The 72,089-nt window shown below is 39.1% G+C and overlaps 1 protein-coding gene and 1 non-coding gene across 2 annotated transcripts; one reads left to right on the forward strand and one right to left on the reverse strand.

The window, feature by feature from the left end:
• Positions 1-1,871: 1,871 nt before the first annotated feature.
• Positions 1,872-4,767, reverse strand: LOC122041092 (protein COFACTOR ASSEMBLY OF COMPLEX C SUBUNIT B CCB1, chloroplastic-like). The gene is made up of 4 exons (XM_042600663.1): positions 4,422-4,767; positions 4,170-4,294; positions 2,290-2,442; positions 1,872-2,196 (listed from the first exon to the last, which is right to left on the reverse strand). Exons 1-4 carry the CDS (start codon positions 4,707-4,709, stop codon positions 1,995-1,997), a joined length of 768 nt encoding a protein of 255 aa, XP_042456597.1. The 5' UTR covers positions 4,710-4,767; the 3' UTR covers positions 1,872-1,994.
• A 20,068-nt stretch (positions 4,768-24,835) lies between these two features.
• TRNAS-AGA lies at positions 24,836-24,917 on the forward strand. The gene has a single exon. It is a non-coding gene; the product is annotated as a tRNA-Ser (tRNA).
• Positions 24,918-72,089: the final 47,172 nt, after the last annotated feature.

Genomic DNA, 72,089 nt, shown 5'->3' on the forward strand with positions numbered 1-72,089 from the left:
TTCTCATTTTTATTCTATTTATCCTTGTATATTCGCACATCCATCTTAATATCCTCATCTCTATGACTCTCATTTTATACTCATGTGCTTGCTTTATAGCTCAACATTCAGTTCCATATAATATAGTAAATCTAATCGTCATTTAATAAAATTTTCATTTAAACTTTAAAGATCTTTTACAATTACAAAGAATACCTAACATCAACACCCTCAATAATCGATTGATATACTATTTGAATTTGAAAAAGAAGACTATTTGAAGCAGATTTTATCTAGAGAGGTTGAATGGCAAGATTTGAGTCGACTGTAATGGTTCCCAGTTAGTTGGATGGTTGATGAGCTAATTAGAGATAACAATTGGCTAATAACAATCCCATGATCAATGTTTCAATCGGCTGAGAAAGTAATTGAGTCAAATGACATTAACAAAATAGTTACGTGAAGTTAATGCAAACATGGATTGAAGGATATAAATAGAGGGGCGAAGGGGCTCAAAAAATAACAATACAGCTAGGAGACTCAAGTTATTCAATAGTTGTGTATAGTATACTTTCAAGTCCTTAATTTTTTTAGTTGCAGTTATTTTTTTTTTATTTGTAAGATGTTTTCCACCTTTGGTAAGAAAAAAAAAAATACTGAACTTTTTGAAAGCTGACTCGTACCGGACAACATAAATTTTACTGTGTTAAGCAAGAAGGACAAAACGAGAAGTCCTACGCCCTTCAATCTCTCAAAATCTTCATCATCTCAACGGATAACAACAAAGAAACTTATATTGTAAATGTTATCTTCTACACGTAGGAGCTACTTGTACTTTCGAATTTATCCAATGGACAAATTAGATTACTCATCTCTAAAATTAATTAGGTCGGTAAAGATTTAGATATCTAAATTATTAAAATAATAATAATAATAATAATAATAATAATAAAGTCTTTCAAAATTTAAATCTTAACCATGATAAAGGAATTTGAGGAGAAAGAAGTAGAAAACAATTAGTTGCTTCAATTGTCAAGACAAATGACACCTGAGAAATCAATGTCCAAAATTGATAAAATTGTAAAGAAAAAGAAGAAGAAGAAGAAAGTATTGAAGGCAACATGAGAGAACATCTTATCCGTTATCCGAGGCGAATGACTCATTAAGGTGTAATATTTACATTGACTTCAAATCAATGGTACTAAAGTTGCCAACAATATTTTTAAAAAATCAATATGAAACTAAAGAAACAAGTATTTAGCATCGACTTCAAATCACTCTACAAGCTACTAAGTTGCCAAGTATGTTAGAGGCCAAAGTATGGTAGAAGTAAATGACACTTTAAAAAATTTACAAAAAAAAAACACTTGGTCAATATTGCAAACCCTACTTATAGGCTCTTGGAAAATATACTTCTATAAGTAGGTTGAAACATATTGGCTTACATTTCTAATGGACAATCCATTTTCAACTATTAAACAATTAATTTTCTATTATCATGACCATTTATAATAAAATGGAAGGTCAATTAAGTACTCAAACACTTAAGTTAACACCTCATTTAGTCTTGAAACACATTGCCAACTTGCAAGATTCATGTCGAGCTTGATGAGCCTAAATTTGATAGTGATCAGCATGATTTTCCTTCACACATTCCACTTTTGCCTTCATCCATCTTCTCTTTAGTGTGTGAGAAGAAGCAAGAGATTGGAGAGGACCTCATTTCTTTGTTTATGGACTGACAATACTTAAATTTTTGAAGATGAACTAAGTAAACTCAACCCAGATCTTTATAAGCGACAAATGAATTACATCCTTTCAGGCCAAACATTTCCGAGTCAAGAGAGTTGATGAAAATTATTTGATTGGATATGGAACCTGATCAGACCAAGAGTACAAAGCACTGTCAATTTATTGACTTGTATTGGTCCTGAAGATGGCACCATTGTCGCAATGATCATCTTACAAAACTGTGTAAAAAAAAGTATTTCTACCTTCATCACCTGCTTACATACTCAAAGATGATGTGAGGACCTCTCAAAAATGCCTTTAACATAAATCATTCCTTTCTCGCTTAGGCGAAGCTCTTTCCTCATTTGCTCTACTTGTTGGTCATCACCGCGAACAATGATTTCTGAGATATTTCCATCATCACCAACCATCATCTTGACTTTGATCTCTTCCTTGCGTGATGCCCGTTTCCAGTAATATAGTCCCCTAAATAACCATTAACACCATATTGTATTTGCTACAGGTGCTGTAACTGATAAATATACAGAATTAACTTGTGCAGTTCATTCACAAACTTACGCGAGTGGGCTTAAGACGGTCACCCAAAACCAATTATTGCCTCCTTCGGGGATTGCAATTGATAGAACAAGTCCAACACTAGCCAGACTGATGCAGGTGCAGCAGGTCAATAGTGCTGCTTGCCCTCTGCTTGGCACCATCATGCCTTCAAACCTTTGGACAAACAAGTTCAGAAAATTGACCCTTCTCTATCATAAAAAAATGAAGGGTCTGTTGAAAAACAAGAAATCTAGGAACACTATGTGAGTAGACTTTTCCTAAGGGTTGACAGTAATGAATGTGAGAAGAAAAAAGTCCAAAGAAATAGGAGTCAGAAAATCAAACGACACAAGTTCTAGGTAATTCTATAAACCTCACCGGAAGACAATGAGGTCTTCATTTTAGATTGATAGAGAAAATGGGAAAAGAATAATAATAATATCAACATCTATGGCTTGGTCAGGATTATCCCATAGGCTATCCTACCAATGAAAACATAATGTGTGAAGCAGAAAAACCAAGGAGAAAGGCTGGAATATTTACTGCCAATGTTCAGGTTTGATGGTTGTTTTTTTCTGTGTTTGTTGCAAAATAAATAATTATTGGGATTCAATTAAAATCCCACATTAGAAAGATTTGATAAAGATCATAAGATTAAAAGGATATAGGATATCTCCATGCCTTTAGGGGAGAGCCCAAGGACAAAGTCATGAGGGCCTAGACCCAAAATGGACAATATCATACCATTGTGGAGATATATGGACATCCTTTTGAGCACAACAAATGGTATCAGAGTCATGATCCAGATTAGATATCATGTGGGGCGGCCTTGAACGAAGTTGAGGGTGGACTTGGAATAGGTCAGGGTGACCGGATGCTCACAGGGAGGCTCGAAGTAGGTCAAGGTGACCGGATGTTCATGGGGAGTCCGGAGTAGGATAAGGTGATCAGATGCTTGGACAATATTATGTTATTGTGAAGATATGTGGACATCCTTTTGTACAACAATAATAAAATTGAAACTTCGACTGTGGTTCTATTTGTATGCAAACAGCAAGCAACAGAAACTAACAAGATACTCATAGACAGCAGCGGATTAGAGTTAGCATTACTCCGTGATGAGAAAAAAAAATCTTTTAATGGTATATTCATAAGATTTTCAATTGTCAATCTCACAAGCAAATCTCCCTGTTTTTTTTGTTTACAGGGAACCACAGGCATATCTTATACAAAATAGCCTAAAAGTTAAGAGTTCATTTGTGTGCCCATTCTGGTTATTTAATCGAATCAAACACACATTATATTGCCTCTGTACCTAACTCTTCCTAAATGGCAGCATAGTTGAAAACCAATGAACAAACTACTCTAACGTGTCTTCTCAGTTTGTATTCACAATTTCTTAGCAACAAATTTACGTTCTTCTCAGCATTCTAATCAATGACAATTAGCTTCCTGACACTTGATAGTTCTACGATATCCATGAACATCAAATTGCCATTATTTTTAAGCTATTCAACTAACCAAACTATGGCTTACTAATTAAACATTGTTGTGCTAAGCTTCTTTTAATCATTTACGCTCCGGATCAGATTAACCCACACATACTCATGCACAAGATGAACATCTTAACTTGGAACTTGCAGAGTACATGTGTTGAGTTAATTTATCCTGAAAAAAGTGTAACCAATTCGATTGTATGTTATCGCTATCACCTTTCTCTATGATAAAATCAACATTTAATCAAGAAATGCACTTGAAATTAACAGAGTAAAACAGATCGAATTGTTTATCCAAGAACCAGTTGCCAACACTAACATAACGTTCAATGTTAAACCTTATCTAGCTTACTGGAGTTTCGAGAGACAAAAATGCTCAAACAATGAAAGAAAGGGATCGATTACGTGATGGTCTCGCCGCGATCGGAGACGGCAAAGTTGTTGCGAGTGAAAAATGATAGGATTTCTCCCGCCACCTGATTCGGCGTCACCGCCGCTCCGTCTTCCCTAACAAGCGTCTTTTGAACTATCTGTTCTTCCAATTCGATGCCAGAAAACAAACATACCAAAGAAGTAATAGAAAATGCATCACGAGTGAGAAATCGCAATAACCGTAGCACAAAATTGAAGATGAGGGGCGAAGAAGAAAAGAGGGACCTTGGATTTGACGGAGCGTTTGATGAGGGACCAGAGGCCAGGCACGGAGATGACGAAAAGACCCAGAGAGGTGTAGTAGCTGGCCTGGGAATAGCCGACGTTGCCGGCCGCTGAGGAAACGTCGAGGAGAAACGGCGGGTCGGGGAGGAGGGCGAAGCGAGCGATGAGCGTGGGCGAGGCTCTGCGACGCCGCTGCGGTCCAACCGCAGTTGGGGAGGTGATCCATCGGCACAGGGGAGCAGGGTGAGGGAGAAGAGGCGATGGGAGGAGAGGGCAGGCCACTGCCATTGTCTGCCGTGCGACGGGCTGCCCGCTGCTCTGCTGTATCGCCAATGGTTGGACGGAGGAAATCAAAGATTAAAAATAATAATAATAATAAAAGTATCAAAATACCGTGGACTGTGGACCGTGCTCAGTGGACAGGAATCAGGATCAACTTAGCCACTAAAAGTTTAATAAAATAGTGTAACCGATATATTGGATGGTTTTGTTAAGGATAGACATTCAGTTGAAATCATCAAATTAAATTTTAATTTATCAAAATAGTTTAACCAAAGAGTAAATGTGAGAAAAATTCTCAATCATAGTTGATCCTGTCCGAATGCTGAGTCGACGGTTGCTGGGAACGTGGTGCTCTTGTTGACTTTGCGTAGCCCTGTGAGTGACGTAGACCTCCGATGAGAACTTGCAAGCACAAACGACGATTGCTGGGAACGTGGTGCTCTCGTTGACTTTGCGTAGCCCTGTGAGTAACGTAGACCTCCGATGAGAACTTGCAAGCACAAAATCGAGCCGGGAAGGGGTTCCCGGCGACGGCCCTCCGACGCTCAAGTCAGCCTTCGGCAGCAAGAAATCGAAGTAGAATGACGAGACTGTAGCTACAGTGATGAATCGCGCATACCTCCGTTGGAGTCTGGGGGTCCTTATATAGGGCTCCCTGAAGGCGCGTGCACGCTTACCGAGACATGCACGCTTCTCAAAGCATACCTGTAATGAGTGTGTCAGAAAAGTATGTCTGGCGCCATACCTCAATAACGCGAGCATATCCCTGACGTGACAGTGAAAATTTCGGTCGTATGATTCTCTATCTGATTCGGGTGCTTATCATGCTGCCTGTCGGCAACAGTTGTCTCAAGGAGGATAGAGTCACCTGACCCTTTTGTCTCATACCAAGCCAGACGGAAGAACCGCTCAGCTAACGTTGCGATTGGTCGAGCGGGACAACTACTCAGCTAATCATACGAAGGCCCTGGCGCTGCTCGTGTGAACAGGAGAACCTTAGCGACCATGGTTCCCGTTCGGTTGGGATGAAGATCGCTCAGACTTCATCGGGCGTCAAGAGCTCGGGCCAGAGTCGAGCCAATCTGTCGAGATGCCGGGTCAACTTTCCGTCGATTGGGGAGGTGATTCGCCCGATCGGGGAGGTGATTCGCCCGGACGGGCGCCTACAGGGTGTTGACCACCTTGACCTCCTGCTGGACGGCCCTGGTTGACCCGATCGGGGAGGTGATTCGCCCGATCGGGGAGGTGATTCACCTGGACGAGCGCCTACAGGGTGTTGACCACCTTGACCTCCTGTTGGACGGCCCTGGTTGACCACTTGACCTCCTTCCGGTCGGCCCTCCCTTTATCACCGAATCACATGCCTTCCCTTCAAGTCTAGTTGAAGGAGGTTGAAAGTCCGACTGATTGGACAAGTAGCCTGGTGAGGAATTGGCTGGTCAGCCGGGCGCTGAGCTGGATCCCGACGGTTCCCGTAGGACCAGCCTTTTTCTCTCGGTCGTTGCTTCGTGCATTTGTACTTGTGATATGTGCAGATCACTTCCATTAAGGCCGAGCATGCGCCCATTAAATGCTGACCCATGGGGGGTGCCACGTGTCGGTGATGCAGTTGCCGCATGTCCGAGGTGACAGCTGCTGATGTGACGTTTGACGGTTTGAATTCAACGGTCAGATGTGCACTTCGATCCTTGCACCCTAGATTGGACGACTCAGCTCAGCCGTGCACATCTTTATAAAGCTTTGGCGTCGCCGCTTCCCCGGCGCTCTATTTCCCCTTCTCCCCCGTTTGATCCGGCGACTTCGTTTGCTTCCAGTGCTTCGTTCCAGCGTTCCCGCGATCCTCAGCTTCCTTCTCTAGCACTCTATTTTCTTGTAAGCTTTAATCTTCTATTTCCTTGTCTTTTCCCCTGGTCTTTACCGCTTTACGGAGCTTCGTCGCCTCTTGTCGATCCTCTTTTGCTTTCCCGTCGAATTTCCTAGCGAATCCCTTTTTTTTTTGTTTTCTGACTATGGCCAGTTCCTCCCAGCCAGTCGACCCGGCCCCTGGTCCTTGGTACACCACCATGGAGACCAAGTTTGACGCGAACGACTCGACGCGTCTCATAAATGCTTTTGACCTTCCGCCCGACCACGAAATTGTCTTGGCCGGACCAGTCCAATCGGCCACAAAACCCGCCGATTGACATTATCTGTTTCTTTCGAGACCAGTTTGCGGCCGACCTTCGATTTTCCATCCACCCGTTCATTACCGAAGTTTGCAATTTCTTTCGCATCCCGCTCGCCCAGCTTGTTCCCCATTCCTTCCACTTGTTATGTGGTGTAATTGTGCTATTCAAAGTGCACAGCATCTCGTTGACCCCTCAGATCTTCCACTATTTCTACTACCCTAAACAATCCGAGTTGGGCACCTACCTATTCCAATCTCACATTGGCCTAGTCTTCTTCGACAGGATGCACACCTCCAACAAGCACTGGAAGGAGTATTTCTTCTACATCAGACTCCCCGAGCGTCCGAGCTTCCGGACCAAGTGGCAGGTCGGTCTTCCCACTCAGCCAGATTTGAAGAGGTACAAGACACGACTGGATTATCTTCATGCTGCTAATATGTTGGCCGGCCTGAAGTTTGATATTCACAAATTGCTCCCCCGAGAGCATACTATATATCTTCGGGCTGAGTCCGAGCCGAGTGCAGCTTCCGAGCAGCCTAGGTACCAGATTTCCTTGTCCTCCTTCCTTTGATTCTAACTGATTCTGTTCTTCTTTTGCAGCTGGCATCATGATGCGCGCCCGAGTTGCCGGGATAATGAAGGCCAAGCAGGCTGAGATCGAAGCAACTGCCGCCAAGGAGATGGAGCGGCTCGGTTTGACCCCGGTTGGCTCGTAGGAGGTCACGGCTGGAGAAACTGCCACTGCGGGCGATGGGACCGCCGAACAAACGCCAAGCGTGGGCAGGACTACTGACCTAGGGGTGGCCCAAGAGGTGCCCCCCGTCATTCAAGCTGAGGGATCAGGGTTCTCGGGCAACGATGTGTCGCTCACCTACAAGAGATGCCGAGTCGAGTTGCCCTTCCAGTCTGCCACGTCGGTCGTGCAAACTTCTGCGGGAGGCGTCCCATCTACAACCCCCACAACAATGGAGCTACATCCTCCGATCGGACCCCGTCTGTAGCCGAGCTGCCGGAGCCACTTATCGTGCACCCACTCGCCTCCCTTCCTCCGGCTGGGAGGAGGATAACTCGCTTGGCTATTCACCCCGTTCGCCCCGCCCAGTCCTCTGGTCCGTTTGTCTCTGCCCAATCAGCGTCGGGTGAAAGACGATTTGTCACCACCACCCTTCGTCTACCGACTGAGTATCTCTGCTCGCCGGGCGACCAGACCGAATCTCCCCAACATCAAGTCTACATCCGCGGTCGACTCGGTGGCGTATGGGAGGAGGTGAGGGCTCGAGCGGCAATGAAACCTCCGGGCGCGCTAGCTGACAGCCACTTAGAGATGTCCACCGGGGTTAGTATTTTTGGTCATCACTTTATAAGTTATCTCCGATCGGCACTAATATTCGCTTTGCAATACTGGGTGGAAAGTATCGCCATGTGCCAGCGGCTGGCATAGGTGGAGGATGAGCTGAAGAAGCTCAAACTTTCGGGGGAAGGTTCTTCCTCCCGGGGGCCGTCACCCGCTCGGTTGAAGGCAGAGCTGGAGAAGGCCCAACAACTTCTGACGGAGGAGCAGCAGAAGTTAGCCGAACAGGCCAGTAAGCTGAGCCAGATCGAGGCTCAATTAAAGACCTACGATATGAAGTTGGAGTTGGCCTCCACAACGAAGCAACGGGTCATCGCCGACTTAGAAGAAAAGAACCAGAAAGTCAGGCGATTGACCGAGAAGCTCAAGGCAGCGGAGGATTCTATGGTTGCTGAGCGGGCAAGCCGTTCGACCCAGGAGACTGAACTGCAAGGCCACGTGAAGCGCCTTGAAGATGAGTTGCTGGCGTCGCAGGCTGCTCTGAAGACCTACCAGGAGGCTGAGCCGGTTCGCTTTGCCACCATGAAGCATCAATACCTCCGGTCGGAGCCCTTTTTGGAGAAGGCGACAGACCGCATCGTCCATTCGTTCGAGCTGGCCATCACCACCATGATCACCCAACTGAAGACGAACGACCACCTCTCTGAAAGTTTTTTCGACCGGGATGTCAACCGAGTCCAGCTCCTGGAGGGTATCCCTAACGAGGCTTTTGACTATATCGAGTGAGCGCGGAGCCGCTATTTGTAAAAGTCTTGTTTTTTGCAAGCCTTAATGGCCTTTCTGCCGTTCGGCGATGTCAATGAAATCTTGTCTCTTTCATATGTTGTTGATTTGCTGTGTGCGTGTTCGTATATTCCCGATCGGCAACGACGCCCAGGCTATTACTGGAAAATCCTCTTAGGATCATATCTCTGGGGTTTAGAATCGCTGCCCGACTTCAGCTTTAGTGTCTGTGTTATGCGATTTTTCAAGGCCAGGGTTTAACGTCGCCGCTTGATGGTCTTCTAGGAGGGGTATTTATAGTCGTCGCGCCGACTCTGGAGTTTAACGTCGCCGCTCAATGATTTTCAGGCCGGGTATTTATAGCCGCCGATTCGGCTCTGGCGTTTAACGTCGCCGCTCGACGGTCTTCAGGACGGGTATTTATAGCCGCAGGTTCGGCTCTAGCGTTTAACATCGTCGTTCGACGGTCTTCAGGCCGGGTATTTATAGCTGTTGGTTCGGCTCTGGCGTTTAACGTCGCCGCTCAACGGTCTTCAAGCTGGGTATTTATGGTCGTCATTCCGACCCTAGCGTTTAACGTCGCCGCTCGACGGTCCTCAGGCTAGGTATTTATAGCCGCCGGTTCGGCTTGGCGTTTAACGTCGCAGCTCGACGGTCTTCAGGTGGGGTATTTATAGTCGCCGCTCCGACCCTAGCATTTAACGTCGTCGCTCGACGGTCTTCAGGCCGGGTATTTATAGTCGCCGGTTCAACTCTGGCATTTAACGTCGCCGCTCGACGGTTTTCAGGAGGGGTATTTATAGCCGTCGGTTCGGCTCTAGCGTTTGACGTCACCGCTCGACGGTTGTTAAATGGGGTATTTATAGTCGCCGGTTCGGCTCTGGCGTTTAACGTCGCTGCTCGGCGGTCTTCCAAATTGCCCAGCCGTTCAGCGATGATCTTGCAATCCTTTGCTTTTCGATTTTAACCCTGCAGTCAAAAGGCGTAGGGCAAAGAAGAGATACACGGCACTAAATACATCGGCGCACCTTTCACCCAGTTCAGTATGACTGGAGATGGTTCGTACTCCATGGACATTCTAGTCGTTGTCCGTCTTCATCTTCTAAATAGTAAGCTCCCGAGCGGAGCTTCTCCACGATCTTGAACGGTCTATCCCACGGAGCCTCCAGCTTGCCGATGTCGCCGATCGACTTCACCTTTCTCCATACTAGGTCACCGACCTGAAAGGATCGGGGGATCACCCGCCGGTTGTATCTTTGCCTCATTCTTTACCGATAGGCCGTTAGATGAGCAGTCGCATTAGCGCGCGTCTCATCCACCAAATCAAGCTCCAGTTGTCTTCGCTCGATGTTGTTCGCGTCGTACTACTGCACTCGGTCAGATTCTAGTCCAACTTCAACGGGAACGATTGCCTCGCCCCCATACACCAAGTGGAAAGGCGTGACATCCGTCCCCTCCTTTGGCGTTGTTCGGATTGCCCATAATATGCCTGGAAGCGCGTCCACCCAACTGCCCCCGACGTGGTCGAGTCAAACTCGGAGAATCCGCAGGATCTCCCGATTGGCTACTTCGGCTTGCCCATTGCTCTAGGGGTAAGCCACTGAAGTGAAGGCATGTTGGATGCCGTATCCTTCGCACAACTCTCTGAGTTGCCGACCGACAAACTGCCTTCCGTTGTCTGAGATGAGCCAGCGCGGGATGCCGAACCAACAAATAAGGTGCTGCTAGATGAATTTCTTGACCATCTGCTCGATGATCCTAGCCAGCAGCTCAGTCTCTACCTACTTGGAGAAGTAATCCACGGTAACGAGTAAAAACTTCCGTTGACCAGTTGCCATGGGAAAGGGCCCCACTATGTCTAGGCCTCACTGGTCGAACGGGCAGGATACCGTGGACGTCTTCATTTCTTCCGTCAAATGATGTGAGAGATTGTGGTACTTTTGGCAGGATAGGCAAGTGGATATGGTCCGAGCGGCGTCCTCCTGAAGGGTCAGCCAAAAGTAGTCAGCCAACAAAATCTTTCTTGCTAGCGAACGACCACCCGGATGTCCACCACAGGAGCCTTGGTGTACCTCCTGCAGTATGTAGTCGATGTCTTCTGGCCCGACGCATTTGAGAAGCATTCGGGAGAAAACTTTCTTGTACAGCTGGTCTCCGATTAATGTGAATCTGCCCGCTCGCCTTCTCAGCAGGTGAGCTTCTTCCCGATCAGAAGGCACAACTCCTGCTCACAAAAACTCTATCAGCGTCATTCTCCAGTCGCTGGGAAATGTGAGTCCCTCCATTCGGTCGATATGGGCCAAGAGGGACATTTGCTCGATCGGCTTCTGCATGACGATCGACGATATGGAGCTGGCTAGTTTCGTGAATTCGTCCTTCGCTTGATTCTCCGCTCGGGGTACCTTCCTTATGACTACCTCTTGGAAATTAGCTTACATTTTTCGAAGGCCTCGGCATAGAGCCTAAGCCGAGCGTTGTTGATCTCGAATGTTCTGGAGAGCTGCTGGGCGGCTAACTGCGAGTCCAAATGAATCAGAACTCTGATGGCGCCCACGTGCCGAGCGGCTTGCAGCCCGGCTATGAGAGCCTCGTACTCAGCCTCATTGTTGGTTGCTCGGTAGTCCAGCCGAACAGATAGCTGCATCCGCTCTTCTTTGCGGGAGATCAGTAATACTCCCACCCCACTCCCTTGCCGGGTGGAAGACTCATCCACGTACACCTTCCAGGTGACTTCGAGCTCGGGGTCTTGCACCTCGATGACGAAGTCTGCCAGAGATTGCGCCTTTATAGCTATCCAGGGTTGATACTGAATCTCAAACTTACTGAGCTCCATGATCCACTTGATCAACCGCCCTGATGCCTCTAGATTAAGGAGGACCCTGCTCAGCGGGTTGTTGGTCATTACTATGATGGTATGCATAAGAAAGTACGGACGGAGCCTCCGAGCGGCGAGGACCAGTGCAAAAGCGAGTTTCTTGAGACCGGTGTAGCGAGATTCAAGGTCTTTTAATACATGGCTCAAGAAGTATACAGGTTGTTCCTCGCAGTTCGGCCTTACAAGAGCTGAGCCGACCGCGTGATTGGTCGAGGCTAGGTAAATCTTGAGGGGTTCACCAACTATCGGCTTGGCTAGCACTGGTAGGGAGTTGAGATAGGCTTTGAGCTCCTCGAACGCCCTATCACACTCCTCGTCCCATTGGAACTTCGTGGCTCAGCGAAGGATCTTAAAAAACGGTAGGCTCCGGTCAGCAGACTTTGAAATGAACCTTGATAAAGCTGTTATCCGGCCGGTAAGACACTGCGCCTCCCTTAGGTTTCTCGGTGATAGCATATCCTGTAGCGCTTTAACCTTGCTGGGATTAGCCTCAATGCCCCGCTCGGTCACAATGTATCACAGGAAACGTCCGCTCTTGGCGCCGAACAGACATTTCTGGGGGTTAAGCTTGATCCTGTATGTCCGCAACGTATGACAGATCTCCTTTATATCTGCACAGAGATCGGCAGCCTGGAGCGATTTAATCAATATATCGTCCACATATACCTCCATATTGCGCCCGATCTGCCACCAGAATACTTTGTTCATAAGACGCTGGTAAGTAGCCCCAGCGTTCTTTAAGCCGAACGACATCACATTGTAGCAGTAGGTGACGTCTGCCGTGATGAAGCTAACCTTCTCTTGGTCCTCGCGGGCGAGCGGCACCTGGTGGTATCCTTGGTATGCATCCAGCATACATATTAGCTCGTACTCGGCGGTTGAATCTACCATTTGATCGATTCTGGGCAGAGGATAAAAGTCCTTCGGGCATGCTTTGTTCAGATCCCGAAAGTTGATGCAGATTCTCCATTTGTTGTTTGGCTTAGAGACGAGCACTACGTTTGCGAGCTAGCTCGGGAATTGCACCTCTCGTATGTGGCCGACCTCCAGGAGCTTCTCAACCTTCGCTCAAATTATTTGATTCTGTTCGGCACTGAAGTCTCTTTTCCGTTGCTTTACTGGCCGGGCGCCCGGTCAGACGTGGAGCTCGTGTTGAGCTATGTTTGGGAAAATGTCGGGTAGTTCATGTTGGTGCGGGTAGCACTAACGGTCTAACCCAGGTTTTGATGAATGACAAATAGGTTAAGTTAGTTGTGTTGTTGTCTGACACTTTGATCAAGTGTGCAGGAAAAGTCCAGCTAGGTCGACGGGCTGACCGGACGCTTGGCGAGAAGTCCAGACGGGTCGACGGGCTGACGGGTCGACGGGTCGACGGGTCGACGGGCTGACCGGACGTTTGGCAGGTAAGTGAGGTAAGTCACTGGAGGGGAGTGACTGCGAGGACGCGTTCCCGGGAAGGGAACATTAGGCGTCGATCCGGCTTAGATCCATTTCGGATATCTAAGTCGAGATCGTGACTAGATTCCGGTCTCGGAAAGACGGAATCTAAGTCATACTCTTGATGCTAATTTTTATTACTTAGCGTATCTGTAAAAATGTGCTAACAAACTGTGCTGCAGGGTTTATTTGCCTCGGACTAACACTGTTTTGCAGGTAGGAAACAGTGGGGGTCCGGGCGCCCGGAAGTCCGGGCGCCTGGAAGGGATCCAGGCGCCCGGAGGCAAATTTTATCCCCAGGACGACGTTGACACTTGGAGCATGCTGGTTGGGAGTGTTACGTCACACTCCAGGCGCCCGGAAGGGATCCAGGCGCCCGGAGCAGCATATAAAAGAAGCCCCAGGCAGGAGCTTCAAGATATCAGTCTTCTGAGAACTCTAAGTCCAATCACTCTGCTGCTCTGCGCTCCAACAACGTTCACAAAGCTCCGACGACTCACTCCGGCTCTCTTTTTAATTCATTGTTTGTCGGTTAGCTTTGTTTTCTTTCTTTTCATTAGCAATATTTGTACGTAAATTATAATTATCCGAATTGCTAGTGAATTGCCCAACGAAAGTACTCAAGGAGTACGGGCCTTCGAGTAGGAGTCGTCACAGGCTCCGAACGAAGTAAAAATCAACAGTGTTCATCTCTTTACTTCTTTACTTTTCCGCTGCGTCTTAACTCGAGATTTTCGAATCGATATTCACCCCCCCCCTCTATCGAATCTAACGGTCTTACAAGTGGTATCAGAGCCGGTACCGCTCTGATTTGGTGCAACCACCAATCAGACAGGGGGTGAAATCATTTTTTTTAACAATTCAAAACTGATATTATTATCTTTTTGAAAGATTTTTTCTCGTTGCATTTAAAATCTAAATTGGTACAACACCAACTTAGAGTTTCTATTTCTCCCGCACTGCTAATCCAAGACGAAGTCTTGGGATTTTTTTCCAGTTAATTTAGTGTGTGCAGGATAAGATGTCTCAACAAGAAGGCTTCAGCACAGTACGTCCTCCCCTAGTCAACGGGGATGACTTTTCATACTGGAAGAGGAGAATGGAGGTCTACATGAAGACAGACTACGACCAATGGATGAGCGTCACAAGGGCTTACAAAATTCCAGTAGACAACTCCGGGAACATAGTAGACCCTGAAGACTGGACAAATGATATAAAGAAAAAGGCATCAATTGAAAACAAAGCCATCGATACTCTACACTGCGGACTAACACGAGAAGAACTGAACCGGGTCGGACCGCATCAAAACGCTAAGGAGCTTTGGGATAAACTAATCGAGCTGCACGAAGGAACAAGCGACGCGAAGGTAACAAAAAGAGATTTACTGTTAAATAAAATTTTTAATATAAAAATACAGGAAGGAGAAACGGCAAGTCAGCTCCACGCGAGGGTCAAAGATATCCTCAACGGTCTCCACGCGATAGGCCACCAAATGGAGAACCGAGACTTAATCAGGTACGCGTTAAATGCCTTTCCGCGAAACAATTTGTGGGCATCAATCGTAGATGCCTACAAAATTTCAAAAATTTATCTAAATTAAAATTGGATGAACTCTTTTGTGAATTAGAACTTCATGAGCAAACTAACGCCGGTCGAGAAAGGTGTAGCTTTATTTGCAGGTTCCTCTAAAGAAAAGAAGAACAAGCCCGAATCAAGAAGATTCCGATCAAGACTCTGAAGACGAAGAACACCTGGTGAACCTGGTAAGGAAAATGTTCACCAGGAAAAAGAGAAGCTTCAGCAAACAGGATCTTCAGAAGATCAGTTCGCCAGCCGACTCAAGAAATGTCACATGTTTCGGATGTAACAAAAAGGGGCACTACAAGAACGAATGCCCAAGATTGAAACTTGACAAACCAAAGTCAACAAAGAAGAAAGCCCTCAAAGTAACATGGGACGATTCCTCCTCAGACGAATCGGAGGGAGAAAGGCAAAAGCACCAAAGTCACCTCGCGCTGATGGCTCGCGAAGCTGAAACGGAAGACGAATCGGAAGATGGGTCCGAACCCGAATCGAGCGAGTCCGCACTCGTTTCCGAAGGTTCCGAAGAGGTATACCTAAACTTAAATCGTAAATTCTTTAGAATTATCTCGTGTTTAAATAAAAAATTAGTTAAATTGGAAAATAAAAATAAATCGCTTCTTGAGGAAAATCAAAACCTCAAGGAACAATTAAAAAATTCGAATCCAACTCAAGATCGAACACTTGAGGAGGAGAATTTATCATTAAAAAATGAAATTAATAAGTTAAAAGAATTGTTGGAAAAATTCACAACAAGATCTAAAAATTTAGATTTAATTCTAAATAACCAAAAGGCATGCTATAATAAAACCGGACTTGGATATAAGTCAAACTCAAACAAAACCTTTAAATCATTATTAACCCAACACAAAGCAACTAAACAAGCTTGGGTCCCGAAAGCGTGCTTAACCACGCAAGTAGGACTTAATTAATTCTATATACCTAAAGATAAAATACATTATATAAACTTGAATAAATCAGATCAAAAACTAAAATATAAATCTAAATTAAAATCAAAATTCAAAACTCAACAAAATTTAGATTATCACCAAGTTGATTATAACTATAAAAAGAATCGACACAAACCCAAAATCTAAATTAATGGCCAATAATTCAGGGGGAGGCTCCAGAATAGCTGACACCTCCAAAACTAACCTACCCGACAGGGTAACCCAAAACAAACTAACCCGGCAGGGTAATTAGGATTAGTTAAAGAGAGACCAAGTTTAACTTAACTCATGGTACTGGTGAAGTTTTTGGATGATAGTACGTTAGGGAAGCTTGGGCATCGCATGTCTAGAAAGATATGGCTTCGATCTGGTGCATTTGGCCAAGTGGAACTGACCGAAGCTACCCTTAAACGAATCCTAACCAGTTAGACAAAGATTTAGTACTAAGTTCCGTGGATAGGACTATTCGGAAAACTTCGAAAGGTTGGTTACTTCTAATGATGTCCTTGTGACTCACCAAGCTTAGAAGTTTATCCGAAGACTGCCTATTTGTGGAAACCAAAGTTAAGTCTGAATCTAACACAAGTTAAAACAAAACTCTGTAATCAAACTAATTTCATCTCACAAAATCATAGGATTCCCTGATTGATAATATAGATCAGGTGAGATGAATAAGGGTTAAAATTAATTTTCAAAATTCTAATTATTTTCAAAATTTCATTTAAAAAAAAAAAACTTAAATCAAAATTTAATTTTAAACTTAAAAAATTAACTTCTTAATTTTAAAACTTAAATTAATTTCAAAATTTTAATTTTAAAACTTAAATTAATTTCAAAATTTTAATTTTAAAACTTAAATTAATTTCAAAATTTTAATTTTAAAACTTAAACTAATTTCAAAATTTTAATTTTAAAACTTAAATTAATTTCAAAATTTCAATTTTAAAACTTAAATTAATTTCAAAATTTCAATTTTAAAACTTAAATTAATTTCAAAATGTTAATTTTAAAACTTAAATTAATTTCAAAATTTCAATTTTAAACTTAAAAATTAATTTCAAATTTTCAATTTTAAACTTAAATTAATTTCAAAATTTTAATTTTAAAACTTAAATTAATTTCAAAATTTTAAAACTTAAATTAATTTCAAAATTTCAATTTTAAAACTTAAATTAATTTCAAAATTTTAAAAACTTAAATTAATTTCAAAATTTTAATTTTAAAACTTAAATTAATTTCAAAATTTTAATTTTAAAACTTAACTCCAAAACCTAAAACCCAAAAAAAAAAATGTCAGTCCAAAACCAGGGGCGGGCGCCCCTGGTATTCCCCTCCGGGGCGCCCGGAGGGGATCCGGGCGCCCCGCCCTAAATCAACCCCGGGCGCCCGGAAGGAATCCGGGCGCCCGGAGTCCCCTATAAATAAGGGGCAGCAGGCGCCCCCAACCTCTGCCCCACTCATTCTCACTTTTGCCAAGGTTCACTTTGAACCTCAGTGCGAAAGTACTCTAAATCAAAATTTTCTTGCGGTGAAGACGCTGTTGCGATTCAACCGAGGTCGTCAAATCTATATTTTTTCGATGGCTCCTCGGTAAAACATTCTTCCCCTCTCAAAATTTTTTTTCTTCTTCTAAATTTTTTTCTTAATATTCTTTATATACAGTAGGAAACGAACAAATACTGGTGCTGGACCCTCCAATGCTAGTATAGACCCTAGGTTTCCCACAGACGAACTTAGGATTAAATTTGAGTCCACCATTTATAAGGACATTAGGACTACCTGCATAGATAGAGCGTTCTTCCTTAGGTCATGCCCCTCTGCTTTAGAGGTTATAGGCCACTATAATTTAAGGAACCTTGTCGAATGTACCAGTCCAATAAACATTCGTATTTTCCCCTACGACTATCCGAGAGTTTTTAGAGTTGCGTCCATCTACTTGCTCCTTTTTGTGCTATCCTCCGAGGGATCTACCGTTCGACGATCCCTACTCACATATTACTCTCGATACGATCTATTCGTATTTTTTCGGGGGAGAGAGAGATCCCACGGTGACACAGTTTAGGTCAGTAGAACTGCGAGTCCAGGACTACGCTCTTTATAGGGTTGTAGTCCTTTGCATTTTACCACTGACTACTCGGGACATCGCTGTGATGTGCCCATTCCATTCGTTCTTACTTTATGCCCTGATTCATAGGTTAGACATTGACATTAGCCTACACATCTTCTCCACCATTATCCATTCAGCTGGATTTGTGACTGACAGTCGAGTCCATATACCATTTGGTCACGTTCTGACAGCCTATATGTCCTCGCTGCACATTGATGTCACTAGGGGAGACGTTGCCCATATGACCGAGTTCGATGTTATAGCCGCTCGAAACTTTTCTCTAGTCGGCATCCACATAGATAGAGATGACGGGACTATGTCTTGGCGGAGGGGGGCACAGCACCAGCCCGATCCAGACGCACAAGTGGACGAGTTCATGCTCGCACTATTTCCAGAGGAAGCCGCACCGGCTCCACCACCACCCCCAGCTCGAGCACCACGACACGCTCCCCGCACTCTAGCCGACCGTATGACGGGACTAGAGAGAGCTATGGCGAGTCTCCAGCAGGAGAACTCTGACTTTCATCGGGACATGTGGCGAGAGGTTGCCGAGTTACGAGCTGCCGGAGTCACCCGACACACTGAGCTGATGACACTTCTTCGATCCTTGGGATCTGGACCACCCCCTTCATTATCCCAGTAGCCTTAGTGATGACCTACGTCTGTAGCTACACTACTTGTAAAATATTTTGGATTTATCTAGTAGCGTTTCAAACTTACATTGAATATGTTCTATCTTAATAGGCTAGAATCTTTCAAAAATACTTTCAAAAATGATTTTACCAACTTATAGGCTAAAATTGTTTGTTTTTCAAAACTTTCCATTCTTAGACTTTCAAAAACAGTTTTGGCCTTAGACTAGTTTTGAATCCTTAGAAAGCATGTGCCCATAGGTCTAGTTCGTGAGCATCTCACCAACACCTTAGGCTTACCTTGCTTGTGTTTGATAAACATAGAAAGGGGTGAAATGCATAGGCCAACTGTCTGGACTTAAGATGCTAATTTCAGTGCATCAACATAAGTCTGGACGTTAAATACAATTCAGATATTAATCAGATTAAAGTTCATCAGTCAAGTCAAACACTGACTGGTTGTAATTAACTTAATCTGACTAACCAAGTGAAAGCTACTATCTTCTGATAGTTAGTTAGTACCTAATTGGTTAGACAGCTGGTTAAAGTTATGTCAGGTTTAGGGGGAGGAATTAATTAAAAATTTTCCATTATATAAAATATTTTAAATTTTGTTTGAAAAATGTTCTCTTAAAAAATTTCTTAAACCTACTTTTGAAAACTAACTCTTATAAAACTAAGTTGTTTTTAAGAATTGGGTTTTACTTTTTATTGAAAATTGATTTTGAAAATTAGATTTAACTTAGTTTTGAAAATTGTGGAAATTAGATTTTTCAAAACTTAAGTTTACAAACTAAGCTTCTCAAAATCATTTTTCTTAATTTTGAAAATCAAAGTTTAAAAACTCAAGTGAAATTCAAAATCAATATTTACAAACTGAAATTTGATTTGCAAAAACTCAAGTGTTAAAAATTATGAAAGTTAGATTTTTTCAAACTTAAATCACTGTCAAAACTTAAGTTTTAAATTAAATCATTTACAAACTTAGTGTTGAAAAATAAAATTTTCAAACTTAGTTTTCAAAAGCTTAAACTCCCCCAAGTCAACTTGACTATTTTTTAACTTGCTGTTAAAAAACTGTACTTTTATCAATATCTTTGAATTTTTTGAACTAAACTTTTTATGCTTGTTTACCCCTGCTTACTTTTTGATGAATGCCAAAGGGGGAGAAGGGTTAGGTGGTTAAGTTAGCTAAACCAATTTGAAAACACAAACTGACTTTAAAACCACACAAATGCATGTTGTTTCGTACATATGCCTTCACTGACTTAACCAGGTTGTCATTCCATCAAAAAAGGGGAGATTGTTGGTGCGGGTAGCACTAACGGTCTAACCCAGGTTTTGATGAATGACAAATAGGTTAAGTTAGTTGTGTTGTTGTCTGACACTTTGATCAAGTGTGCAGGAAAAGTCCAGCTAGGTCGACGGGCTGACCGGATAGCGGGCGACGGGCTGACCGGACGCTGGCGAGAAGTCCAGCTAGGTCGACGGGCTGACCGGATAGCTGGCGAGAAGCCCAGGCGTGTCGACGGGCTGACCGGACGCTTGGCAAGAAGTCCAGACGGGTCGACGGGCTGACCGGACGTCTGGCAGGTAAGTGAGGTAAGTCACTGGAGGGGAGTGACTGCGAGGACGCGTTCCCGGGAAGGGAACATTAGGCGTCGATCCGGCTTAGATCCATTTCGGATATCTAAGTCGAGATCGTGACTAGATTCCGGTCTCGGAAAGACGGAATCTAAGTCATACTCTTGATGCTAATTTTTATTACTTAGCGTATCTGTAAAAATGTGCTAACAAACTGTGCTGCAGGGTTTATTTGCCTCGGACTAACACTGTTTTGCAGGTAGGGAACAGTGAGGGTCCGGGCGCCCGGAATGGCTCCGGGCGCCCGGAGGCAAATTTTATCCCCAGGACGACGTTGACACTTGGAGCATGCTGGTTGGGAGTGTTACGTCACATTCCAGGCGCCCGGAAGGGATCCAGGCGCCCGGAGCAGCATATAAAAGAAGCCCCAGGCAGGAGCTTCAAGATATCAGTCTTCTGAGAACTCTGAGTCCAATCACTCTGCTGCTCTGCGCTCCAACAACGTTCACAAAGCTCCGACGACTCACTCCGGCTCTCTTTTTAATTCATTGTTTGTCGGTTAGCTTTGTTTTCTTTCTTTTCATTAGCAATATTTGTACGTAAATTATAATTATCCGAATTGCTAGTGAATTGCCCAACGAAAGTACTCAAGGAGTACGGGCCTTCGAGTAGGAGTCGTCACAGGCTCCGAACGAAGTAAAAATCAACAGTGTTCATCTCTTTACTTCTTTACTTTTCCGCTGCGTCTTAACTCGAGATTTTCGAATCGATATTCACCCCCCCTCTATCGAATCTAACGGTCTTACAGTTCATGTGTCGACCATGCGAAGACATCATGGTTTTGTTGGAGACATTTGATGAGCTCTTTCCTTTGTTCCCCCTCCAGGTCAGATGCTATGAAGGTGGTGGCCTCCGATCGGTAAGGATGAATCTACATTTCCTCCTTTTCCTCATAAACTAAAGTAGGAGATTTCTCGGTTATAGTGTTTACCTCGACCCAGGGTGTCTTCCGTGCGGATCTGGATTCAGAGCGAACCATTTCCACGTAGCAGCGCCGAGCTGCTAGCTGATCTCCTCGGACCTCTCCTACCTGGTCCTCAACGGGAAATTTTATTTTCTGACAAAAAGTCGAGACGACCGCTCGAAACTCATTGAGGGAGGGGCACCCCAGGATCACGTTGTAGGCGGAGGGGGCGTCCACTACGATAAAGTTAGTGGCCCGCGTCCTCCGGAGCAACTCCTCTCCCAGCGATATGGCTAGTCTGGTCTGTCCGACTAGCAGAACCTCGTTTCCTGTGAACCCATACAGTGGGGTTATCATGGGCAACAGCTCGGCTCTGGAGTTGGTCGAATGCCTTCTTGAAAATGATGTTGACCGAATTGTCTGTGTCAATAAATATGTGGTGCATAGTGTAATTGGCTATTACCGCTTTGATGATGATGGCATCCTCATGCGGTACTTCGACTCCCTCGAGGTCCCTCAGACCAAAGCTAATCTCGGGCCCGTTCACCTTCTCTCTGTTGCAGCCCACAACGTGAATCCTTAGTTACTGAGCATGCGACTTTCGGGCTCGGTTAGAATCCCCGCCGGTGGGCCCTCCTGCTATGATATTGATCTCCCCCGAGCGACGCTGCTTCTATTTTCTTCCTCCCGTGCGGATAATCTAGCTCGCTCGTGAGAGGTCCGGGGCTGATCACCGTGATGTGGCCGCTCGAATGATCGCCTAATTTCTCGTCGCTCGACGTCCCTGTGCCGATGCCACTGGTTGGGCGAGGGCAATCGATGACGATAGTTTCTTGGCGTTGGCGAGACAACTAGGGCGAACCCTCGACAATCGCGGGTGTTGTGGTTAGCAGATTGGTGTAGGGAACAAAACATGGGAGTCCATACCTTTCCCTTCGGTCTCGGCCGCTCGGCAGCCACGTGTTGAACAGCATGCGGCTTGGCCTCGTAATGCTGTCGGGCCCCCTTGGCTCAGGGCCCTCTAGGGGGTTGGTGGCTGATAGGTGGCCTTCTTTCAGTCGGCACGGATGGTTCTGACGGTGCCTCATTCCTTCTGGCCGCTTGTGCTTCCTCCATGTTGATGTATTCGCTCGCCTTTTTCAGCATATGGTCGTAATCGTGGGATGACTTTCGGATGAGCGAATGGAAGAAATCTCCATCGACCAGCCCTTGGGTGAAGGCATGCATCATGGTATCGGATGAAACTGTCGGGATGTCCATGGCTGCCTAGTTGAATCGTAGGATGTAGGTTCGGTCCGGAAGTCCTTAAAACTCCGAATCAATCCGTCCGACAACCTCCGGAACCATCGTTGCGCCGAGCCGGACAGGGTAGTGAGGAAAACCCGACACTTAACTCCGTCAGTGTATTGATGTAGAGTAGCGGCGTTGTCGAACTTACCGAGGTGGTCGTCCGGGTCAATCGTACCACTATACTCTCCGATCGCCAGAGGGGTGTAGTGCTTCGAGAGCGGGTCTTGCAGGATCGCCTCAGAGAACTATCGATTGATCCGCTCAGGAGATGACTCAGTCCGAGGTGCTTTGCCCTTCTTGATGTCCCGAGCGGGAGCTTCATCGGATGATCCTTGGTTAGCTTGGGCGAGCTTGGAGGGCGTCTGAAACAAAGCCCGATGGAATGGAATCGGGGCGGGCGGCGCTTCTCCTGGCGTGCTTGTCTGCCCCTTATTCTGTGTCCAGGTAGAAAACTGGTCTGGTCGATCTTCCAACGCTGCTCGGCCACCGGATGCCAAGGTGGCCTGCTGCACAAGCCGCTTGGCTTATGCCTTCTTCTGCTGCTCCACTATTTTTTCCGCTCGCTCCTGGATGAGTGTGTCGAGTTCTTCTGGAGAGAGCATCACGATGTGTGAAAGCCCAGCTTCCTCCATCTTCTCGGCTCGGATTCAGGTGCGTTCCCACAGACGGCGCCAATTTGATCCTGTCCGAGTGCTGAGTTGACGGTTGTTGGGGACGTGGTGCTCTCGTTGACTCCGCGCAGCCCTATAAGTGATGTAGACCTCCGGCGAGAACCTGCAAGCACAAAATCGAGCTGGGAAGGGGTTCCCGGCGATGACCCTCCGACGCTCAAGTGAGCCTCCAGCAGCAAGAAATCGAAGTAGAATGACGAGGACTGTAGCTATAGTGATGAATCACGCATACCTCCGTTGGAGTCTGGGAATCCTTATATAGGGCTCCCTTAAGGCGCGTGCACGCTTACCGAGACGTGCACACTTCTCAAAGCATACCTGTAATGAGTGTGTCAAAAAAGCGTGTCTGACGTCATACCTCAATAACGCGAGCATATCCCTAACGTGACAGTGGAAACTTCGGTCGTATGATTCTCTGTCTGATACGACCGCCTACCATGCTGTCTGTCGCGCGACACTTGTCTCGAAGAGGATAGAGTCACCTGGCCCTTTTGTCTCATACCAAGCCGGACGGAAGAACCGCTTGGCTAACATTGCGATTAGCACAACTGCTCAGCTAATCATACGAAGGCCCTGGCGTTGCTCGCGTGAACGGGAGAACCTTAGCGGCCACGGTTCCTGTTCGGTCGGGATGAAGATCGCTCAGACTTCGTTGGGCGTTAGGAGCTCGGGCCAGAGTCGAGCCGATCTGTCGAGATTCCGGGTCGGCTTTTCGCCGATCGGGGAAGTGATTGCTCGATCGGGGAGGTGATTCGCCCGGGCGGGCGCCTACAGGGTGTTGACCACCTTGACCTCCTACTAGACGACCCTAGTTGACCCAATCGGGGAGGTGATTCGCCCGATCGGGGAGGTGACTCACCCGGACGGGCACCTACAGGATGTTGATCACCTTGACCTCCTACTGGACGACCCTGGTTGACCACTTGACCTCCTTCCGGTTGACCTCCCTCTTTATCACCGGATCAATAATTTTAACTTTTCGAATCTAAAAAAAACTTTATTTATATTCCTTACCTATAAAGTTTTATTTATTTCACTCTTATGTAAACATCGTAATTATCGTAATTAAGTTTTCCTAAAACTGAATGTCTACTCTTATTAATATCATATTAAGTATTTTAGATTAACTACTTATGATAGCCCATAATATAACATCGTAATTTATATTCCTTACATAACCTAAGGATAGGATATACGAGGGACGCTTGAGGTAGGAAAATTTACAAGCACTTCCTAATCATAAATTAAATTGTGCATGTAATTTTAATATCCTAACAATTTTATTTTTACTCCCTAGTCAAATATAATAGATACCAATTTATCTAATTATCTCTTATATTTTCAGGTAAAAAAATATCTAAAAATAATTGTACTCTCTTAAATTCAGCACATTAAATTAGAATCTAGTGTATTTTCTATTAAATTGAGCACGATATTTTTTCCACTTCAATTGGATGAAAATATATTATATTATTTTTAAATAGTATTTAATTAGATAGAAAATAAATTAGATTTCCTTTAAATGGTACTGAACAATTTAAAACGAATAACACTTATTTTTAAATTTTTTATATAAAAAATATAAAGATTAATTAGGTAATGATGTTTAAAAGAGAGAGTTGAATCAACCAAAATTTTATATGTAGACTGAAAATAAAGTTTTTAAAAAATAAGAACTGCATATAAAGTTAAACTTCTAATAGAATTTTTCCCCATTTATTCTTTAAAAATGTTTAAAGGATTACCCCTAAAACATTTATAATAATTAAATTCTTTTAATAAAACACTTGTTCACCTAAGTGGTCGTGCCGGAGTGGTTATCGGGCATGACTAGAAATCAAGTGGGCTCTGCCCGCGCAGGTTCGAATCCTGCCGACCACGTTTCTTTTAGGATTCTTTTGCATAAATTCATTTGTATATTTACTTTGAGGAGATTTGCTCTCGTTTCATCTACATCGGATGGAATGGATAACAAATTAATATGGGGAATAAAATCAACTATATATAATATTATTAAAATTATTTAAATTCTACGTTGTTTTTTTTATAATGTTTTTTACTTTTTTTCACGTCTTTCTTTAATTTTTATGTGTGTGTGTTTTTTTTTTATTTTTTTACATTTTTTATTATTTTTATTATTTATGTTTTTTTATTATTTTATTTTTTATGTTTTTAACATTTTTTTTATGTTTTTATTTTTTTACATTTTTTATTTTTTACGTGTTTTTATATTTCATTTTTATTTTTTTTAAATAATGGTTTTTTTAAATTTTTTCGATTTTTATTATTTTTTATGTTTTTTTTCTATTTATTTTATTTATTTACGTTTTTCTCTTATCGAAAAGAAAAATCGTTCTCTGGAATCAAGAAAATCTCAAATGTCTCGTTGTCTGATTTTTCTCATATAAACGCCTACTATTTGGGTAAAATATCCCCGTATCTTAAAGTGGAGCGGACTATACTGAATCCTTTGGGATGAATGATACACTTTACCCTAATTAACAATATAAGATGATAATGATTTATTTCTTATTTTATTCCAATTAAATTAATAAATATTTGATAATTCTATGATAAATAATTCATTATATTTCAATTCAATCTTTTAGATAAATAATATCTAATAATTGTTTTTTAAATATTTAGATAAATAATAAGAGATTGAATGCTTATTCTAAACTAAATTATTTTATTTTGTAGAATATATATTTTACCATCCTGTCTAAATATAATATTACGTATTATTTTAAAATATAGAAAAATAAATAAATAACTAGATCGGATAACCATAACGTATTATTTGAGTTAGGTGGACCAGGGCAGAAGTTAGTCTAGCTGGATTTTAGAATTATTATTGAAATTTTTTTTCATTAATTAATTGATTTAGAATTTGAGATTTAATTATGGTACGTATTATTGAAATTTTTTTATTAATTAATTAGAAATCTAGAGTTTTCTTTATTTTCATATCTTAAAATTGGCAACAGTGTGAGTAGAAAAGCTTCTATAAATAGCTTAAACCGGTGAGATTAGAAAATATATTTTTCTCGACTTTTGGCTAAGATCAAGTACGATATTAAATTAATTTTTTATAAGAGAAAGTCTATTACAATCGTTTATTGTTGGGATTATCGAACGTGTATTACACACACAACCAGGGATGGAGCCACTTATAGCTATTTTTCATAGATTAATTCTTCTTCTATGAGATCTCTCCCTGTATTGTCTCACTTGATATAAGAGGTCTAGTTCACACAATGTATGTGTGTAATTACTAGTATAATCCTAAACCCTAAACTCTAGAACATAAATACTAAACCCTAAAACCTATATATATATATATATATATATATATATATATATAGAGAGAGAGAGAGAGAGAGAGAGAGAGAGAGAGAGAGAGAAGGCCTAACTAGTTATATTGGTTGAACAAATTTGATGGAGTGAACTAGTTAAGTAGGCAAAGCAAGGTTGATAATATGGACCAAACAATTCAAATGATTTTAGTGGGTCCAATGGGTTGGGAATATGAACCTAGGCAAATCAAATAGTTCATATAAATCAACGAGTTGAGTGCCCGTAAATGGGTCAGGTGAGACGATTTGAATTGATAATGCAAGTAAGACGTATTTAACAGATAAAGATAGGGTTGGATATAAGTGATGTGAATGGAGAAGAGGTAGAAGAGAAAAGATGTTCTATTGTGAATGATATTTAGTCTCACATTGAGAGTTTTATAACATGTTAGTTGGTTTATATTGATTCACATGCATTGAGGATGTGAACAAATATATTGGGAGAGATTCTTTTTCACGCGTGGGTGCACCGGGAGTACAAATCCAAGGCCCAGATTGCACTGAACCATGTTGACTCGTGTGTATGCATGACCTGCGCGCCAAATGCCTAATGGTCAGGGCAAAATTTACCTAAGTGGAACAACCAACCTTTTGCTGACACACACAAGCAGAAGTTCTCCACCTTTGTTCCCCTCCTCCTTTGTTATGCAACTCCTGCTCGGCAGAGTGTCGTGATAGCAATCGGGTGCCACTCAGTGTTGGTGCAATCGACCTCTAGGGTTTCGATGTTTGACAATATGACCAAGGGTTGACACAAACAGGACCTGATGTTTGGGAAAGAGAAGTCTAGTCAGGACTATATGACTAGCAAAGGTAAGTCCTAACCAAAGGTTAGGCAAGGTGGAAGTCCTGGTGAGTGAAGCCGGACCCTAGTGAGTGAAGCTAGGTGGTGGAAGTCCTGGTGAGTGAAGCTAGGCCCTAGTGAGTGAAGCTATGTGGAGAAAATCCTGATGAGTGAAGCCAGACCCTAGTGAGTGAAGCTAAGTGGAAGAAGTCCTGGTGAGTGAAGTCAGGCCCTAGTGAGTGAAGCTAGGTGGAGGAAGTCCTGGTGAGTGAAGTCAGGCAATGGAAGTCCTAGTGAGTGAAGCTAGGCAACCCTAGGAGGTAACCCTAGGTTATACTTGCATTCTATTAATACTGTGCTAACTCAGTGTTGTAGGGAAGCTCAGTTAGGTCGACGGACTGACCGGATAGCTGGCATAAAGCCCAGACAGGTCGAAGGGCTGACCTTGACGTCTGGCAGGTAAGTGAAGGTAAATCACTGGAGAGGAGTGACTGTGAGGACGCGTTCTCGAGAAGGGAACATTAGGCGTCGATCCGACTTAGACCTATTTCAGATATCTAAGTCGAGATCGTGACTAGATTCCGGTTTCAAGAAGACGGAATTTAGCTAATACTCTGATTGTTAACTTTGAACTGTGCTAACACTTTATTTTGCAGGATAATATTATTTGTATTTTGCCTCGGACTAACTCTTTTGTGCACGAGAAGGAATTTCCGGAAAAGAGTGGTCCGAGCGCCCGGGAGGGACCCAGGCGCCCGGAATGCAAAATATATCCGCAACGTCATTTCGCCACATGGAGCATCCTGGTTGGGTGGGCTACGCCATATTTAGGGCGCCCTGGAGGTTTCGGGCATCCCGAACCTCCTATATAAGGAGGGTAGAGGCTGGACTCAGAACAACAACTGACGATTCGCTCTCTTGTGCTCCTGCGACGCTGCGAAGACACTCTGACAACGCGCTGCTCTTTTTTTTCGTTCCTTTTGTCAGTATTGTCTTTTTCTATTAGCATTCTTATACTTTAAATTGTAAACAATTATTCTGAATTTCTAGTGGATTGTCCATCGAAAGCACCCTTGCGTGCGGGCCTTGGAGTAGGAGTCGACACAAGCTCCGAACCAAGTAAAACTACTTATGTCATTCTTTTCGCATTTTTTATTTCGTTGTTTACTCGAGATTTTTATAATCGATATTCAGCCCCCCTCTATTAAACGCTTCGATCCAACAAGTGGTATCAGAGCTGGTACCGCTATGAATTGGTGCAACCACCAATCAAGCAAGGGGGGTCCTTTTTAAAAGTAAAATAGACATCGTTTGGTTTTAAAAAATATTCTTACGCCTTTCATTTTTTCCCTCCAAAATCGTTTTTGAAAACTTCATTTTCATTTTTTTCACCATTGGTCGGTATTAGCGAAATATCGCAATTTCAAAAATTTGTAATAATATTTTTTAATATTTTATTAATATTTTATTTTTTTTCACCCATATTTCTGTTTCTCCAGCACTACTAATCCAAGACCAAGTCTTGGGACTCTATTTGTTTGTTTCCTTGTGTCCAAGATCAATGTCTCTTCTAGAAGGACGGAGCATTTACGAACCACCTTCATATGAGATATACGAGAGGTATGAATTCAAATTGTGGAGGATGCAGATGGAAAGCTTCATTTTCATGAACGACTTTGATAGTGGCTTGGCACTGAGAAGATCAACACAAAACTCAGAAGCAAACCAAAAGGTAATAAAGTTAATTTCAGATTTATTACCTAACAAAGTTAATTGCATGATAGGAAAAGTCAAGGATGCCCACGAGTTTTGGACCTGTTTGACCATGCTTCACGAGGAGCCGTTGGAGTTAAACGATCAAGTTAAAATTGAATCTAGACTCGAGTCAGATCCAATGGAAAAACCTACTGAATTAGGGGTTGAGCTCAAGGTTAGTAATATTTACCAAAATACTCTTGCTAATAGTAGTGTAAATAATATGCATGTTAATTTGGATATTTCTGAAAATTAATGTGAAAATAGTATAGTTGATAATACTTGCAAAAATTCCCCTAGAATATTTTCTGATAAAACAAATCTAATTAATTTAGAAAATATAGAAAATCTAAAAATAATTAATAAATCTAAAAATTCAAATTTAAACCTAAACAAATCTAAAAATTCAAATGATAAAGATGACAAGGTCAATATTGATCTAGATAAAATTAATAAATTTCTTAATAAATTATTTAATAATCTAGACAATATCAATCTAGAAAATCCTATCCAAACCCAAGATAATTTAATTAACAAAAAATTAAATTTTAATGATAAGGTTAATCTAATAAACTCCACTATTCATATCAACTTAAAAGGCAAAGAAAATATAAGAATAAAATTAAAACTAAATTTAACAAACTTAAAATTAAATGTTAAAAATAACATATTTCACCGGTTCCACTGTACAAAAATTTTGTACAAGTGTCGAACCTTTCCTAAACAACCTATTGTGTTTTTTAGAAGTTAAATTAGGAATAGCAGACGGAACTTAACATCATTGATTCCAAATTTAACTTATCTGTTCTTAATGGTTTAGATTTGAATCGCAAGCGGAACTTAACACTATTGATTCAAATCCACCTATGTTATAAATTCCATTAAATATTAATTTTCAAAATTGGCTTCCAGGTTAAACATGGCGAGGCACAAGGCCTTCTTGGATATGGGAGCAACTACCACTTCCTAGACAAAGCCTTTTAAGGAAAGCTAATATTTAATTTCCTTATATAACTCTAGGTTTAACCAAAAAGAACAATCGAATCACAAATTCAAAAAACAAAGAAAAACACAAACACGAATTACTAATTCGAAAAACTAGATCTAATGCCTCTTGTGTTTGGAATTCATACAAAGAAAAATAACTAGCATGATGTGGAAAACAATTGCTAATTATACCTTTTCTTTGCAAGCTAATGACATCGAGATCTTCTATCGTATTCCTCGCCTCGCCTTGGGCGTCGTGTGGGCGACGATCCTCCAAGATGAACACCACCCAAAGCCTTCTTCTCCTTCTTCTAATTTTCGACCACCACCACCACAAAAGAAAAGAGAGAAAAGGGAAAGAGAGAAGAGAGAGGGCCGACCACGCCAAGAGAACCACCAAGCAAGAGAATAAGAATTGTTCCTCATGAGGCCTCATCACCCCTTCTTTTATATTACTTGCCAAAGGCAAATAAGGGAAGAATTTTTACAAAAATTAAAATCTTCCTCTAATTTTTCCTTTTCTTTCCTCTTGATTGAATCAATCACCAATCATGGATTGATTGAGGATTTAATTTGATTGGCCGGCCCTTTGCTTGGGCACCAAGCAAGGTGGCCGGCCACCTCATCAAGGATAAGGAAATATATTTTTTTTTTATAAAATTTTACGAAAAGAAATCCTCTTATAAAATTTTACAAGTTCTCTTTCCTAAAGTGGATGTTAAAAAGGAATGTTTTAAAAATTAAAACTATGTTTTAAAATTTAAAACTTCTCTTCAAAAATTTCCTTTTTTTAACATGAATAGAAAATTTTAATTTTTAAAACTTCTCTTCCTTTTTTTTTCTAAAACCATGAGGATGGTTAAAAAAGGAAAGTTTTAAAAACTTTTAAAACTCTCTATTAAACCATGTGGCCTAATTCAAATAAGGAAAGTTTTTAAAATTAAAATATCTTTTTTAAAACTTATAGTTTTCTACAAAGATAAGATTTTAAAAATTCAAAACACCCTTCCTATTTGAATTTATTATGGTCGACCCCTACTTGATTGGTCACCAAGCAATAGGCCCGACCCCATAGAGAAGATGGTGGCCGACCATTGCTTGGTCACCAAGTAATGGGCCGACCTCCTTTCTTGGACACCAAGAAGGGCTTTTAATGAGTGGTTTATAAGGCACTAATGAGGCTACGACAGGGACCTAGAGGAGAAATTAGTTTTGGCTTTTCGATGAGCTTGAGTATCCCGTGTTCCTCCTGAACACACAACTCAAGTTCATCAACAATAACTCATTCCACTAGACAGTTATTGTTGCACTACCGCACCAATCCCAAATTACATTTATGGGCTCCTTCTTATCATGAGTGTGTTAGTCTCTCTATGTTTAAGATAACGAATGTCCACTAATTAAGTAAGTTACTGACAACTCACTTAATTAATATCTAGCTCCAGGAGTAGTACCACTCAACTTCATTGTCATGTCGGACTAAGTCCACCTGCAGGGTTTAACATGACAATCCTTATGAGCTCCTCTTGGGGATATTCTCAATCTACATAATTAGGACACAGTTTCCTTCTATAATCAACAACACACACTATAAGTAATATCATTTCCCAACTTATCGGGCCTATTGATTTATCAAGCTAAATCTCACCCTTTGATAAGTTAAAGAAATAGATACTAAATATATATGCTTGTTATTATATTAGGATTAAGAGTACACACTTCCATAATAACTAAGGTCTAGTTCTTTTATTAAGTCAGTATAAAAAGAACTTACCTAAAATGGTCCTACTCAATACACTTAAAGTGTACTAGTGTAATTTATTAGTCAATATAAACTAATACCTAATTACACTACGACTATACCAATGGTTTGTTCCTTTCCATCTTAGTCGTGAGCAACTGTTTATAATTTATAAAGAGCTGTTAACATGATCTTCTGTGTGTGACACCACACACCATGTTATCTACTTTATAAATTAATTGAACAACTATATTTAACAAATAAATATAGACATTTGACCAATGTGATTCTTTTATTTCAAAAATAAATGTTTACAAAAGCTAGGCTTTTAGTATACACTCCAATAATCTCCCACTTATACTAAAAGACTAAGCTTCCATATCTGTTGCCATACATCTGATTCCCATCCCTCCCACATGCCGATCAAAAGCTTTCGCCAGAAGGGCCTTAGTGAAAGGATCTACCAGGTTATCTGCTGATGCAATCTTGGCGACGATAACTTCTCCTCGGTTGACGATGTCTCGTATTAGGTGGTACTTGCGCTCTATATATTTACTTGCCTTATGGGCTCGTGGTTCATTCGAGTTTGCAACTGCACCGCTATTATCACAATAAATTGTGATGATTTTGGGCAAACCAGGAATCACATCTAAGTCCATTAGGAAATTCCTGAGTCATACTGCTTCTTTGGCTGCCTCAGAAGCTGCCATATACTCAGCTTCCATGGTTGAGTCTGAAACGCATTTCTACTTAACACTCCTCCATGCAATGACTCCACCTCTTAAAGTAAACACATAGTCTGATGTAAACTTACTGTTGTCTCTATCTGATTGGAAATCCAAATCCGTGTAACCCACATGGAGCAAATCGTCTGCTTGGTAAACTAGCATATAATCTCTAGTCCTTCTCAGGTACTTCAATATATGCTTTACAACAGTCCAATGTCCTTGTCCAGGGTTACTTTGATATCTGCTAACCATGCCCACGGCAAAACAGATATCAGGTCTCGTACACAACATTTCATACATAAGGCTTCCTACAACCGAAGCATAAGGAACTTCCTTCATATCCTCTATCTCCTTTGATGTCTTTAGAGACATCTCTTTAGATAAGGCTACTCCATGACTAAAAGGTAAGAAACCTTTCTTGGAGTTCTGCATGCTAAAACGAGCAAGGATTATATCTATATATGAAGTTTGAGATAGACACAACATTCTTTTCTTGCGATCCCTTATAACTTTGATCCCAAGAATGTATGCACATTCTCCTAAGTCCTTCATATAAAATTATTTGGACAACCATACCCTTACATCCGATAACACTTTGACATTGTTGCCTGATCCTGTCCGAATCAGAAGTCAACGGACGCTGGGGACGTGACACTCCCTGCTGGACCCTCGAGTGCTCCAGCGAACCTGCAACAAACCGAGCCGGGAGGGGTGTCTCGGCGACGGCCCTCCGACGCTCAAGTCAGGCGAGGAATAACAAAGAGGTGGCTTCAAAGATTCAGACCCGCGTACCTTCGGTGAAGAAATGGAGACCTTATATAGACCTCTCGAAGGAGCCTGAGCGCGCCAATCAAAGCAATCACCTGCTTTCGACCATGCCCAGGTATGGGTTTGTCAGAAGGGCATCCATAAGGCCATACCTCTACTGTATCAACCTCTCCATGATGTGACGGTGAGATCCTCCATCGTGTAATCTTGTGTACGGCATAATCATCAGACATGCCTTTGCTGACATCCCATATCCCGAGACATGCCTTTGCTGACATCCCATATCCGAGACATGCCTTTGCTGACATCCCATATCCGAGCCGAACGAATAGGCCGCTCGGCTAACCTTTGTATCCCCGCCCTTATCCTGGCCGAACGGACCACCCGCTCGACCCTTTGGTCCCAGCCGGGCAGACACCCGCTCGGCCATTCAGTCCTCCCGCCTTGGCGTCGGAAACCCAAGCCCATGGCTGGGTTATCTTTGGCTCCGCTCGGACCTGCTCAACTGCTCGGCGCGGCCATTACCCTCTTAGTCAGCCCTCCATTTGTCCTCAGGCTGGGACCCTTCAAGAAGTGGGTCCCCTATTCTTACCGCCGGATCATTGCCAATTAACAAAATGGCATCTACATATAGTACAAGAAATACCACTATGTTTCCGTTACACTTCTTGTATACACAAAACTCATCCGGACACTGAATAAATCCATATGACTAGATTACTTCATTAAACCGGATGTTCCAAGATCTTGATGTTGGTGCGGTTAGCACTAATGATTTAACCCAGGTTTTGATGAATGACAAATCAGGTTAAGTTAGTCTGTTGTTGTCTAACACTCTGATCGAGTGTGCAGAAGAAGTCCAGACAGGTCGACGGGCTGACCGGATGTCTGGCATGAAGCCCAGCTAGGTCGACGGGCTGACCGGATAGCTGGCGAGAAGTCCAAGCGGGTCGATGGGCTGACCGGACGCTTGGCGAGAAGTCCAGCTAGGTCGACGGGCTGACCGGATAGCTGGCGAGAAGTCCAGACGGGTCGAAGGGCTGACCGGACGTCTGGCAGGTGAGTAAAGGTAAGTCATTGGAAGGGAGTGACTGTGAGGACGTGTTCCTGGGAAGGGAACATTAGGCGTCGATCCAGCTTAGATCCATTTCGGATATCTAAGTCGAGATCGTGACTAGATTCCGGTCTCGGAAAGACGGAATCTAAGTCATACTTTTTCTGTTAATTCATACTTTATAAATTGTGCTAACAATCTATGTTACAGGATATGTTTTGCCTCGGACTAACCTTGTTTTGCAGGAGAAGGAATCTCTGGAAAAAGGTGGTCCGGGCGCCCGGAGGTCCGGGCGCCCGGAGGCAATTTTTATCCTCTGTGTCGCCTCGCCATGTGGAGCATCTTGACTGGACTTGCCACGTCGCACCAGGGCGCTCGGAAGGGATCCAGGCGCCCGGAGCAGCATATAAAAGAAGCCCCAGGGGTGGAGCTTCCAGAACATCTCAGAATTCCCAGATTGCTTTGCTGCTCTGTGCTCCAGCGACGCTAACAAAGCTCCGACAACGCGCCCTTGCTCTTTAAGCTTTCTTTTCTGTCGGTATAGCTTTGTGTTTTGTTTCATTAGCATTTCTTACACTCTTTTTGTAATCACATTCGAATTGCTAGTGATTGCCCAACGAAAGTGGTCAAGGACCACGGGCCTTCGAGTAGGAGTCGTCACAGGCTCTGAACGAAGTAAAATCAATTGTGTTCATTTACTTTTCCGCTGCATACTTTTACACTCGAGTTTTCGAATCGATATTCACCCCCCCTCTATCGAACAATCACGGTCCTACACTTGAAGCTTGCTTCAGTCCATAAATGGATCGATTGAGCTTGCACACTAGATGCTCTTTACCTTTTTCAATGAACCCCCTTCTGGTTGCTTCATATGGATGCTTTCTTCAAGACTTCCGTTAAGGAATGCTGTCTTGACATCCATTCGCCAAATCTCATAATCTATATGAGCAGCAATGGATAAGAGTATCCGGATAGACTTTAGCATAGCTACCGGCGAAAAAGTCTCCACATAATCTATTCCCTCTTTCTGAGTATACCCTTTCGCAACAAGCCTTGCTTTGAAGGTTTCTACCTTCCTGTCTGTCCCTCTTTTCCTTTTGTAGATCCATTTGCATCCAACGGCTTTTACACCATCTGGTAGTTCTACAAGCTCCCAGACCTTATTAGAATACATAGACTCTATTTCAGAATTGATTGCCTTTAACGAAGATACTACATCTATATCTTGGAGTGCTTCGTCATATGTTCAGGAATCAGGTTCATGTTTACCCGGGATCAAGTCCGAAGACTCTATCAAAAACATGAATCTCTCAGGTTGCCTTACAACCCTCCCACTACGACGAGGTACTGTCTCTGGTTGTGTATCATGTGTGACACGTGTTGTAGTTTCTTGTGGTACTTCATCTTGTAGTGTTGGTACTAAAGAAATTGCATCCTCTCTTATTTCTTTTAGAACTATTTCACTCATGGGCTTATGGTTCATTACATAATCTTCTTCTAAAAAATGAGCATTGGTGCTAACAATGATCTACTAATTTTTAGGATTATAAAACAAACCACCTTTCGTTCCCTTAGGATATCTCACAAACAGACAAAGTTCTGTACGTGATTTCAACTTGTCAGTATCTCCCTTCAGCACATGTGCTGAACTACCCTATATCAGGATATGATTCAGATTAGGCTTACGCCCATTCCATAATTCCATGGGAGTAGAAGGAACTATTTTAGAAGGTACCATATTCAGAATATACACTGCTGTTTCTAAAGCATATCCCCAAAATGAATTTGATAATTCTGAATAACTCATCATCGATCTAACCATTTCCATAAGAGTCCTATTCCTTCATTCTGCCACATCATTCTGTTGGGGTGTACCAGGTGTAGACAATTGGGATTGAATCCCGACTTCTGATAAGTAATTCCTAAACTCTCCAAAGAGGTATTCGCCACCACGGTCAGACCTTAGTGTCTTGATACTTTTACCAAGACGTTTCTCCACATCAGCCCTATATTCTTTGAACTTATCAAAGCATTCAGACTTGCGGCGCATCAAGTAAATGTATCCATATCTTGAATAATCATCTATAAAGGAGACAAAATATTCATAACCACCTCTTGCCTGGATAAACATAGGACCACACAAATCAGAATGAACCAGTTCTAGCGCATCTTTGGCTCTATACCCTTTGGCCTTAAAAGGTCTCTTGGTCATTTTACCTTCCAAGAAAGATTCACAGGTTGGAAAGTTTTCCAACTCTAATGAACCCAAGAGTCCATTGACTATGAGCCTTTGAATCCTACTTAAGTTAATATGACCAAGGCTTAGATGCCAAAGATACGTTTGATTCATTTCCGAAGGTTCTTTTCTCTTATTAGAGTTAAAAGATGTGTTATTAATTTCCATATTTTGCATTGTGGGAGAAATTGGATTTAAAGTATATAAATTGCCAACCAATGCATCAGAACATATAATCACATTATTTCTATTTATAACCACATTGTTACTAAAGGAAACAGAATATCCATCCAAATACAGTTTAGAAACTGAAATTAAATTCTTTCTAAAACTGGGTACATAAAGATAATTTCTTAAAATCAAACTTCTATTCCTATCAAAAGATAAGTAGACGTCTCCCACTGCAACAACCGCCACCTTAGTAGCATTGCCTATGTAGACAGTTATCTCTCCTTCAAATAGTCGTCAGGTTTCCTGGAACCCCTGCAAAGAATTACAGACATGATCAGTGGCTCCCGTATCTACACACCAGGTGCTGGTAGATAATACCGCTAAACATGTTTCAACTACTAGAGCATGAGATATACCTTTATTGTTCTGATTCCTATGAGGACAGTCCGCCTTCCAATGTCTTGACTGCTTGCAGATGAAGCACTTGCCCTTCGGCTTCTTCATTCCAGATTTTTGTCCTGTACCCTGAGGTTTATTCACTCTCTTTGCTGAAAAGACCTGTTTCTTCTTCTTCTTGCCTTTCGACTTAGAAGTAGAACCATTTTCAGCATAGTGAATATGAGAACTGTGACGAAATATACCTTCTACTGTCTGTAGTTCTGTCAGAAGTTCCGCCAAAGTATACTCTCTTTTGTTCATGTTATAGTTCAAGCGGAACTGCTCAAAACTTCTGGGTAGCGTTTGGAGAATTATATCGACCTGCGTTTCCCCATCGATTTCGCCTCCAAGGACTTGTATTTCATTCAGATAAGCCATCATTTTGAGGATATGATCCCTTACAGGTGTCCCCTCAGACATGGTGGTTGTCATTAACTTTCTCATTGCCTCTTGCCTAGCAGTCCGACTCTGGTGCCTAAAAAGTTCTTTGAGATTGTTCATTATATCATAAGCAGTTGGTAAATCTTGATGCTGATGTTGCAATACATTTGACATTGAAGCCAAAATGTAACACCACACCATCTCATATACTTTTACCCATTCCTTATGATACTTAATCTCCTCTGGGGTAGAATCACCATTAGGTGTATCTGGGCATACCTCTGACAGTACAAACTTATAGCTTTCAGCAGTTAGGATAATATCCAGGTTTCTTTTCCAATCTATATAGTTGGGACCAGTAAGTCTATTCTCTTTTAGAATAATGGCCAGTGGGTTGAAAGTCATCCTAAGAATCACAAAATAAATTTTGGTCAGGACTCTAAATTTAGAATAATATTGATTCCTTAAACAATACTATTTAAATTTACCAACACTTCAAAACACCGTGAATATTACATGCCACGTTAGTGTGGATGTATACAAATTCAATATTTGTAAGAGGCGGGTGTAACCCATTAATTTTATTATCTTGTCATCCTAACTTTATGACAAATAAAATTAATAGTTGGTTTTCCTTAGGTCACACAAAACAATAGCAGTGACTCTGTTGGGGAGGATACTATTGAATGCGTCTAAGTGTATACCATTACTTGATACTTAGTCCATTAAATAGGATTGTGCCCCTTCAGTTGGAGAAGATCACACGCTCCTAAATAATTTCCTATAACCATCCATAAAGAAAGTTTGATCTAGTGATCCACAACAAACCCATCCGTTGTGGAGGGAGGCACTCAGAGCCAACACGCAAGCTTGTTGCATCACTTACAAACCAGTAATGGAGACCGTGGAATTTATTAAAATCCCTCTCCCACTTAGTTATTTAAAATTGAGGATTTTAACCTATGCTAGCATACATCATACACACATCACAGTAAATAAAAGCAATAAATATGGAAATTAATTTTCCAACTATTATGGCCTTTTCTGTCATTGTTCTCTGTGTGCTCCAACCCTAACTGCTGCCATCTTTAGCCACCACCATCAGGTCGAGTTATCGCATCTATCTTGCTTCTTATTCCGCTGCGTCTCTGGTCCTCCAATAGCACCACGCCTCACAAAGATACGATCCGCGACAAATATATAATTTTACATATATCGATCCTATATTCCATAAAGGAATGTACATGTATTCTAGATCGAACAAAAATAAAATTCTAAAAATAATACAGCTCCTGCTGTATTTGATACATACAATCATGCACACAAAATAATGCCCTTGACATGTCCAAGGGTCTAATCACACACAATATTTATATGCCATAATAGTTGGAGCCTGCAACCACAAAGTTAGCACATCCTACTATTATCCTGCCTAGATTATATATGACATGTGCATAATTAATTTGAAAACCAAACACACAGAGACAAATCCTAGCTCTGATACCAATTGTTGGTTAGTCCTAGGAAGATCGTACCAGTTCCACTGTACAAAAATTTTGTACAAGTGTCAAACCTTTCCTAAACAACCTATTGTGTTCTTTAGAAGTTAAATTAGGAATCACAAACAGAACTTAACATCATTGATTCTAAATTTAACTTATCTGTTCTTAATGGTTTAGATTTGAATCGCAAGCGAAACTTAACACTATTGATTCAAATCCACCTACATTATAAATTTCATTAAATATTAATTTTCAAAATTGGCTTCCAGGTTAAACATGGCGAGGCACAAGACCTTCTTGGATATGGGAGCAACCACCACTTCCTAGACAAAGCCTTTTAAGGAAAGCTAATATTTAATTTCCTTATATAACTCTAGGTTTAACCAAAAAGAACAATCGAATCACATATTCGAAAAACAAAGAAAAAGACAAACACGAATTACTAATTCGAAAAACTAGATCTAATGCCTCTTGTGCTTGAAATTCATACAAAAAAAATAATTAGCATGATGCGGAAAACAATTGCTAATTATACCTTTTCTTTGCAAGCTAATGACCTCGAGACCTTTTGCCGTATTCCTCGCCTCGCCTAGGACGTCGTGTGGGCGACAATCCTCCAAGATGAACACCACCCAAAGCCTTCTTCTCCTTCTTCTAATTTTCGGCCACCACCACCACAAAAGAAAAGAGAGCAAAGGGAAAGGGAGAAGAGAGAGGGTCGACCACACCAAGAGAACCACCAAGCAAGAGAATAAGAGTTGTTCCTCATGAGGCCTCCTCACCCCTTCTTTTATATTACTTGCCCAAGGCAAATAAGGGAAGAATTTTTACAAAAATTAAAATCTTCCTCTAGTTTTTCCTTTTCCCTTTTATTTTTCCTTTTCTTTTCTCTTGATTGAATCAATCACCAATCATGGATTGATTGAGGATTTAATTTGATTGGCCGGCCCCTTGCTTGGGCACCAAGCAAGGTGGCCGGCCACCTCATCAAGGATAAGGAAATATTTTTTTTTTATAAAATTTTACAAGAAGAAATCCTCTTATAAAATTTTACAAGCTCTCTTTCCTAAAGTGGATGTTAAAAAGGAAAGTTTTAAAAATTAAAACCATGTTTTAAATTTTAAAACTTCTCTTCAAAAATTTCCTTTTTTAACATGAATAGAAAATTTTAATTTTTAAAACTTCTTTTCTTTTTATTTTCTAAAACCATGAGGATGGTTAAAAAAGGAAAGTTTTGAAAACTTTTAAAACTCTCTATTAAACCATGTGACATAATTCAAATAAGGAAAGTTTTTAAAATTAAAATCTCTCTTTTAAAACTTATAGTTTTCTACAAAGATAAGATTTTAAAAATTCAAAACACCTGTCCTATTTGAATTTATTATGGCCGACCCCTACTTGCTTGGTCACCAAGCAATAGGGCCGGCCCCATAGAGAAGATGGTGGCTGATCATTGCTTGGTCACCAAGCAATGGGCCGACCTCCTTTCTTGGACACCAAGAAGGGCTTTTAATGAGTGGTTTATAAGGCACTAATGAGGCTACGACAGGGACCTAGAGGAGAAATTAGTTTTGGCCTTCCGATGAGCTTGAGTATCCCATGTTCCCCCCGAACACATAACTCAAGTTCATCAACAATAACTCATTCCACTAGACAGTTATTGTTGCACTACCGCACCAATCCCAAATTACATTTATGGGCTCCTTCTTATCATGAGTGTGTTAGTCTCTTTGTGTTTAAGATAACGAATGTCCACTAATTAAGTAAGTTACTGACAACTCACTTAATTAATATCTAGCTCCAAGAGTAGTACCACTCAACTTCATTGTCATGTTGGACTAAGTCCACCTGCAAGATTTAACATGACAATCCTTATGAGCTCCTCTTGGGGATATTCTCAATCTACATAATTAGGACACAGTTTCTTTCTATAATCAACAACACACACTATAAGTAATTTCATTTCCCAACTTATCGGGCCTATTGATTTATCAAGCTAAATCTCACCCTTTGATAAGTTAAAGAAATAGATACTAAATATATATGCTTGTTATTATATTAGGATTAAGTGTACATATTTCCATAATAACTAAGGTCTAGTTTTTTATTAAGTCAGTATAAAAAGAACTTACTTAAAATGGTCCTACTTAATACACTTAGAGTGTACTAGTGTAATTTATTAGTCAAGATAAACTAATATCTAATTACACTACGACTATACCAATGGTTTGTTCCTTTCCATCTTAGTCGTGAGCAACTGTTTATAATTTATAAAAAGCTGATAACATGATCTTCTGTGTGTGACACCACACACCATGTTATATCTACTTTATAAATTAATTGAATAACTATATTTAACAAATAAATATAGACATTTGACCAATGTGATTCTTTTATTTCAAAAATAAATGTTTACAAAAACTAGGCTTTTAGTATACACTCCAACAATATTAAACAAAGATAATCTAGAAATTCAAAATTAACAATTAATAAAAGGTTAAAAGATAAATCTTTAAATAAATATAATTCAAACAATTTAATTAATTCAAATTTAAAAATTAATAAAAACTTAAACATTAAAAATAATCTATTAAAGAAAGATAATTCAATTAACTTAATAAAAATAAAATAAATGAAAATTTAAACATTAAATACATTCCTTTAAAGAAGGATAATCTAATTAATTCAAAATTAAAAACTTAAATCTAAATTACAAATTAAACATTAAATTTAAAATAAAATTAACTTTAATTATACAAAAATCTTAAATGGAAAATCAATAATTTAGGGGGAGGCTCTAGATTAGTTGGCACCTCCAAAAATAACCTACCCGATAGGGTAGCCGAAACTAACCTACTCGGCAGGGTAATTAGGACTAGTTAAAAAGAGATAACAATTTAACTTGACTTATGATACTGGTGAAGTTTTGAATGATAATATATTAGGGAAGCTTAGTCTATGCATGTCTAGGAAGATATAACTTCGACCTGGTGCATTTGGCTAAGTGGGACTAACCGAAGCTACCCTTTATGGATCTTAAATAGTTAGAACAAGGTTTTGTATTAAGTTTAATGGATAGGACTATTTGGAAAACCTCGAAAGCATGGTTACTTTAATGATGTCCAAATGAATCACCATAGCCCAGAAGTTAATCCAGAGAATGCCTATTTGTTGAGCCCAAAGCTAAACATGAATCTAACACAAAGTTAAACTAAATCCCGAAATTGAATCCAACTCATCTCACAAAAATTATAGGATTCTCTGATTGAAAACCTAGATCAGATGAGATGACTAAAGACATTGAATCGAATCGAAATAAATCGAAACGAATCGAACAAATTTGAATCGAATCAACCCAATTCGAATCAAATCGAACCAAATCGAAAAAAAAAATCGAATTGAATCGAACTAAATAAAATAAAATAGAATAAAATTAAAATTAAAATTAAACTAAAATCAAATTAAATTAAATTAACTTTCAAAAGTCATTTTAAAAATTATTTTAAAAATTCCTTTATAAAACTTTAAAAATTATTTTAAAAATCTTTTCAAAATTATTTAAAAGTATTTTAAAATTATTTTAAAAGTTCTTTAAAAAATTATTTTAAAAATTCTTTAAAAATTATTTTAAAAATTCTTTTCAAATCATTTTAAAAATTCTTTAAAAATTATTTAAAAAAATCATTAAAAATTATTATAAAAATTCTATAAAAACTATTTTAATTTTTTTTAAAAAATTATTTTAAAGATTGTTTAAATATCATTTTAAAAATTCTTTTTAAACTATTTAAAAAATTATTTAAAAATTATTTTAAAAATTCTTGAAAAATTATTTTTAAAATTATTTAAAAATTATTTTAAAAATTCTTTCAAAATTATTTTACAAATTCTTTAAAAAGAATTTTAAAAATTCTTTAAAATCTATTTTAAAACTCTTTTAAAAATTATTAAAAATTCTTTAAAAATTATTTTAAAAATTCTTTAAAAAATTCATTAAAAACTATTTCAAAAATTCTTTGAAATTTATTTTAAAAATTATTTCAAAATTCTTTTAAAAAATTGAAAAATCTTTTTAAAAAATAATTTTAAAAATTCTTTTAAAACAATAAAAATCTTTTTAAAAATTATTTTAAAAATTATTTTAAAAATTATTTAAAGATTATTTTAAAAATTCTTTAAAAATTATTTTAAAATTTCTTTTAAAATTATTTTTATTATTCTTTAAAAGCTATTATAAAAATTATTTAAAATTTATTTAATAAATCTTTTAAAAATTCTTTTAATAATTATTTTAAAATGTTTTAAAAATTATTTTAAAAATTATTTTAAAAATATTTTAAAAATTATTTATAAATTATTTTAAAAAATATTTTAATAATTATTTTAAAAATATTTTAAAATTTTTTCATAAATTATATTAAGAATATTTTCAAAATTATTTAAAAATTATTTAAAAATTATTTTATAAATTCATTTAAAAATTCTTTTTAAAATTATTTAAAAATGATTTTTAAAATCTTTTAAAATTTATTTAAAAAATATTTTAAAAAATATTTTTAAAATTATTTAAAAATTTAATTTAAAAATTCTTTTTAAAATTCTTTTAAAAATTTATTTTTAAAATTGTTTAAAAATTATTATTTAAGTTCATTTAAAAATCTTTTTAGAATTGTTTTAAAATTAAAATTCTTTTAAAAATCTTTTAAAAAATTCTGTTTAAAATTCTTTAAAAATTATTTTAAAAATTCTTTGAAAACTATTTTAAAAATTAATTTAACTTAGAAATTATTTTAAAAATTAATTTATCTTAAAATTATTTTAAAAATTAATTTAACCTAAAAATTATTTTACAAATTAAGTTAACTTAAAAATTATTTTAAAAATATATTAACATTAAAAATATTTTTAAAATTTATTTAACTTAAAAATTATTTTAATAATTAATTTAACTTAAAAATTATTTTAAAAAAATAATTTAACTTGAAAATTATTTTAAAAATTAATTTAACTTAGAAACTTATCTTAAAATTTATTTTAACCTTAAAATTATTTTAAAAATTAATTTAAATTATAAATTTATTTAAAATTATTATTTTAACTTAAAAATTATTTTAACATAAAGATTATTTTAAAAATAATTTAATTTGAAAATTATTCTAAAAATTAATTTAACTTAAAAACTTTCTTGAAAATTATTTTAAACTAAATCAAAACTCAAACTAAAGTTAAAAATAAAATTTAAAATCTACTTAACTAAAAAATAAATTAAATTAATGTTGATTATATGAAATTTAAAATTTGCTAAACTAAATTAAACTAATTAAATTATTTTAAACTTAAAATTAAATTATGTTAAAAATTAAACTTTAAACTTAAAATAAAACTTAAATTTAAAATTTAAATTAAACTTTAAAATTAAATTTAATTAAGTTAATCTTAAAGTAAACCCAAACTTAAAGTTAAATTAAAATTAAAATTATTTCTCACTATGTTACTTTAATGTAATTTAACAACTTGAAATTAACAACTCATTTAATTTACTTAATTCCTAATCTTAGTTTTTTTTAAAAAAATAAAATTAATCTACTAATATATTCAACTTTGAATTACTACTAACTTTAAATTAAGTTAATCCTACTTAAAAGAATATAAATGAAATGTTAAATTATAACTAACACCTTCATTAATAAACTCAATTAATTAATATAAAATTTAAATTATTTTAATAAGTATTAAATTATTGAATCAAGTAAAATTTAATCAATAAATTATTGATAATGATTAATTGTTATTGAATTAATAACAACTTATCTTATTTAACCTTAAACTAAAGTTTAACTTATTACACCTGAATCTAAAGTCAATTATTTTCGGTATAATTGATTGATGTTTAATCAAACTTAAATAAATAATTATACCAAGTATATAGAGATAATTATGTAGGAAAATATTGCTAAATCCCCTATAACACTTAGGTACCCAAACCCTAGTGTTAACTTCAGAGGGAGTGTTGACTTCAGGGGGAGGGTTTACTTCAGGAGGAGTGTTGACTTCAGGGATTGTTGACATCAGGGGAGGTATTCTTGAGAATTATGTAAAAATATTTGAAAAATCTATAAATACGAAAATATTTTGAATAACCTTCTCACACTTTATTTGAAAAATATTTTAGAATTTTTTTTCATTTTGAAAACTATTTTACAAAAATTATTTTATTCCTTAGTAAACATTTTTAAAACTTAAGTTGATAAGGTCTTCTTAAAAGGTGTTGATGCACAATGTTTTTTTTAAAAAAAAATATTTTGAAAACTCACCTTCAATTTGGACCAACCTCCTAAACACATAGGAAGTGTTCCTTGTGGTTAACAAGAAGTCCTAAGAATGTGTTAGGTTAAGGGGGAGCCATGATTAAAAGACTAAAAGTAATCTTTAAAAAATTACTATTGAAAATCTTTGAAACTAAGTTTGAAAAATTATTTTCATAATATTTTACAAAATTACTCTTTTCTTTATAATTTTTTATGAAAACACTTTTAAAAATATTTTGAAAATACACTATCAAAAAGTAACTTAAACTTTCAAAAGTCACTTTTGCCACTTAGAAAACTCACTTTCAAAAAGTTTTTCGCACATTGTTGGTGCAAAACCTAATAAAAACTAACCTCAAGTTCATATTCTTTTGATGTGTGCCAAAGGGGGAGAGTGATATCTTAAGTTAGAAAAATCTTAAGTAAGAAAAGTTAAAACATTCTTAACCTATCTCAAACTTTTCTGAATTTCTCAAATCTTGAGAATTAACCCTTAAAAGACCCAAGTCTAACTTAAGAAAATTGTCAAACATCAAAAAGGGGGAGATTGTTAGTGCAATCGACCTCTAGGGTTTTGATGTCTGACAATATGACCAAGGGTTGACCCAAACAGGACCTGATGTTTGGGAGAGAGAAGTCTAGTCAGGACTAGATGACTAGCAAAGGTAAGTCCTAACCAAAGGTTAGGCAAGGTGGAAGTCCCGGTGAGTGAAGCCGGACCCTAGTGAGTGAAGCTAGGTGGTGGAAGTCCCGGTGAGTGAAGTCGGGCCCTAGTAAGTGAAGCTAGGTGGAGGAAGTCCTGGTGAGTGAAGCCAGGCCCTAGTAAGTGAAGCTAGGTGGAAGAAATCATGGTGAGTGAAGCCAGGCCCTAGTGAGTGAAGCTAGGTGGAGGAAGTCCTGGTGAGTGAAGCCAAGCAATGAAAGTCCTAGTGAGTGAAGTTAGGCAACTCTAGGAGGTAACCTTAGGTTATACTTGCATTTGTTAATACTGTGCTAACTAAGTGTTGCAGGGAAGCTCAGCTAGGTCGACGGGCTGACCGGATAGCTGGCACAAAGCCCAGACAGGTCGAAGGGCTGACCTTGACGTCTGGCAGGTAAGTGAAGGTAAGTCACTGGAGGGAAGTGACTGTGAGGACGTGTTCTCGGGAAGGGAACATTAGGCGTCGATCCGACTTAGACCCATTTCGGATATCTAAGTCGAGATCGTGACTAGATTCCGGTCTGAAGGAGACGGATCTAGCTAATACTCTGTTTGTTAACTTTGAACTGTGCTAACACTTTGTTTTGCAAGATAATATTATTTGTATTTTACCTCGGACTAACTCTATTGTGCAGGAGAAGGGATTTCTGGAAAAGAGTGGTCCGGGCGCTCGGAAGGGATCCGGGCGCCCGAGAGGGACCCGGGCGCCCGGAATGCAAAATATATCTGCAACGTCATTTCGCCACGTGGATCATCCTGGTTGGATTGACTACGTCATATTCAGGGCGCATTGGAGGTTTCGGGCGCCTCGAACCTCCTATATAAGGAGGGTAGAGGCTGGACTCAAAACAACAACTGACGATTCACTCTCTTGTGCTTCTGCGACACTACGACGACACTCTGACAACGCGCTGCTCTTTTTTTCTTTCCTTTTGTCAGTATTGTCTTTTTCTATTTGCATTCTTATACTTTAAATTATAAACAATTATTCCAAATTGCTAGTAGATTGTCCATCGAAAGCACCCTTGCGTGTGGGTCTTGGAGTAGGAGTCGACACAGGCTCCGAACCAAGTAAAACTACTTGTGTCATTCTTTTCACATTTTTTATTCCGCTGCTTACTCGAGATTTTTTTTAATTGATATTCACCCCCTCTATTGAACGCTTCAATCCAACACTCAATTCGCCGTGACCACCAGCAGTGTTTGGTGGGAATCACGGTCAACCGTTGTATCCTAGGAAACAGATGACCCGAGTAAGCCTCGAAGCACAACCGAAGGTAGACGAATCTATTTCAAGGAAGTTGCGACTCTCGCAGGCCTCAATCCTTTTTCCCGCTCAGGCAAAACTGTCGATGAACTGAGCTTCCCGATCAGTTGTTCTCCCGCTCAGGCTCCTCTGCTCGTCCAGCTACTTGGTCTCTCTACTGTTTACTCGACCGATCACTATCCGGTCGACCACTATGCCTACTCAAACTTCTCTATCCGATTGGCTGCACTACCCAGTCAGTCCACTCGATATCTCGCTCAGACTTTTCAGACAGTTACTCGCTCAGGCAACCTCTCTATTCGTCCACTTTGCCTGCTTAGCAGATCTATCACCCGGTCGGTGCTCAGTCGATCTGCCTCTTTGCCGACCTGTCAGCCGCTCGGGACATTAGGCTGCTCGGCCTCTCTGCCCTATCGGCTACTTGGCTGCTTCACTCGGCCTCTATGTCTGCTCGGCCAGCCACTCGCTTGGTCTACTCCGAAAGCTGTTGCTCGGTGACTCATTCCACTCTGCTGCTTGGTCGATCTACCCACTCAGCAACACAAACCTGCTGCTTGGCCGATCTGCCCACTGGGTAACTCAGACTGCTTTGATGCTCTTCGGCACGTAGCAGAAACCAGCCTCTGCTAGCAGCCTAAAATTATCTTCTCAGGTCATCTTAACTGTAAGTTGAATTTAATTCAGTTTGGTTTAAATTCAGCTAATATCCCGTAAATCTCTGACAACAGATTATTTTTGTCCAACAGAAAGACCAATAGATGGAGTGAAGAGAAATGAAGAATTAAGTTTAACAAGGAAGCTCAACAAAGTTGACTGACTTGATGGCCCAAATGGTAGCAAAGAGATAGAATCTTTCACCCCAAGTCTCATATGGTCAGCCTTACGATCATATATGAGGATGAGGAGGTAAATCGGAAAGTTATAGTTAGCCAGTGCAGGAGAACTTTTTTTTCTCGGCTTTACCGAGATTCGAATCCTTACCCTATGGTTGTAACTCTACCCCATACTAGCCAACTCAACCCTACTCCGGGGGTGACTTGATGGCTCAAATAAGTATGCTCCAAGTGGTCAAATAATATTGAGTTGTTTTGATAGACTAGGTTTTATGTTTGATTTGTTGTGTGATTTTGATATGTTTGCTAAGTGTCTTGATAAGCAACTGTGGATGCACTAATCGTCTATGAGGTTGAGGTTGGAACAATATTAAGTCCAAAAGGTTTTAATAGAGTTGGTGGAAGTCTAACGAGATCAAGATTAACTAAATTTTTAATAGATAGAAAAATTCAAGAGGTCTTGATAACTTGTTTAGAATCATTAAGGTTGACTAAATATATGAACGGATCTACTATAAGGCCAAGAGGGGCCATGGCCTCTCCTTAAGGCAGAGGAAGAGTTTGGATTGTCGATTATCGACAGACCAATCATATTGCCCTACGATGTCTTCATAGAAGAATCCATCACACAGCTAGGAGATGCATTAACCCATCCCTTCCAATCTTAAAATCATGAATCTGCCTCTGTAGATGTATGATAGATGATGAAATTCAAGTAAACTTTATTGGCACAGATTGTATGGTAGTCAGCATATCGAGTTGTATGACATATACTCTCATAAGGTCTTAGCAAGTTGATTAGCCGCTTAGAAAGTGTCATGGAGCTAAAATTTTCACGATTGACAAGTGTTAATTTGCGCTCATGAGGACAAATGAGATATTGGTTCGATGACTTAGAAGCTCAAAATAGAGTGAACTTGAAGGCAAGATGAAGGGGGACATGTAGAACACAAGGATGGATTGGTGCAATCTAGGGATCGAAGGCATGAGAGGGGTTGGTGCAATCGAGGGACTGAAGGCATGATGAGGTGTACTCGAGGGTGACAAACATAAATGACATTACATACTAAAGAAATGTAACCTTGAGAGATTACGAGGAAATACAATCTTGAGTTTCTTTTCGGGTAGACGTATACTTTATTGGTGTAATCATATCCCAAGTGGTCTAGTGGGATCTTTTGATATTTAAGCAAAGAGTTTAAGTTAGGTCTTGTCTAATGATTTGATATATATGTTTAAGTGTGCAATGTTAGAGTGTACACTAAAAGTCTAGCTTTTTGTATAAACTTTTATTTTGAAATAAGAATTACAATGGTCAAATGTCTACATTTATGCTAAGTGTAGTTGTCCATTTAATTTATATTATAGATAACATGGTGTGAGAAGACACACAGAAGATCATATTATCAGTTCCTTATAAATTATAAATAGAAGCTCACAACCAAGATGGAATGACACAAACCATTGGAATGGTTGAAGTGTAATTAGGTATTAGTTTATCTTGACTAATAAATTACACTAGTACACTATGAGTGTATTGAGCAGGACCATTTGAGATAGTTTCTTTTTATATTGACTATATAAAAGAACAAAACTTCTGTTATTATGGAAGTGTGTACTCTTAATCATGATATAATAACAAGCACGTATATTTAATATTTATTTCTTTAATTTATCAAAGGGTGTGATTTAGCTCGTTAAATCAATAGACCCGATAAGTTGGAAAATGATATTATTTATATGGTGTGTTGTTAATTATAGAATGAAACTGTGTCCTAGTAATCTAGGTTTATGATGTCCCATTGAGGAGCTCATAAGGATTGTCATGTAAACCTTGCAGGTGGACTTAGTCCGACATGACGATAAGGTTGAGTGGTACTACTCTTGGAGCTAGATATTAATTAAGTGAGTTGTCAATAAATCATTTAATTAGTGGGCATTCAATATCTTAAACACAGGGAGACTAACACACTCATAATAAGAAGGAGCACATATTGTAATATGGGATTGGTGCGGTAGTGCAATAATAACTCTTTAGTGGTATGAGTTATTATTGATGAACTTGAGTTGGGTGTTCGGAGCGAACACGGGAAGCTCAAGCTCATCAAGAGACCAAAGCCAATTTCTCCTCTAGGTCCCTATGGTAGCCTCTTATATAAAGCCTTATATCCACCCAAAGCCTAGCTTCTTAAGGCCCAAGTTAGGGTCGGCTAAGCCTTGCTTGGTACCCAAGCAAGGAGCCGGCTACACACAAAAAGAAGGAAGTTTTATTTTTTGTAAAATCTTTCCTTTTATAGAGATCCATAAAAAGGATTTAAAAGAATGATTTTAATATAAAACTTTCCTTTTTTAGATTGGTCATAAAAGGAAATAAAAGGGAGTTTTTATTTTGTTAAAAACTTTCCTTTTATGTTGGTTTTAAAAGAGAGTTTTAAATTTTAAAATCTTTCCTTTTATAGCTTTCTACAATGGAATAAAAGAGAGATTTGAAATCTTTCCTTATTTGTAGTTATCTATAATGTGAAAGAAAGATTTTAATTTTTGTTATAAAACTTTCCTTTTTTGAAACCATGTTTTATTTTTAATCTTATCTTTTATAGATATCCATAAAAGGATTTAAAAGAGAGAGATTTTAATTTATAAAACATTTCTTTTATAACTATCCCCAAAAGGGATTTTAAAAGAGATATTTTAATTTTTGTTTAAAATCTTTCCTTGCTTGGAGAACAAGCTTGTGGCCGGTCATGCTATGATAAGAAAGGAAGTTTTATTTTTTGTTACAAAACTTTCCTTTTTTGCCAAGACCAAGGAATATAAAAGAAAAGGAGGGGGTGCCTCACCCATGAACACATCTTCTATTCCTCTTTATTCTTCCTTGGTGGTCGGCCCTTGCACTTTCTCTTCTCTCCTTTTGTTTTCTTCCTTGGTGGCCGGTGGCATCAATAGTTCATATCTCTTGGTGGCCGGTTGATTGAAGGAGAAGAAGAAGAGAAGGAAGCTCTCTTGTCTAGCATCCCTTGGAGGTTAGTTGGTGGTCGGATCTTAGAAGCAAAGGAAGAAGCTTGGGTGGATTTCCTCTTGGAAGATCGTCGCCCACACGACGTCCAAGAGAAGGAGGGGAATATAATAAAAGATAAAGAGGTCTATAAGCTACAAAAGGTATAACTAGTTATTAGTTTCCACATTATAACTAGTTCATCTTTTGTTTAGATTTTGAAAAACCAAACACAAGAGGTTATCGATTTTAAGTTATCATTTTTGTTATCAATTTTATTTTTCGATTTCATGTTTCCATAATGTGTTTCTATTGAGGTCTCTATAGTTAAACCTAGTTTACTGTAAGAAGTTAAATATCCAATTTCTCTGTGAAGCTTTATCTAGGAAGTGGTGGATGATCTCATACCCAAGAAGGTCTAGTGCCTCGCCATGTTTAACTTGGAAGCCGATCTTAGAAATAGATATTTGATAACTTCTGTAATATGGTTTAACTTAGGAAGATCGCATCGATTGAACTTGGAGTAAGAATGTTAAGTTTCGTTCCCGATCCAAGTTTAACTTCTAAAGGGAAATTTGGATTAATAATGTTAAGCATCATTTGCAATCTAAATTTAACTTTAGTAGAGCACATGGGTAGCTAGGATAGTTCTATGCTTGTACAAATTTTTGTACAGGGGAACTAGGATGGTATTCCATGTAGCAACCAACAATTGGTATCAGAGCTAGGTTTTAACCTCTGTGTGTTTGGTTTTAGTTTAATTATGCACATGTCATACATATTTTAGGTAGGATAATAGTAGGATGTGCAAATAGATTAACTTTGTGGTTGCAGGCTCCAACTATTATGACCTATTGTGATTGTGTGTGATTGGACCCTCAGACATGTCGAGGGCATTTTATGTGTTTGCATGATTGTATGTATTAAATACAGCAAGATCTGTATTAGTTTTAGGATTTTATATTATTGTTCGATCTAGACTCTATGTACATTCCTTTGTGGAATACAGGATCGATATATGTAAAATTTATTTTTGTCGTGGATCGTATCCTTGCAAGGCGTGGTACTATTTGAGCACCAGAGATGCAACAGAAATATAAGAAAGATAGATGCGATGACTAGACCCGATTGTGGTGGCTATAGATGGCAACAACTAGGGTTGGCAGCACACGGAGGAAAGTGATGGAAGAGGCCATAATAGTTGGAAAATTGTTTTTCCATATTTATTGCTTTTATTTGCTGTGATGTGTGTGTGTTCATGTTAAAATCCTCATCTTAAATAACTAAGTGGGAGAGGGATTTATAAATAAATTCCACGGTCTCCATTACTGGTTTGTAAGTGATGCAAACAAACTTGCGCGTTGGCTCTGAGTGTCTCCCTCCATATCGAATGAGTTTGTTTACGGATCACTAGATCAAACTTCCTTTATGGATGGTTATAGGAAATTATTTAGGAGCGTGTGATCTTCTCCAATTGAAGGGGCATAATCCTATTTAATGGACTAAGTATCAAGTAATGGTATACACTTAGGCACATTTAATAGTATCCTCCCCATCGGAGTCACTGCTATTATTTATGTGACCAAAGGAATACCAACTATTAATTTTATTTGTCATAAAGTTAGGTTGACAAGAATAAAATTAATGGGTAAAACCTCCTCTTACAAATGTTTGAATTTGTATACGTCCATACTATCGTGGCATACAAAATTCACGGTGTTTTGAGGTGTTGGTGAATTTAAATAATATTGTTTGAGAACTCAATATTATTCTAAATTCTAAAGTTTTGACCAAAACTTATTTTGTGATTCTTAGGATGACTTTCAACCCACTGGCTATTATTCTGAAAGAGAACAAACTTACTGGTCCCAATTACATAAATTGGAAAAGAAACCTGGACATTATCCTAACTGTTGAAGGCTATAAGTTTGTACTATTAGAGGTCTACCCTGATGTGCCTAATAGTGATTCTAGTGAAGAGGAGATTGAGTATCATAAGAAATGGGTAAAAGCAGTGAGATGGCGCAGTGTTACATTTTGGCTTCAATGTCAAATGTGCTGCAACATCAGAATCAGGACATGCCAACTGCCTATACCATGATGAGCAATCTCAAGGAACTCTTCGGATACCAGAATCGGGCTGCTAGGCAAGAGACAATGAGAAACTTAATGACAGCCACTATGTCTGAGGGGACACCCGTAAGGGATCATATCCTTAAGATGATGGCTTACTTGAACGAGATACAAATCCTTGGAGCTAAAATCGATGGGGAAACGCAGGTCGATATTATTCTCCAAACGCTACCCAAATGTTTTCAGCAGTTCCGCCTGAACTACAATATGAATAAAAGGATTTATTCATTGGCAGAACTACTGACAGAACTTCAGGCAGCAGAAGAGCTATTTCATCATAATTCTCAAATTCACTTTGTTGAAAATGTTTCTACTTCTAAGTCGAAAGGCAAGAAGAAGAAGAAGAAATAATCTGGCTCAGCGAAGAAAGTGAATTGATCTCTAGGTACTGGACTAAAAGCAAGAGTGAAGAAGTCGAAGGACAAGTGCTTCATTTGTAAGCAGTCTGAATATTGGAAGGCAGACTATCCTCATAGGAAAGAGAACAATAAAGGTATATCTTATTCTCTAGTAGTTGAAACATGTTTAGCGGTGTTATCTACCAGTACCTGGTGTGTAGATACAGGAGCCACTGATCATGTGTGCAATACATTGCAGGTGTTCCAGGAAACCTGACGACTATATGAGGGATAGACAACCGTCTACATGGACAATGCTACAAAAGTGGTGGCTGTTGCAGTGAGAGACGTCTACTTATCATTCGATAGGAATAGAATTTTGATTTTGAGAAATTGTCTTCATGTACCAAGTTTTAGAAAGAATTTAATTTCGGTTTCTAAACTGTTTTTGGATGGATATACTGTTTCTTTTGATGACAAAGTGGTTGTCAAGAAAAATAGGGTAATTATCTGTCTTGGTACATTAGTTGGCAATTTGTATACTCTAAATCTGATAACTCCCACAAAGCAACAAATGAAAATTAATAATACATTCTCTAATTCTAATAAGAGAAAGGAACCTTCAAATATGAACCAAACATATCTTTGGCATCTAAGACTTGGTCATATTAACTTGAGTAGGATTCAAAGGCTAATAGCCGATGGACTTTTGGGTCCATTAGTGTTGGAAAACTTTCCAACTTGCGAATCTTGCTTGGAAGGAAAAATGACCAAGAGACCTTTTAAGGCCAAGGGGTATAGAGCAAAAGATGTATTGGAATTTGTTCATTTTGATTTGTATGGACTAATGACTATCCAGGCGAGAGGTGGTTTCGAATATTTCGTCTCTTTTACAGATGACTATTCAAGATATGGATACATTTACTTATTACGCCGCAAGTCTGAATGCTTGATAAGTTCAAAGAGTACAAAGCTGATGTGGAGAAACGTCACGGTAAAAGTATCAAGACACTACGGTCTGATCATGGTGGTGAGTACCTCTCAGGAGAGTTTAGGAATTACTGATCAGAGGTTGGGATTCGATCCCAATTGTCTGCACCTGGTACACCCTAACAGAATGGTGTGGCAGAACGAAGGAATATGCCTCTTATGGAAATGGTTAGATCGATGATGAGTTATTCAGAATTACCAAATTCATTCTGGGGATATGCTTTAGAAATAGCAGTATACATTCAGAATTTGGTACCTTCTAAATCAGTACCCTCTACTCCCACAAAATTATGGAATGAGTGTAAGCCTAGTCTGAGTCATATTCGGATATGGGGTAGTCCAGCACATGTGCTGAAGGGAGATGCTGATAAGTTGGAATCTCGTATAAAAGTTCGCCTGTTTATAGGTTATCTCAAAGGAACGAAAGGTGGTTTGTTTTATAGTCCTAAAGATCAGAAGGTCATTATTAGCACGAATGTCCGATTTTTAGAAGAGGACTATGTAATAAACCAAAGCCCATGAGTGAAATTGTTCTAGAAGAAATGAGAGAGGATACGTCTGATAGGACCTTTGTGTTCGGCTAGAGGGGGGGGGGTGAATAGCCTTTCTTTCTCTTTTGACCTACAACTTGTTAGTGGAAGATAAAGGAAACAAATGAACAAGTATGAAAACAAAAATTCAATGCTAACTCCCTTTGTTTACTTGGTCTCCACCTCCTTGAGGTGACTAATCCAAGGCACACACACCCACACAATGAAGTTCCACTATAAACTTCTCCTTCTCGAATGACAATCGAAGGTGGAGAAACCCTTACACAATCTCCTCTTCCTTTTACAAAGTGAAAGTTAGGATCAGAAGGAAGAGTATGAGTATCTGTAGGCTTGAGGATTACTTGATGAGCACTTTTTCGGTTTTAGAACAGTTGGTTGTCTCCAAGCTCTAAGAATTGCTTTTATAGTTTTCCCGACATCAGTCGACTGGTATACCTATCAATCGACTGATGGGCTTTAACGGCACTAAAGATTTGACGAGATTTTGAGCCGCCACTTCATAACGGTCATCTACCAGTCGACTGGTACCAGTACTAGTCGACTGGTACTTGCCTCCAATTACCCTGGCGACATTCTGTTCATTCTGTGCCTTGGTACCAGTCGACTGGTATAAGTACCAGTCGACTGGTACCTTATACTTCTGAAATTTACAGCAGTTTGTACCGTCTCAGTTTTACGTTATTTTATACACTTGAATTTACTTCCTTAGCTTAGACTTCAAGCCTCCAAGCACCTTCCCTCAGCCTTACGCCCCTAGGATGCTTCTATCTCCACGACTCCTCATCCTTGCACTTGCCTTCAAGGGCTACCTTTGGCTCCGTCATGCTAAGTCTCCTTTTTGCCAATAGATCACACCTCCGGATCTTTCCTTGCCAAAACTTCATACTTGGTCTTTTCTTTGTATCTGCTCACTCAATACTTATGTTAGATCACAATTAATGCCTAGCTTAAACTATTTTAACCAAACATCAACAATGAGTAATGTCTTGAGCAAGATTGCTCCAACAATCTCCCCCTTTTTGATGTTTGGCAAAATGTGTTTAAGTTAGGTCTTTAAATATACAACATCTAGAAAGTATGATGATATTCACGAAGCATAAGCATACAACATGAATCATGAATGAAGCATAAGCATACAAAGTATCTAACTTAAGATATCCACATCTCCCCCTTTTTGCCACACACAAAAAAAAAAAAAAACTACAACTCCCCCTTAATCCATGATATCGTCTAAGAGCAAGTGATAGGAAGAAACAAATGACAGATAATAAAAGAAGACATATGCGAATATAAAGGAGCTTACAAACCAGCAAGAAAGAGAAAAAAAAAAATAGCAGTGAAAGGAAATAAGCACTAGTCACATAATGTCATAACACTAGGCGTACATCATAGTCAGGAAGTTAAATGTTCGAGATGAATAGAATATAGCACTGTCGAAGCCAAAACACATCTCGACACCAACACACAAAGAAAACCAGAATCATAGTCCTAGTGATCATCACTGGGAGGAGCCTGGTATGTCAGATCCCAGCGTTGCAGCATCGCATACATATCCGCCTGACGCTGCTGAGAAGCAGTCCAATCCTGTCGGAACCCCCGAAACTCCTGAAACCCCTGGCGTACTGTCTCCTCCAGCTGAGTCAATCGAGCCTCGACAGTCAAAGGGACTGGATGCGGTGCCAATGCAGGAGGAGGTACGTCAGCCTCCTCAGCGTCAGAATCATCCGCCTCCTGAGCACGCCATACCATCTCCCCCTGGCGTCTCTCAATACCTGCAAGAGACATCTGGCGGGCCCCAATCTGATCATAGTCCTTAGATAATTGATGCAGTTGACCCCTCATGACATCGAGACCCCGAGAAGCAAAGAAGGACGTTAGAAGGTGACAGTAAGGCATGTACAACTTCCCATTAGAAGGACTAGAGAAGTGCACGATGGACTCAAAGACGTGAAGAGCGATGTTGATGTCGAGCCGGTGCTCCAAAGCATACATCATGACCAGATGGGGCAGCCGAATCTTGGCTTGCCCCCGAGTGACTATAGGTAAGATACACCCAATAACAACCTTATAAAGGATGTTGCTGCGGGCAGACATACGGGTAGCATTGAAGATGCGCCGCAGAGGAGCTCGGGGGACATTGAAGTAATACTGATGTATCACTTCAATGGACAAATGAGAGAGTGAATCGGTGAATGGCTCAACAACTGTAGGAAAACACGTGAAGCAGCTCTCAGAAGCCCGACACTCTAGAAAAGACTGGAGAATGCTGGGAGTGAACTCAATATCGACACAACCTACACGAGATACCCATGTATGACCTCCACTACCTCTAGGATGCAAATTGGTGTAGAATTCCTTACATAAATCCAGATTGACTAAATGCGTGCAATGCACTAACTTATCTAAACCAAAATACTGAATGATCTCCATGACATCTGGTACAATTGTAGTAAAATAGGTCTGATTCAGATACCGACAGGGTATCATAGCGAAATCAGTAGCCGCAAATCGTAGTCGTGCGACTTTGGATCGGAATCGATCCCCCGAGGGAACGGGAGCAGACTGCCGGGAGGTTCCCTCACCAGCCCTGCGTTTTTGCCTAACCCTAAATGTGGTAATGCAATGCATATGATCCAAGAGTAACCCCAAAACAGGGAGAAGAGCACAGAATCACAGCAAAAACAGCAAAAACAGCAAGGTATTAGGGTTAAATCACACTTGATCTTGAGAAAAGATGAGGGAGAAGGATTACCTTCGTTCCATAGCCACGAAATCAAGGAAGAACCGAGGAAGAAGGAGGTGTGGTGAGGACACGAGCCGACTGGCGTTGAGAGGCCGCAGGAGAAACAAACTGAGCAATGAGGGAAGATGAGGACAAATCGAGAAAGAGAAGGAGGTTTAGGCGGCCAGAGAGGACAAGAAACGGCGACGAGCCGCGCTGGAATCCAGGCGGCAGCAGGCGGCAGATGAAACTAGGGTTTCCATCGGGCCACTGTACGCGGAAGGATATATATAAAAACGCGAGTACCAGTCGACTGATGATTTCATCAGTCGACTGGTGCCTAAAACAGAAACCCACAGAATCATTTTGTTCGCAAAAGTCACTGTTACCAGTCGACTGGTACCTGAACCAGTCGACTGATACCAATTCTGGTCTTATTCTGCCCGAATTTCAGAAACCTACAGATAATTATACCAACCTCCAAAAATTTCCAAATTTGGTGGAGAAGTATATTTTAACCTTGTCTATTCGGGAAAAATATGTATAAAAATATGTCTATCATAGATCCTAAGATTGACACATGCTTTAACACTAGTTAGATTATGTAGTATATCGTTGAGTGAAAGTCCCAATTTGAACTTCCCTATAGGTGCTGTACCTATATTAGAACAAGGCTTCTTTCTTACACCTCTTTATATGGTATTTTCCATATCATCTTAAATTTCATACAATAGGTTGTGATACTTGTATTTGAAAGAAATATCCAATCATGTTCAAAGAGCTATGTACACATTAATTGTGCACAAGCCTTCCCAATGATTGGTCCACTTAAGGATTAATGTGACTAGATGTCATATTGGCCCAAAGTCATGTATCATGACAAACATGTTGAATCAAAGACATCATCCTAAACATCTCACATGGTATCTAATTGAAGAAATACACAAGCAAGGCTCCTTAGGGCTATGTGAGAAAAAAAAACATAATGTGATGTAAAAACATGCGATGCTATACTCACTATTCTACAAGACACATACCAAGTTCCCTCCTAATAGAGGTGAACTCTACTTCGGGTAAAGGCTTGGTAAAAATATCGGCAAGATTAGATTGAGATTCAACATAAAGTAGTTCAATGTCTCCTCTTGCCACATGATCTCTAATAAAATGATGCTTAACCTCAATGTGCTTTGTCCTAGAGTGGTGCACCGGATTTTTGGTTAAGTTGATGGTGCTAATATTATCACACAACACCTTAACTTTGGAATAGTGACACTCATAATCTTCTAAAGTATGCATCATCCAAAGCAATTGAGCTACACAACTACCCATGGCCACATACTCGGCTTCGGTTGTGGATAAGGCCACACAAGGTTGTTTTCTACTACTCCAACTTACAAGGGAAGGTCCAAGAAATTGACAACCACCGCTAGTACTTTTTCTATCTAATTTGCAACCCGCATAATCGGAATCGGTATACCCAATCAACTCAAAATTCCTAGTCCGAGGATACCAAAGACCTACATTAAGGGTACTCTTGATGTATCTCAAAATTCTCTTTACCGCTACTAAGTGTGATTCTTTGGCACATGATTGGTATCTTGCACACATTCCTACGACAAATATTATGTCCGGTCTACTAGCGGTTAGGTATAGCAAACTACCAATCATGCTCCTATATAGTTTTGGATCAACTAATTTCCCTTCTTGATCACTATCTATCTTGGTATTAGTCCCCATAGGAGTAGATGCTCCTTTATCATTTTCCAACCCAAATTTCTTAATAAGTTCTTTAGCAAATTTGGTTTGGTAAACATGGGTTCCTTCGCTAGTTTGCTTGACTTGTAATCCCAAAAAGAAACTCAATTCTCCAACAAGACTCATTTCAAACTCACTTTCCTTGTGTTTGATAAAGTCATGAAGAAGTTCATTATTTGTTGAGCCAAAAATGATGTCATCAACATAGACTTGTGCAACAAAAATTTCCCCATCCTTAGACTTTAGAAATAATGTTGGGTCAATTGTTCCTCTTCTAAAGTCCTTGGAGATTAGGAAGGATGAAAGTCTCTCATACCAAGCCCGAGGTGCTTGTTTTAACCCATATAATGCTTTCTTAAGCTTATAAACATGGTTTGGGCAATCTATATTTTCGAATCTGGGTGGTTGCTCTACATAAACCTCTTCCTTAATGAAACCATTTAAGAAAGCCGATTTTACATCCATTTGGTGGAGTTTAAAACCCATGTAAGCGGCATATCCTAATAATATTCAGATGGACTCTAACCTAGCTACCGGAGCATAGGTTTCATCATAATCAAGTCCTTCCACTTGATTGAAACCTCTAGCTACCAACCTAGCCTTATTTCTAGTGACTCTCCCTTGATCATCCAACTTATTTCTAAAAACCCATTTTGTTGTGACGATTGTACTCCCATTAGGTCTTGGAACCAACTCCCATACATCACTCCTTTCAAATTGGTTCAACTCTTCTTGCATTGCTAAAATCCAATCCGTATCAAGTAAAGCATCATTAATTGTTTTTGGTTCAAGTTGTGATATTAGAGCAATTTGACTAGTATGATCCCTAAAGTAGGATCTAGTCCTTACCCCTTGTGCCACATCTCCAACTACTTGATTAATAGGATGATCTTGATGGTGCCTTAAGGTCCTTGGGGTAATGGAATCATCATTTTTGGAAGTATCATTGTTTACATTGTTTCTTTCATCATCCGAGCCATCTCTTTCTCCCCCTAGATCAATACCCCCTAATTGTAGATTTTGCATTTCTTGAGTGATGTTATGATTATTTTCAATTATATCCTTGTCAATAGAGGATTTTCTGGGATAAGTCCTAGTAGACTCATCAAACTCAACATTAGACGATTCCTCAACCATTTGAGTCTTTTTGTTGTATACTCTATATCCTCTACTAGTGGATGAGTATCCAACTAAAATTCCCTCATTAGACTTGGGCTCAAATTTTCCTAAGTCATCTTTGGTGTTGAGAATATAGACCTTACAACCAAAGACCCTAAAATAGTGAATTGTAGGAATTGTGCCATTCCATAATTCAAATGGTGTTTTCCCTAAAAACTTATGAATCAAAACACGATTTTGGATATAACATGCGGTATTAACCGCTTCGGCCCACAAATAGCTAGGTAGGGAGTATGCATTGAGCATGGTCCTAGCCGCTTCTTGTAAGACCCTATTTTTCCTCTCCACTACACCATTTTGTTGAGGTGTTCTTGGGCAAGAAAATTCATGTTTATAACCGTTATCCAAACAAAATTTAGAAAAGTTCAAATTCTCGAACTCTCCACCATGATCACTCCTAATTCTATCAATTTTGATGTTCTTTTCATTTTCTACCCTCTTGGTAAACCCTATGATAGTTTCTAAAGTTTCCCCTTTGTGTTTTAAGAAATGAACCCAAGTAAATCTAGAGTAGTCATCTACTATTACCAAACAATATTTGTTACCCGTTAAAGAGGGTGTTCTATGACAATCGAAAAGATCCAAATGCAATAATTCTAATGGTAATGAAGTGCTAGTTAAGGTTTTACCTTTATGTGATGACCTTGATTGCTTACCCTCTTGGCATGCATCACATAGTTTATCCTTGATGTACTTGATTTTTGGTAGCCCCTTAACTAGCTCCATCTTGGCTACCTTGGCTATGTTCTTCATGTTGATGTGTCCAAGTCTTCTATGCCATAGCCATCCTTCTTCTTCTTTTGACATCAAACACTTAATAGAGGGGTTAGAAGCATATGAAAGATCAACATAATAGAGATTTGCCTTTCTAAATCCTTCTAGCATCACATTCTCAAGATTCTTGTGTTTAACTATACACTTATTTGGGTGAAACTCTACATTATATCCGGCATCACATAGTTGGCTAACACTAAGCAAATTAAATCCCATATTTTTAACCAACAAGACTTTATGAATGATAATTGTGGGTGATACCTCAATTGTACCTTTACCTATAATCTTGAGCTTCCCACTATTCCCAAATGATACCGTTCCTTTCTTTATATAGTTTATTGTGGAGAACTTGCTCACATCACCGGTCATATGTCTTGAGCAACCGCTATCCACAATCCACATACTTGCATCCTTTTTCTCTTCTACCTAGACAACATAAAACACACAATTCTTTGGTACCCATGCACTTGATTCGGAAATATCATTCAAATATTTCTTAGGCACCCAAGCTTGTCTTGCCTTTCCTTTAGCATTCTTCTTAACATTGTTTCTATCACTTCTAGTGGCATTAATTAGAGACATGTATGCAACTTCCTTTTCTTTAGGTCTATATCCTATACCGGCTTTGTTGTAAACGGCTCTTTGGTCTCTAATGATCATATCTAAGTATTTGGATCCATTTGTAAACTTCACTAGACATGCTCTTAACTCAATCACATCATTCTTCAATTTTTCGTTTTCTTCCTTGACCATGCTTGACTCACTAGATGAACATGCATCAATTTTAATAAGCTTAAGCTTTCCCTTTAAGGTTTTTACCTTAGATTGTGATTTAACAAAAGTATTTTTGAGATGAACAATAGTTTTGTAAAAAAATTCTACTTTGGGAGATTCTTTTACCTCATCATCATCACTTGATGATGATTCATCACTTGATTCCTCTTCATTTGATGACTCCTCTTCACTTGACACCTCCTCTTGACTTGATTCATCTTTGCCCTCTTCAAAAGCCATAAAGGCCATATGTCGAGTAACATGGCATAGCTCATCTTCATCCGATGAGTCAATGCTTGGTGTATCCCATGTAGCTTGGGCCATCATGGCTTCCTTCTTTTTCTCCTTTTTCTTCTTCTCCTTTTCTTCTTTCTTCTTTAATTCCGGGCAATTCGGCTTGATGTGTCCTTTCTTGTTACATCCATAACAAGTGACATTAGTATTAAAGTTTGAACTTTGGCTACTCTTACCTTTTGAGGGTTGAAACATCTTCTTCACATCATTTCTTGTGAATTTTCTTGATCTTCCCATCATCTTTTTGACATAGTGAGCCACTTCACTTGCCGACATTTCATCATCACTATCCGATGATTCTTGCTCGGATTCGGATGATGAGGATTCCACCTTCTTTTCCTTCTTCTTTTTCTTTTCCTTCTTCTCTACAACAAGAGCCATACCTTTCTCTTTTGAAACCGCATTAGCTTGCTCATGAAGTTCAAATTCGCAAAATAATTCATCAAGTTTAACTAAAGAAAGATCTCTAGAAACCTTATACGCATCAACCATTGAGGCCCATAAGGTGGTTCTAGGAAAAGATTGAAGAACATACCTTACTAGGTCCCTATTGTCAATTTTCTCACCTATAACATGAAGACCATTTACTATTTCCTTGAATCTACCGTGCATTTGACTTACGGTTTCATTTGTCTTCATAGTGAAGGTTTGAAGTTGTCCCAACAAAAGATCTCTCTTGGCCCTTCTTGACTCGCTTGATCCTTCATTTAACTCAATGAGTTTCTCCCAAAGCTCCTTGGCGGAATCGAACGGTCCTACTTTGCTTAGTTGCTCCTTTGAAAGTCCACATTGTAGGGTTGTTGTGGCTTTTGCATTAGCTTGGGCCTTCTTTGCCATCTCCTTTGTCCACTCCTTGGTAGGAAGAGGTGCTCCCGATCCATCCTTCGGCTTTTCAAACCCATCTACAACACTAAACCAATTCTCAATATCATTCATTAAATAGTATTCCATTCTACCTTTCCAATATGCAAAGTCATTGCCATCAAAGAAGGGTGGTCTAGCGGTGCTATATCCCTCTTGAAACGCCATTTCGATGCTTCGGTTGACGATGAGTTCTTCCGATGCGTTCCTTGCTCTGATACCAATTGATAGGACCTTTGTGTTCGGCTAGAGGGGGGGTGAATAGCCTTTCTTTCGCTTTTGACCTACAACTTGTTAGTGGAAGATAAAGGAAACAAATGAACAAGTATGAAAACAAAAATTCAATGCTAACTCCCTTTGTTTACTTGGTCTCCACCTCCTTGAGGTGACTAATCCAAGGCACACACACCCACACAATGAAGTTCCACTATAAACTTCTCCTTCTCGAATGACAATCGAAGGTGGAGAAACCCTTACACAATCTCCTCTTCCTTTTACAAAGTGAAAGTTAGGATCAGAAGGAAGAGTATGAGTATCTGTAGGCTTGAGGATTACTTGATGAGCACTTTTTCAGTTTTAGAACAGTTGGTTGTCTCCAAGCTCTAAGAATTGCTTTTATAGTTTTCCCGACATCAGTCGACTGGTATACCTATCAGTCGACTGATGGGCTTTAACGACACTAAAGATTTGACGAGATTTTGAGCCGCCACTTCATAACGGTCATCTACCAGTCGACTGGTACTTGCCTCCAATTACCCTGGCGACATTCTGTTCATTCTGTGCCTTGGTACCAGTCGACTGGTATAAGTACCAGTCGACTGGTACCTTATACTTTTGAAATTTACAGCAGTTTGTACCGTCTCAGTTTTACGTTATTTTATACACTTGAATTTACTTCCTTAGCTTAGACTTCAAGCCTCCAAGCACCTTCTCTCAGCCTTACGCCCCTAGGATGCTTCTGTCTCCACGACTCCTCATCCTTGCGCTTGCCTTCAAGGGCTACCTTTGGCTCCGTCATGCTAAGTCTCCTTTTTGCCAATAGATCACACCTCCGGATCTTTCCTTGCCAAAACTTCATACTTGGTCTTTTCTTTGTATCTGCTCACTCAATACTTATGTTAGATCACAATTAATGCCTAGCTTAAACTATTTTAACCAAACATCAACAATGAGTAATGTCTTGAGCAAGATTGCTCCAACAACGTCTACTTTAGTACCAATAGTGCAAGATGAAATATCACAAGAAACTGCAACACGTATCACAAATGATACACAACTACAGACAGTGCCTCATCGTTGTGGGAGGGTTGTGAGGCAACCTGAAAGATTCATATTTTTGGGAGAGTCTTCGGACTTGATCCCAGGTAAACATGAACCTGATTCCCAAATATATGACGAAGCACTCCAAGATAAAGATGCAACATCTTGGCAAAGAGCAATGAATTCAGAAATAGAATCTATGTATTTTAACAAAGTCTGGGAGCTACTAGAACCATCAAATAGTGTAAAAGCTATTGGATGTAAATGGATCTACAAAAGGAAAAGAGGGACAGACGGGAAGGTGGAAACCTTCAAAGCAAGACTTGTTGTGAAGGGTTATATTTAGAAAGAGGGAATCGATTATGAGGAAACCTTTTCGCCAGTAGCTATGCTTAAGTCTATCCGGATACTCTTATCTATTGCCGCTCATATGGATTATGAGGTTTGGCAAATGGATGTCAAGACAGTTTTCCTTAATGGAAGTATTGAAGAAAATATCCATATGAAGCAACCAGAGGGGTTTATTGCAAAGGCAAAGAGCATCTAGTATGTAAGCTCAATCGGTCTATTTATGGACTGAAGCAAGCTTCAAGGTCTTGGAACATCCGATTTAATGAAGTAATCCAGTCGTATGGATTTATTCAGTGTCTAGATGAGTCTTGTGTATACAAGAAGTGTGATGGAAACGTGGTGGTATTTCTTGTACTATACGTAGATGATATTTTGTTAGTTGGAAATAATATCAAAGTGTTGTCGGAAGTAAGGGTATGGTTGTCCAAGCAATTCAATATGAAGGAATTGGGAGAATGCGCACATATTCTCGAGATCAAAGTAATAAGGGATCGCAAGAAAAGAATGTTGTGCTTATCCCAAGCTTCATATATCGATACAATTCTAGATCGTTTTAGCATGCAAGACTCCAAGAAAGGTTTTCTACCTTTTAGGTATGGAGTATCTTTATCTAAAGAGATGTCTCCTAAGACATCAAAAGAGATAGAAGAGATGAAGGCAGTTCCTTATGCTTCAGCCGTAGGAAGCCTAATGTATGCAATGTTATGCATGAGACCAGATATCTATTTTGCCGTGGTCATGGTTAGAAGATATCAAAGTAATCTAGGACAGGGACATTGATTGTCGTAAGGCAGATAATTTGCTCTCTGTAGGTTACACAGATTGGGACTAATAGGAATAATAGTAAGTCGACCTCGGGGTTTTGTGTTTATTTTAGGAGGTGGAGCCATAACAATGGAGGAGTGTTAAGAAGAGATGCATTTCAGACTCCACCATGGAAACTAAGTATGTGGCAGCCTCTAAGGCAGCTATAGAAGCTGTATGGCTCAGTAACTTCATGATGGACTTAGATGTGATTCCTGGTTTGCCCAAAATTATTTGGTGCAGTAGCAAACTCGAAGGAACCACGAGCCCATAAGGCAAGTAAACACATAGAGTGCAAGTACCACCCAATATGAGACATTGTATAACGAGGAGAAGTTGTTATCTCCTAGATTGCATCAGCAGATAAGCTGGATCTTTTCACTAAGGCCCTTAAGGCAAGAGCTTTTGATGAGCATGTTGAGGGGATGAGAATCAGATGTATGGCAGCATTTATGACAACATAGTCTTTTAGTATGAATAGGAGATTGTTAGAGTGTATACTAAAAGTCTAGCTTTTTGTATAAACTTTTATTTTGAAATAAGAATCACAATGGTCAAATGTCTACATTTATGCTAAGTGTAGTTGTCCATTTAATTTATATTGTAGATAATATGGTGTGAAGAGACACGCAGAAGATCATGTTATTAGTTCCTTATAGATTATAAATAGAAGCTCACAACCAAGATGGAATGGGACAAACCATTGGAATGGTTGTAGCGTAATTAGGTATTAGTTTATCTTGACTAATAAATTACACTAGTACACTATGAGTGTATTGAGCAGGACCATTTGAGGTAGTTTCTTTTTATACTGACTATATAAAAGAACAAAATCTCTGTTATTATGGAAGTGTGTACTCTTAATCATGATATAATAACAAGCACGTATATTTAATATTTATTTCTTTAATTTATCAAAGGGTGTGATTTAGCTCGTTAAATCAATAGGCCCGATAAGTTGGGAAATGATATTATTTATATGGTGTGTTGTTAATTATAGAATGAAACTGTGTCCTAATAATCTAGGTTGATGATGTCCCATTGAGGAGCTCATAAGGATTGTTATGTAAACCCTGCAGGTGGACTTAGTCTGACATGACAATAAGATTGAGTGGTACTACTCTTGGAGCTAGATATTAATTAAGTGAGTTGTCAATAAATCATTTAATTAGTGGACATTTAATATCTTAAACACAGGGAGACTAACACATTCATAATAAGAAGGAGCACATATTATAATATAGGATTGGTGCGGTAGTGCAATAATAACTCTTTAGTGGTATGAGTTATTATTGATGAACTTGAGTTGGGTGTTCGGGGCAAACACGGGAAGCTCAAGTTCATCGGGAGACCAAAGCCAATTCCTCCTCTAGGTCCCTATTGTAGCCTCTTATATAAAGCCTTATATCCACCCAAAGCCTAGCTTCTTAAGGCCCAAGTTAGGGTTGGCTAAGCCTTGCTTGGTACCCAAGCAAGGAGCCGACCACACACAAAAAGAAGAAAGTTTTATTTTTTTGTAAAATCTTTCCTTTTATAGAGATCCATAAAAAGAATTTAAAAGGATCATTTTAATATAAAACTTTCCTTTTTTAGATTGGTCATAAAAGGAAATAAAAGGAAATTTTTATTTTGTTAAAAACTTTCCTTTTATGTTGGTTTTAAAAGAGAGTTTTAAATTTTAAAATCTTTCCTTTTATAGCTTTCTACAAAGGAATAAAAGAGATATTTGAAATCTTTCCTTATTTGTAGTTATCTATAATGTGAAAGAAAGATTTTAATTTTTGTTATAAAACTTTCCTTTTTTGAAAACATGTTTTATTTTAAATTTTATCTCTTATAGATATCCATAAAAGGATTTAAAAGAGACACTACAACAAAATCCCTCATAGACATCAGTGGAACAACAACGGTTTTAAGCAAAAACCTATGTCTTTGAGTATTTTACACCGGTTTTTCCAAAAATCGATGTCTATGAGCACAGATTTTAGCTCATAGACATCGGTTTTTTAGGCGATGTCTATGAGCGACATTTTTTTCGTTAATAGACACCGATTTTAACAGCGGTTTTTAAAATCCGGTGTTAATGAACCAAAATAAAATATTTTAATTTTCCCACAAGCCAAAATTTTACACTGTGAAGTTCCCTCCAAACCTAAATCTATATCCCGCCCCTTCCTCCGCACGATCATCTCTCTCGTGTAAACCTAAACTTAAAACCTCCGACCATCCGACCATCTCTCTCAGCCTAAACCTAAACCTCCGACCATCTCTCTCAACCTCATCTCCCTCTTCCCCCTTCCTAAACCTAAACATCCGACGCCCCTTCCTCTCCCGATCAGGATCAAGACACGACGAACTTGCTTCTCCGTCCAACCACACCGCATCTCCTCCAACTCCTCCATTTGGTTGAGAAGAGGAGGTCTTCTTTGCCTTCCAGTAGTTTTTGCTTCATCCATCTCCGGTCCAGCAATCACTCCCACCGCTCGAGTCCTTCTTCACATTCCGGTAATTTTTCCTTTATACATCATCGCTATTGAATTTCTTCCTTATCTTCAACAGTTTCATCTTCTTGATCTCTTGTTTGCAAGTATTAATTGATTGATGCATGCAATGTGTTTGATGAATTTCCTCAAACACTACCTTGAGTTGATTTTATCATTTTTGTTTGATAGATTGAGGAGTTGTTAGTTCCTGTTGCTAAGTTGGTTTTATGTAATCCTTGAACTATCAAGTTTCTTTTATGTCTAGGCTAATTCTTTTCACTGATATGTCATGGTTTCTGGTTTAGAAATTTATTGGTATAATGATGAAGTAGTTGGTTTCTGGTTTAAAATTTATTGGTATAATGATGAAGTAGTTGGTTTCTCGCTTATGAAATTTATTCGTATCCTTTTCTTGGTAAGCGTAGTTGGTTTCTTGGAGGACCCGCATAGTTAATTTATTTGTATAATGATGGATTAAGAATTTTGGCTCATTGTTGTAATTGTCTTGATATTTTTGATTGATTTTAGATTCATTAGTACAACAAAATGGACAAGGCATGGATGGCAAAGGATAGATTATCACATGAGTTTGAACTTGGACTAGAATCTTTCTTGCAATTTGCGCTGCAACATGCTACTAATCCTACTAGTATACCTTGTCCTTGTACGAAATGTGGCAATCTATGGAACACTAATATTAACAACATAAGGGCACATGTGTACTGTAATGGTATAGACTTAACATACAAAAAATGGATATGGCATGGGCAAGAATCTGTATTAGGAGATTTAAAAAAAGAGAATGATGCAGCTGGAGAAAGTGAAAACTATTTTGCTGATAAACCTATAGATATGGTACACGCTGCATATGAAAGTTCAGAGAATCCAGATCAATTTATAAAATTACTTGAGGATGCTGAGAAACCCCTGTATGTTGGGTGTACTAAATTTGCAAAGTTATCTGCAATTGTGCAATTATATAACTTGAAAGCGAAATACAGTTGGAGTGATAATAGTTTTACTGAACTACTTGTCTTGTTTGGAGAAATGCTTCCCGTTGACAATGAATTGCCTTTATCTTTATATGATGCAAAGAAAATCTTATGTGCAATGGGGATGACTTATAAGAAAATACATGCTTGCCCTAATGATTGTGTCTTATACTAGAAGGAGTATGAGGATTTTACCGATTGTCCTACTTGTGGGTTGTCAAGGTGGAAGTTGGCCAAGAATTCTAGGATAATTGAAGGAGTCCTTGCAAAAATTTTATGGTACTTTCCTCCTATTCCTAGATTTCAAAGAATGTTTCGGAGCAAGGAAATATCTAAGGAGTTAATTTGGCATGCTAATAAAAGAGTATGTGATGCCTATATGTGACATCCAGCTGATGCACCTTCTTGGAGACTTGTGGATCATAATTAGCCAAATTTTGCTTCTGAGACAAGAAATCTAAGGTTGACCATAGCAGCTGATGGGATCAATCCTCATAGTTTGATGAGTTCTACATATAGTTGTTGGTCAGTTCTAATGATCACCTATAACCTTCCTCCATGGTTGTGTATGAAGAGAAAATATATGATGCTCACGTTGTTGATTTCTGGTCCTAAACAGCCGGGAAATGACATTGATGTGTACTTGGCACCTTTGATTGACGATTTAAAAGAATTATGGGAAGTTGGTGTTGAAGCATATGATGCACACCGAGAAGAAAGATTCTTGCTTAGAGCTGTCCTATTGTGGACAATTAATGATTTTCCGGCATATGGAAACCTGGCAAGATGCACTGTAAAAGGATATCAAGCATGCCCTATCTGTGGTGAGAAAACTTGTGCAAAAAGGTTGAAGCATAGTAAAAAAATGTCATTTACAGGTCATAGACGGTTTCTTCGTAGAGATCATCCTTATCGAAGGCAGAAGAAGGCATTTGATGGGACGCAAGACTTTACTATGGCCCCAAAACCACTAAGCGGTGATGAAGTTTTAAAAAAAGTAGAAGGAATTACATGCCGATGGGGAAAAATTAGAGAAAATTTTCAATCAAAGGAAAATGATGGTAAGTCCTGTTGGAAAAAAAATCGATATTCTTTGAACTTGAGTATTGGAAAGATCTGCATGTTCGACATGTTCTTGATGTGATGCACATAGAGAAAAACGTTTGCGAAAGTTTGATTGGTACATTACTTGATATGCCAGGAAAGACAAAAGATGGAATTGCAGCAAGAAACGACCTAGTGGATATGAAAATTAGGGGAGAATTAGCACCACAAAAAGGGGAGAAAAGGACATTTTTGCCCCCAGCATGTTATACATTAAGCAAGGATGAGAAAAGAAGACTTTGTAATTCATTGTTCGGAATTAAGGTTCCCACGGGTTACTCCTCCAACATCAAAAACCTTGTCTCAATGAAGGACCTAAAACTGGTTGGTCTTAAATCACATGACTGCCACACCTTAATGCAACATTTGCTTCCAATTGCCATCCGTGGTGTTCTACCCAAGCATGTCAGAAATGCTATCACAAGGTTTTGTTTCTTATTTAATGTGTTATGTAACAAAGTAATAGATGCCTCAAAGTTGGATAATGTACAAATAGAAATTGTGACGACGTTGTGTCTATTTGAAAAGTATTTTCCACCTTCATTTTTTGATATAATGGTTCACTTAACAGTTCATCTCGTGCATGAGGTCAAGTTGTGTGGACCAGTTTGGTATAGATGGATGTTTCCATTTGAAAGATATATGAAAACATTGAAAGGTTATGTGTGGAATAGAAATCGACTAGAAGGATGCATGACTGAATGTTATATTGCTGAAGAAGCTGTAGAGTTTTGCTCAAAATTTCTATCTAATATGAACACGATAGGGATTCCATCAAAGCATCATGAAACAATACTCACTAAGTCCTTGTCAGGTGCCAAGGTGCACTTCTGTTGTCACGATGAGTGGGAACAAGCACATCGGTATGTATTGGAAAATGAAGCTGAGGTTGATCCTTACATTGTGTAAGCCCTCTAGTTCAGTAATAATCTCCTGAAATTGTTTAAAAAAATATCTGATTAATCTCTTCAAAAATTTTTGATTAGGGAACATATGACACACTTGAAGCAAAAATTTCCTATTAAAAGTGCAAAGTGGTTACAAGATAAACACCACAGAAGTTTTATTTCTTGGTTCCATGAACATGTAAGTACCATAAATATTAGCATGTTTATTATTGAACACAAGAACTTTAAGAATTTTAATAATTAAACCCCCTTATGATGAATTGTAGGTTACAAATACAACATCATCTTCCTCCAATCAATTATCAGAAAAAGTGAAGCTGTTGGCAAATGGACCTAGCAAGCAAGTGCTAAAATACTCTAGTTATATGATCGATGGGGTCACTTATTACACGAAAGAACGTGATAATGTTACAGTTGTTCAAAACTCGAGTGTAAGCTTGCTCGCACAAACAATGCAAGTTGCAAGTTCAAAGGATAAGAATCCAATTATAACAGACATGATGTATTATGGTGTGATACAAGAAATATGGGAGCTCAATTACCATGATTTTCGAGTTCCAATGTTTAAGTGTGATTGGGTAGAGAATAACACTGGTATTAGAGTAGATGATAATGGTTTCACCTTGGTAAATCTTAAGAGAATGGGATTCAAATCCGACCCATTTATCTTGGGCACTCAAGCGAAGCAAGTATTTTATGTAGAAGACCCTCAAGATCCCACATGGTCTATTGTACTTTCAACTACAAATAGAGAGTATTTTGAATACATCACTGAT

This window comes from Zingiber officinale, chromosome 2A (assembly GCF_018446385.1).
Source record: "Zingiber officinale cultivar Zhangliang chromosome 2A, Zo_v1.1, whole genome shotgun sequence".
Taxonomy (NCBI): Eukaryota; Viridiplantae; Streptophyta; class Magnoliopsida; order Zingiberales; family Zingiberaceae; genus Zingiber; species Zingiber officinale.

What these genes read in the sequence shown, in the direction of transcription:
- LOC122041092 (XM_042600663.1), bottom strand. Translation starts at nt 4,709, where the DNA reads ATGGCAGTGGCCTGCCCTCTCCTCCCATCGCCTCTTCTCCCTCACCCT. An exon ending in GATCGCGGCGAGACCATCAC is followed by an intron (nt 2,443 to 4,169) that starts GTAATCGATCCC and finishes GTTTGTCCAAAG; the next exon opens with GTTTGAAGGCATGATGGTGC. An exon ending in ACCGTCTTAAGCCCACTCGC is followed by an intron (nt 2,197 to 2,289) that starts GTAAGTTTGTGA and finishes ATGGTTATTTAG; the next exon opens with GGGACTATATTACTGGAAAC.